The sequence below is a fragment of the Panthera pardus genome, unplaced genomic scaffold (genome assembly GCF_024362965.1).
Source record: "Panthera pardus isolate Hobbes unplaced genomic scaffold, ASM2436296v1 HiC_scaffold_27, whole genome shotgun sequence".
NCBI classification, from domain to species: domain Eukaryota; kingdom Metazoa; phylum Chordata; class Mammalia; order Carnivora; family Felidae; genus Panthera; species Panthera pardus.
In genome coordinates, this window is record NW_026526843.1 from 85711884 (window position 1) to 85783436 (window position 71553).

Below are 71553 nucleotides of genomic sequence, written 5' to 3' on the forward strand. Positions count from 1 at the left end.
TTGCCACCTGGGAGAAAATATTTGTAAGCCACATATCCAGCACAGAACTAGTATCTAGAATACATAAAGAATTCTCACGACTCCAGAATTAGAAACAAACACAAGGGGCCCCTGGGTGGCTCCGCCGGTGAAGCGTCTGACTCTTGGTCTCTGCTCAGGTCATGATCTCGCGGCTCATGATTTCGAGCCCCTCGTCAGGCTCCCAGAGCCTGCTTGGGATTCTTTCTCCCCCTCTCTCTGCCCCCTCCTCTGCTCATGCTCTCTAAACAAACAAACAAACAAACAAACTTGAAGTTTGTACTACTTGAAAAAAACAGACACACAACCAGGCATTTCACTGAGAATAGACAGTTCGCTAATAAGCGCATGTGTAACCATCAGAGAAGTGCCATTAACCTGCTCTTCCTGCCAATTTTTGGCACAACTCCTCAATTCTCCTGAGACCATCCTCGGCCCAGTCTTACCTGCCTTTTCTCCCCTCTCCTAACCCAAGCCTGCCTTCCCTGATTTGGTCCATGCTGTGGACCTTATCTTGCTGTCTGTCAATCGCGGGGCAGGAAATGCCACCAAGTCAGGCCGGCCGCAGAGAAGCGAGGCAAGATGGTGAAGGGAAGTGGGACCCGCCGGCAGCGGGGGAGAGGGACAGACACAGCTGGGGGCAGGCGGAAGAATCTCTCCGGTGCTCCCTCATCACATCAGAGGCCACCAGATTCTTTCCCCTCCCTTCTTAGACCTGGGAGAGGAGCTGAAACACAGGCTTACTTGAGTGTTTCTATTCCCTAAGCAGCCAAAAGTTTTTGCCATTTGAATCAGTGTTAAATGTGCCACGTAAGGGCCAGCAAACTGACCTCGGGTTAGTTCATGGCCAAATAGAGTCAAAGGGGGGCTGGTCTGGCTAGTCAAGCGGCAGGCCAAAGCATCCGCTGCAGACAGGGGAAGTTGTGTGTGTGTGTGTGTGTGTGATCCATAGGGACAGATGTAATTGGGGTGTGTGTGTGTGTGTGTGTGATCCATTGGGACAGATGTAATTGGTGTGTGTGTGTGTGTGTGTGTGTGTGTGATCCATAAGGACAGATGTAATTGGTGTGTGTGTGTGTGTGTGTGTGTGTGTGAGAGATCCATTGGGACAGATGTAATTAGGGTATGTGTGTGTGTGTGTGTGTGTGTGTGAGATCCATAGGGACAGAAGTAATTGGGGTGTGTGTGTGTGTGTGTGTGTGTGTGTGATCCATTGGGACAGATGTAATTGGTGTGTGTGTGTGTGTGTGAGAGATCCATTGGGACAGATGTAATTAGGGTGTGTGTGTGTGTGTGTGTGTGTGTGATCCATTGGGACAGATGTAATTGGTGTGTGTGTGTGTGTGTGTGTGTGTATGATCCATAGGGACAGATGTAATTGGGGTGTGTGTGTGTATGTGTGTGTGTGTGTGTGAGATCCATTGGGACAGATGTAATTGGGGTGTGTCTGTGTGTGTGTGTGTGTGTATGAGATCCATTGGGACAGATGTAATTGGGGTGTGTATGTGTCTGTGTGTGTGTGTGATCCATAGGGACAGATGTAATTGGTGTGTGTGTGTGGGTGTGTGTGTGTGGGTGTGTGTGTGTGAGATCCATTGGGACAGATGTAATTGGAGTGTGTCTGTGTGTGTGTGTGTGTGTGTGTGTGTGTATGAGATCCATTGGGACAGATGTAATTGGGGTGTGTATGTGTCTGTGTGTGTGTGTGATCCATAGGGACAGATGTAATTGGTGTGTGTGTGTGGGTGTGTGTGAGTGTATGATCCATAGGGACAGATGTACTCAGAACTGAAACAGTGGAGGGCGGAGGCCTTCAGGATCCTTTGAAACTCCCAGGTGGAACCCAGGTGGGACACACATCCTGCATGGACCTTTCCTGCCCGGCCAGGATATCCTGTGTTTGTCAAAAGGACCGCACAGGGAAAGCCCTGACCATTGTCCTTCCCGAAATCTGCCAGTCAGCCCTTCCCCAGCCTGCGGCAGCCGCCCCAGACAAAGGAAGAGTAACTCTGGAAACTGTGTTATCAGCATCCTCCATGGACTTCCTCACCTCCTCCCCAGCGCCGTTCGCCCCAAGCTTCTTAGCATCCTCCGACAGGAACCGGGGAGCCTGGGATGGGCTCAGCGCCCTGAAGCCAGCCCCCTGTCTTTTGCCAAGACCTAACCCCTGCGCAGCCTTGAGTGGGCAGCTGAAGGCTGTGGCCGGAATCCTGAGCCTGAGATGGAACCCCAGCTGGGGCCTACGGCTGCCAGCCTCTGCCCGGGCCGGCCGCACCTGCTGCTGTGGGTCTCAGCCCTGAGCTGTTGCGTTTCTTCGCTGGCTTCTCCCTCTCCTTCTCTGGTGCCCCGAATCAGAACCAGCTACAATTTTGGAAGGACTTTCCTCGGTCTTGATAAATGCAATGCCTGCATCGGGACATCCATTTGCAAGAAGTTCTTTAAAGAAGAAATAAGGTCAGAATCTCCATTAGCTAACGCGGAGGGGCAAAATTCCGTTCCCTTCATGTGATGATATCCAGGGGTTTACTGAAAAGGAGTCAGGATGTAATTGATGGGTGGGAGCCGAGGCACAGCCATCGAATCATAGTGGTGATCGGTTGAAGTTGGGGTGCAGAGGGGGAGAAGGTATGAAGCTGAATTCTAACCCTAGGTGCTGACTTCCAAGTTTTCTTTTGAGGTGGGAGCTTAAAGTGTTCTTTCCCACGGAAGGAGTAGCCTGGGATTATGGAGTTTACCAAGTTTGTTTCTCATAAAAAGAGGGAAATAAAATTGCTAGAAGGCCTACTACGTGACAAACATTTTAAAGCTATTTTTTATGTTTATTTATTTATTTTGAGAGACAGAGAGAGAGAGACAGAGAGACAGAGAGACGGCGCGCATGTGAGCAGGGGAGGGGCAGAGAGAATGGGAGAGAGAATCCCAAGCACCGTCAGTGGAGAGCCCGACTTGGGGCTCAATCCCAGGAGCCGTGAGATCACGACCTGAGCTGAAATCAAGAGTCGGAGGCTTAACTGACTGAGCCACCCAGGCGCCACCAAGTTAGTTTTATTTACCCCTCATCACCATCCTGGAAGTTAATGTGTTGCAACTCATTGTTCAGATAATGAGCTGAGACACAGCAAGATTCAGTGACTCGCCCAAGGTCACCACCTAGTAAGTGGCAGATCTGGGATTCAGATCAGGGCAGTTTGCTCTCAAGTTCCTGAACCAATTTTCGGATCCAGAGGAAAAGCCAAGCTTAGTAAATGGCGGTGCACGGGGATCTCACCCAAGGATGAGAGGTATCATACTGTCAGCACATGGTCAGTGAGTCTTTCCCGCAACCAAGAGCCAGCAGGTACTCTAGGGACATCCCTAGAACTCTGGCCATGGCCCTCCAGGGGTGCAGGAGGAGGGAGCCGCGTTACAAATAACAGTAATATGACCTGGTCTGATGCAGGCCAGAAGGGAACTGTAAAATGGGGACGGGGGAAGGGCTTCTCCAGGGGAAAGTATTCTGAGAAAGGCCTTTAAAGGATCAGCTGAAATTCAGGAGAAGGGTTTGAGGTAGAAGGACCAGCGAAACAATGGCCCAGAGTGTGGGAAGAGGTGAGAAGCACTTAGAGGCTGGAACATGGGGCATGTGTGGCAGAAGGAGGAGATTTGAAGAGTCAGATGGGGCAGGGACCTTGAATGCCGTGCCAAGGAATTGGGACCTTCACCTGTGGGCCAGTGTTTCCCTGCCCCTTCGATACCAAAGACCCTTCGTAATAGGCCTTTGCTCCTCAGCCCTCCCCCAAGGACCTATCTTAGGGTTAGCAGAAGGCATTCATTTACAACAATTTGATTTCCAATCTGTATTAACCAAAGACATATTGGATGAGTCCACTAAGGTACCGAACAGATATAACAAATAGAAAACATCGATCAAAAATGGGGAACTTCTTTTGTGAGATGACAGATACTGTATTGATGTGGACTTTTCCCATCAGGCCCCTTTTAAAGGCAGTTCAAATGGTGAAACGTTCAAAGACCTTCCCAACTGCGGGAGCTCTTGCAGACGATGGTGAAGGAGTTTAGGGGGTAGGCACAAGACGTGCCTTGTGTTAGGAAAGAATCTCATGGAAAGCAGCGCGCAGGGGGAACTGGTGACTTCAGCTCAAGTCACGATCTCACGGTTTGTGGGTTCGTGCCCCGCTTCGGGCTCGCTGCTGTCAGCGCAGAACCCACTTGGGATCCTCTGTCCCCCTCTCTTTCTGCCCTTCCCCCACTCATGCGCTCTTTCTCAAAAGTAAATAAAACATTTAAAAAAAAAAAAAAGATAGATTTCCCCCCTAAGAGACAGGATGGAGAGGACCAAGAACAAAGGCGACATGGGGCTGATTCCCTAGAGAAAGGAGGCAGGGAGAATATGGACATATTTTCAGAGAGGAGGGAGGGAAATTATGGGATTCGACTAAAGGGGGCTCCCAGGTAAGTAAACAAGAGTATATGAATCTTACAGTTGACTCTTCACCAAGTGGCAGTAAATGAAGTTTTTCTCAGCGGGCAGGTATTAGCCAAATTCGGGAAGCATTTCCCCAAATAGGTTTGTGTTCATCCATTCAAGTTCAGGATATCACTTCAGCTCCCTCGGAATTTATTTTCTACGTGTGCCTGAAAGGGATATGTGCAGATACACGCAGGAAAGCATGGGGGGTGGGGGGTGGGGCGGGCAGGCTGGGGTTGAAGGCTCTCTGCCTTGAGAAGGCATATTCCTCAAGCACAAAGAAGCAGAGAGAGGCAGCGAGTGGGTCTCGTTTATATTCTTCACAATTTAAGCAACTGGTTCCTTATTTTAAAAGTCATGCCTGTTGATTTTAGAATCTTCTGGCAATATTGATAGTAGAAAGCACAAAATAAAAATCACGTACAATTCCTCCGCCAAGAGATCGTCCCTTAGTTAACATCTTGTGAGTGTCCTTGCCACCTTTTTTCCAAGTATGGATTTAACATTCTTTCCACACAACTGCGATCATCCTGTGTACACCCTTCTGCAAACTTTTCTTTAGCAATGTGTCCGGAACGCCTTTTTCACATTATTAACTCTTGTCTTTGACATCAGCCACAGAGACATTTTTCTAGCTATGTCTCCTTTGGCCAGGAAAACAAAAGTGAAATTAAACTATTGGGACTGCACCAAAATAGAAAGCCTTTGCACAGCGAAGGAGACCATCAACAAAACAAAACAAAACAAAACAATCCACTAAATGGGAGAAGATATTTGCAAATGATGTATCCACAATTAGATTTTTAATGGCTTTGTGGTATTCGATTGCATCAGTCAAGCATAATTTATTGAACCAACCCATACTATGAGACAACTATGTTTTTTTTGTTTTTTAGTCTTCTAAAACGTTATGTTGAACATTGCTGTTGCTGGCTTTTTATGCATATCAGTGATAAATTCCCATGACACGTTCCCAAGGGTGGAATTTCTGGGTCAAAAAATACAGCACATTTTAAAGAGATTTTATATATGTATGTATCTCCAAACAGAGACTTCTGCCTCTGGAGCTCATTGATCGCACACTCACAAATATTTAATATTTGTACTTTTAGTATGTATTTCTTCTGAGTCGAGCCTTTTTTTTTTTTTTCGGGCTTACTGGCTGTTTCTATTTCTCGTTCGCTAAATCGTCTACAAGTTCACATCGTTTGCCTCTCTCTCTAAATGGTGTGTTCATTCGCCTCGTTCATCTCCAAATATTTTCCCGCTTTTAACAATTATTATGATGATGTGGGGCCTGGGTGGCTCATTCAGTTAAGCATCCGACTTTGGCTCAGGTCACGATCTTGCAGTTCGTGGGTTCGAGCCCCACGTCGGGCTCTGTGCTGACAGCTCAGAGCCTGGAACCTGCTTCCGATTCTGTGCCTCCCTCTCTCTCTGCCCCTCCCCACTCACGCTCTGTATCTCTCTCTCTCTCTCTCAAAAATAACCATTAAAAATTTTTTTAATCATAAAAATAATAAAAATTATGACGATGATACCTTAGGAAAAAGCCCCTCCCAAACTCGCAGATGTTTGACTGAAATGCCCTCACCAAGCAAGCATTAACATTCCAGGCCAGGTCCTCTGTACGAATTGGATAATGTTTGTTCAGCAGCCGAGAGCGAGCCTGGGAAGCTGAAGATGCGTAATTCGTAGATGAAGGTCATGTTTCCTTCTATCCCTTATCTTCTCTTTGGCAAGAATGCTAACGATAAATCAATCAGATGCTTCCCATACTCACCCATTAACCTTTGGACGTCTCCATGTTTTCGGTACCAGTTTTCCCATGCATTCCATGTGGACTTTCAAATCCTAAACGAAAAAGTTAAGGGAAGCCAGAAAAAAAAAAAGAAAGAAAGAGTAAACCTGATTGACGCACTCTTCCTCCTGCAAACATACCTATCTGTGAAATCCCAAGTGATATCACAGCCAGAGGCAAGATGTACCAGGAACTGACTGATCCGTATTGGTGTATGTGCAGGTAATAGGTGGGGGTTGGGGGGTGGGGGGAAGAAGGTGGGGTACTTAGTAGCACTATTTCTGATCGGAATCGCTCCTACGGATTCCTGGGCTCCTACCAAGACAGATGCTTTACTTTGCCCTTCCTTAATGTACTCGCTTGGCCTTACGTCCCTGCCCCCCACTCCCCACGTCTTAAGGGATGTTTTAAATACTTCTGAGTAGCGGAGGGCTCACGGTAAAATCAGTAAATCATTAGGCGCGACCTTGCCTTCTCTTCTCCCCTGCCCTCACCTGTCTCTTTCACCTCGGAAGTCTTGAGAGCTGCAGGGCCCCAGAGCTTACGACCAAAGCTTCCGTCTACACATTTAATAGTCCGAACATGCACCCATCCTTCCATTTACCCATTCATTCAGGCACCCATCCATGCATTCTTCCACCCAGCCACCACTCTGCAGCCAGCCAGCCCTCCACGTATCCCTCCACTCATCTATCCATCCATACACCTAAGGCGTGCAAGCTGCGTCCTTTGAGCTTTGGGAAGACGCCGGATGCTTTGAGGGTTCTGTGCAGAGCTGGCGAATGGAGATGAGGAAAGACAGGGAAGAAATATTTAGGAAGGCATGTCTACCCACTTGGCGTTCGACTGGACGGAAGCCTGAGGGTCATGCCCTAGAAGGAAGTGTTTTATTCTCATTGCAACACTGTTGCTCTCCTCCGCACCTCCACCCTGCTCTCCAGGTTGAGGGGCTCGTGGGGATTGGACCACACGACCTTTCTGCTTGCTTCCAGCTGCGGAAGCTGTGATACTGCTTGTGTATCTTTCATGATCTCAGTTCAGAAGGAAGATTAAAAGGCTGCCTTTGGGGGGGGGCGGGTGGCGCCTGAGTGGCTCAGTCAGTTGAACATCCGGCTCTTGATTTGGGCTCCGGTCATGATCCCGGGGTGGTGGGATCGAGCCCTGTGTTGGGCTCCATGCTAAGCATGGAGCCTGCTTCGGATTCTCTCTCCCCCTTTCTGTCTCTCTCTGTGCCTCTGTCTCCCTCTGCCCCCTCCCCCACTCACACATGCGCGCGCGCGCTCTCTCTCTTAAAGAAAAAAAAAAGGATGCTGCGTCTGTTTTGCAGGTTTCCAAATTCTGGGATTTTTAACATGTTAGTGAAGGGGAAGACCGTATTTTCTCACTGACACTCTTCTGCTCAGTAAAGTAGGGATTCAAAGTTGTAAGAATATACATGTTTTCCTTTCCATGCCGTAAATTTAGTACCACTTCGGAAGGGGAGAAAGCGGCCTGTAAACCTCTTTATTTGTTCTCAGTTGGTTCTTAACGGGATGCCTTGAGGGCCACCCCTGAATGTGTACCATGTGTCCATTACAGGTCACCTGTCATGAAGGACCCTGCTAGCTACACCCCCTAATAATGTTCCCGATCTGGTCCCCAAAGCTAACTCATAAAAAGGATGACAGAGGACTAAGCAACAGCAAAGCGGTTGAGGTTGCGATCTCTGGAGCCTTGAATGCCGCTTCCTTCAATTTCTGGTTGTAGGACTTCGGACAAATTACTTGATTTCTCCGTGCCTCAGTTTCCTCATCCGTACGGCTAATAACAGTACCGACTTCATAGGCTTGCTGCAAGGTTTACTGAATTAATACACACCAAGCGTTTAGCAGCGACTGGCATGCTTGTTTCATACATGTGTGTTGCTATTATGGCTATCTTAGGCCTTCCAGGGGGTTGAACCCCATGAGCAAAAGCAGCTACAGGAAACACGCGGACGGCCCTGCCTGGGTGCCCTCTGCCCTTCCTTATCCTGTCACAGGGGAGGATCATTTCCAGTGGCTGTCCTGAAAATGCCAGTGCAATGGACTCATTGCTAGTTTACAAGGTTTCATCTTTTTTCTTAATATACTTTTATTTTTTTAAGTTTATTTAGTGATTCGAGAGAGCCAGAGACAGCACAAGCTGGGAAGGGACAGAGAGAGAGGGATGGAGAAAGAGGTTGTCCCATAATGTCTGATAGCAAGAAGTTAAAGATTCTTCCTTCAATTAAATATAGAGCAGATCTTACAAGCCAAATGTTACTAATCATGAAAGTAGATAGCGCCTTGGTAATTTTTCATACATAAATCGGAAGAAGATTTAATATTCTTCCCTAATGGAAATGTTGGCACACAGCTAGAAGAATGACTGGAGAAAAGGGTCAAGGTCGTAGGCCAGTGCCTCTCCCCTGGAATTACACACTTCCTGGATCCCAGATGGCTTTTGGGTTTGGTGACCATTTAGCAGCCGCCGCTCCCTGTGACTTGGTTGGTACGGATGACTTAAATCTTTCAGCTGAAAGCAAAATTGATGGGGCCTCTTGGGGAGGGATATGGAGAGCCGTGCTCGTCCAAGTGAAGGCCGAGAAGCCTCTTCATGAACTATGCTTCCAAGACCCAGCCATTGGTCAGAGGGCAGGTTGTTTCTAGAACTGGTGTAGGGAAGGGGAAAGACCCTGGGGTTTTCTGACAGAGGGCCCTGGGTTTGCCCCTCTGCCTGGCAACGTATTGCCTGACCTTGGGCAAGGTACGTGAGCTCGAGAAGCCTCAGTTTTCCCATCTGTGAAGTGGGGAGGGGGTATTAGGAGAATCCTAAGGGACCGGCATGTATAAAGCTGCTGTCTTTACCTGGAGAGGAAGTTCGGAAAGCCATGGTTAGTCCTTCCGTGCCAGCTGCATGAAAAGGAGAAAGTTTGCGTCTGGCATACATCTGTGTCACCTCTTCTGGCCTCACATATTTACCTCCTGAGTTTGAGGAAAGGAAAGTAGTGTTCTCGCAGAGTTTGGAGCGCCCCCGTGTAAGGAGGAGAAATGGAGCAGACTGGGTGTTGTCTCCTGTCTCCCTGTCCCCAGGCTCTGCTGGCTCTGGCAGGTACAGCTAGTCCCTCCTCGGCCCCCCCTCCATCCCTCTGGCTCCAGGCAGAGCCTAAAAGGGCTGTTCTTCCAGGTTTGACAGCCGGCTGGCCTCCCGCGTCGGACTGCCTCCCGACCCCCTACCTTCTTACCCTGCAAATTACTCAGATGATTCCAAAACCTGGCGCCCTGTGGAGATCTCGAGGCTGGTCAGCAAACAGGAAAGTGACATCTCGGACAGGAGAATCTGTGCCTCTGCGGCAGCCCCAAAGACCTGCAGCATCGAGCGCATCCTGCGGAAAACAGGAAGGTTCCAGAAATGGCTGCAGGCCAAGCGCCTCACGCCGGACCTGGTGCAGGTGAGTGTGCTGGTCACAGGGGTGAGATGGGGGGAGGTGTCTATTTCCACCTCACATCTCAGGGTGGGGGAAGAGGGGTCGTGATCTACCGGAAATGGGACCAAACAAGGCCACAAAACAGTGGCTCGTGGGAAGACAGTGACCAAACAGGTTCAGTGGTAAGGACCCTTCCCATTGTCATCCTCCATTCTCGCTGATGCGACCCCCGGCAGCTATTTGGCAAACGGTTTCTGGCTGCTACCTCTGGTCTGAAGATCCGACGGGATGACCCTCACTCACCCTCCCTACAACCTTCTCAGGGGACCTAGGCCAACCCCCAGACTGTGCCCTCTCTCGGAAGCTCTCATTACACAACCTGTTTCACCAGCCAGAGAGCCCGCTTTGGAAATCAGCTTCCTCGGTTCCTCAAAAAATTAAAAATAGACCTACCCTACGACCCGGCCATAGCGCTACTAGGTATTTAGCCAAAGGATACAAAAATACCGATTCGAAGGAGCACACACACCCCCACATGTATAACAGCACCAGCAACAATGGCCAAAGTATGGAAAGAGCCCAGATGGCCATCGATGGATGAATGGATAAAGGAGATGTGGTATAGGGGCGCCTGGGTGGCTCAGTCGGTTAAGCGTCCGACTTTGGCTCGGGTCATGATCTCGTGGTCTGTGAGTTCGAGCCCCGAGTCAGGCTCTGTGCTGACAGCTGGGAGCCTGGAACCTGCTTTAGATCCTGTGTCTCCCTCTCTCTCTGCCCCTCCCCTACTCACACTCTGTCTCTCTCTCTCAAAACACACACACACACACAATGGAGTATTACTCAGCAATCAAAAAGAATGAAATCTTGCCATTTGCAACTACATGGCTGGAACCAGAGTGTATTACGCTAAGCGAAATAAGTCAGTCAGAGAAAAACAAATATCAGATGATTTCACTCATATGTGGGATTTAAGATACAAAACAGATGAACATAGGGGGAAGGAAGGAAAAGTAAGATAAAAACGGAGAGGGAGTCAAACCACGAGACTTTTTTTAAGTTTATTTATTTGGGGTGCGTGGATGGCTCAGTCGGTTAAACGTCTGACTTTGGCTCAGGTATCTTGCAGTTCGTGAGTTCCAGTCCCGTGTCGGGCTCTGTGCTGACAGCTCAGAGCCTGGAGCTTGCTTCAGATTCTGTGTCCCCCTCTCCCTCTGTCCCTCCTCTGCTCGTGCTCTGTCTCTCTCTCTCAAAAATAAATAAATACTTTAAAAAATTTCTTAAGTATATGTATTTATTTTAAGAGAGACAGAGACCGCGCGAGTTGGGGAGGGGCAGAGAGAGAGGGAGAGAGACAGAATCCCAAGGCAACTCCACGCTGTATGTGCAGAGCCTGATGCGGGGCTCGAACCCACAATGCCAAGTGGTCATGAGACCATGACCTGAGCCAAAACCAAGAGTCAGACGCTTAACCGACTGAGCCACCCGGGCGCCCCAACCATAAGAGACTCTTAAGTACAGAGAACAGAGGGTTGCCACGTGGGGGGATGGGCTAGATGGGGGACGGGCGCGAAGGAGGGCACTTGTTGGGATGAGCATTGGCTGTCATGTGGAAGCGATAGGTCACTAAATTCTACTCCTGAAATCGTGATGACGCTGTGTGTTAACTAACTTGATTTAAATAAAATGCAAAAATTTTAAAAAAAAAGAAAGAAAAAGAAAATTAGATTCTCATCGATTTCCCACCATAAAGGAGAACCCAATCTGAGTCACGACAGAAGGAGGCTCTGGTAATCCAGCTCCCTCTTCCCATTTGAGAGCTCCCACTCACTCGCACGAGTAGGCTGCCTCAGAAATTGCCAATGCTGTCGTATCGCGCGTTGTTCCCCTCCTGCACTATCGTCCCCCCATCATGCCCATGTGCTTCCACACACCCCCCACTGAGCCTGTTGGGGCCAAAGATGCCACCCCAGAGGATTGAGGAGGGACTCCCCTTCAGCAAAGATGGGAAAGAAGAGGCGTGAGAAGGCCATCTGGCTTTGTTCTTAGGTTGTGCGGAAACCGCTTCAAAATCAGGAGGAATCGAGTGGCTGACAATATGGCCGTCATCTGACGCTGAGCTTACCAATCTACACTCTAGACTCTGTGAATGTCACTGGCACCGGAGTGAGGAGAGAATGAGCCAGAGGAAGTCAAGCTGTTCCCAGGCCAGGGAGCAGAACGCTGAGCGGAACCTGGCGACAGAAGACAGATAACAAAGCCCACGCCAGGGTCCACACCCTAGGCATGATCTCCCCGCACCTCTTTTTCTGCACTTGCCGACAGACCCTCCACGCGCTGGCCTGGGTACCTGCCATCTGCCATTGGCAGGCTGCCCTCAAGTACTGAGGCACAGGAGAACCGATATGAGACCTTTCCTGCTTTGCCTCGAGTATGTGCTCAGGAGCAAGTACAAGTCCCCAGGAAGAACAAGACAAGATACACAAGGAATTGTCTCAGAGCCCCTCGAAAACCCCATCACCTCTTCCTGCCCCCATCATTGTCAGGTCCCGTGCTGAAGGACAAAGTTCCCCCAAGACCCTGGTTCCAGACGACCTCCACTTGGGACCTGGACAACATACCAGAAGGCGTCCCGGTGTTCAGGATACACTTGAGACCCCAACGGAAAGGAGCCAGACTGACCTTAGGCTCTGAACTGAAGAAAGCTTCCTCTTTCCCTCAGCTTCCAGAGATTTCCATAATAACACTACGGTGGGGATTATCGCAGGGGGCCTGGTAATAGATCTCTGGGGCCTGGACACTGGCCTTGAGGCCCGACTCTGCCGCTAAAAGCTGCCGCAAAATGAGAAGGAGCGGAGAACCAGGAAGAGCACAGGGCTTCCGCTTCCGGTGCCTCTGGTCAACAAGTCTCAACACTGCACTGTATCCTGGGGACACAGAGATGACTGCGACACAAGCCCCACCCCCAGGCGCACGCGGCCCGCTAGCGAGGACAGATTCGAACACCAACAACCACCGCAAAGCAACGCGTGTTATGTTCTGATGACACCCTGGAAGAGAGCGAAGGACAAACTGTTGACTTGGGTCCTTCGCTCACTAACCAGTTGATCTCGCATTTAAGCCCAGGACTTCCCCCTACGACACAGCCGAAGCCATAACCGTTTTTGCTTTTCTGCTAACCCACCTTATCATCCCCACCAGACATCTTTCCTTTCGTTGTAAAACAAAACAAAACCAAACAAAAAAAAACAGAAAAATATCAGCAGCCATTTTATAAATTCAGAACAAACCCCCTTTTTCTTCCACCCACCAAAGCTCAAGGTTATTGGCATCCCGTCTGGCACCGTCTCCTCCCTCTCCTGTTCTCCTTTCCAGAGACGCTTTGTCCTTTCCCTCCCAGACCTCCCTCATCCAGGCAGCACCGAAATTCCTGCCCTTTTCTTCTTAACAAAACTCACCTACCAGACAGTTTCTGATGGATCTGTCATCACCAAAGATGGGGAGAGAAACTCACCTCTCTGCCCGAGAGTTGAAAATGTGTGTTCACACAAAAACTTGTACGTGAACCTTCAGAGCAGCGCTCTCCGCAGTAGCCAAAAAGTGGAAGCAATCCACACCTCCGTCAACTGAGGGGGGAATAACACGAAATAGGTTATATCCATACAATGGAATATTATTTGACCATAAAAAAGAGTGAAGAACGGACACCTGCTATGACACGGATGACCCTTAAAAACATTACACTGAGTGAAAGAAGCCAGATGCAAAAGGACAAATATTGCCCCGGATGGGCAAATCCATGGAGACAGGAAGCAGATTAGAGGCCGCCAGGAGCAGAGGGCACGAATTCGAGAATTAGGCGAGAATGCTGAATGGGTACAGGTTTTCTTTTGGGGGTGATGGAAAAATTCCGGAGTTAGAGAGTGGTGATAGGTGTACAACCTTGTGAGGATACTAAAAGCCGCTGAATTATACACCTTAAAATGGTTAGAATGAAAGTTGTACATTGCATGTTATGTGAATTGCACCTCACCTAAAAACAAAGCAAAAAAAAAAAAAAAAAAAAAAAAGGGAGACTCAGCCCCAAAGAAACTTCACCAATTCTGTGACTGTATTTCTTTGGAGCCCTGATGGGCAGCTAATCCAATAATTTGATTCGAGCCAGGATGTTAACAGCTAACAGCATCTCACTGTTAGCCTCCCAAGAAACCGTTTCTGTGTTAAGCCCATAGGGTAATACTCCTTCTCGTCCACCCGTCACACCTTCCTGATACATCCCTGAGTTCTTCCCCCCACAAGATCGAGATGTGCCCCCAGAATCCTTCTCAATGATGTTCCGAGCAAGCAGCCTGTTCCTCTCTCTTTTATTTAATTATTTATTTTTTTAATGTTTATTTATTTTGGAGAGAGAAACAGAGTGCAAGTGGGGGAGGGCCAAGAGAGAAGGAGACACAGAATCCGAAGCAGGCTCCGGGCTCTGAGCTGTCAACCCAGCGCCCGATGCGGGGCTCAAACCCACAAACCACGAGATTGTGACCTGAGCCGAAGTCAGACACTTAACTGCCTGAACCACCCAGACGCCCCCCAAGCAGCCTCTTTCTGAGTGATCATTCGTCCCAGATTTGGCTGAACAGCTCTGCTGGCCCCAGGGATTCTCTTGACCGTGACCTAAGTGGGTTTTGTCTGATTTTCTCAAAAGCCACTTTCCAACAAAGATCTAGGCCAGGGCCCTCCAGACTGTGTTTCTGTGTGTGTGTGTGTGTGTGTGTGTGTGTGCGCGCGCGCGCGCGCACACGTGCTGGTGTGTGTTTGGGGAAAGAAAAAGGGGCCCCGAGGAACTCACCGGTTTGCTCAGAGGACCGGCAAGGGAGAGAAGGGAAACAAAGAAATAAAAGAAAACTGAAGGCAAGGGGGATGTGACCGGGACAGGGCCCACAGAACCTTGAGTGTGCATTCTGCTTATGAATAAATAAAGTCAACTGGGATGAAAAGCTCCAGTAGTCATCATCAGAGGCTGAGCCAGGGACCCCGCGGCTCCCTCCTGTAGGGCCAAGTGTTGCTTTGGATTAAGGAGATAGCGCAGGACCAGAAATCAGCCAGAGGCTGAAACAATGCATTGTGTCTATGTGCGTGTGCGTGTGTGTGTGTGTGTGTCACTTATGCTAATAAAACCATGACTTTTCTCCTCTAAAAACGGCATTGTTCTGATGGGAATGTCCCACAGCCTAAATTACTAGCCCACAGATAGAATCACAGCCAAGGACACCACCCTGTTTATCGTGATGTGCTTGTTCGAGAAACCACAGAGAAGGCTTCCTCCTCTATTATGCCAAGTGCAAAGAGGCAGCCACCCTCCGAGGCGGTGCGTGGCTAATCGGAGGAAAACACATATCCCCCATCGTGTGCCCCTCCCATCCCCTCCACTATGGCGTCGCTGACCTTGTTCTAAACACAGACCCTGTTTTGCCCTCTCGTGGGACCGGATTCCATGGCCTTGAATCCTTTTCTCCCACTAGATGGCAGCATAGAGCGTCCAGGCAGCTTTGTTTAAACAGGGATGGCCGGCAATTTTACTTCCTCCGTCTCAATTATTTTTTTTTAATAGCTAGAATAAGGGAAATAAGGACATTAGGCAAAAATGCATGTTGGCCATCTACTCAGAACATGGTCTTAGAGATAAACACTAAAATAAAATTCATTTTTGCTTAAACTTAATCCAAAAACACTTCAGGGGTCATTGCGAGACCTACCCGAGGGCCGGGGAGAGGGCATAAAGGTGTGGAGACAAGGTCCCTGCACTCTGGGAGAGGGACACTGGGGAGGGACAGGCCCCATCTGACCCACTGTGATACAAGACAGGTTATGATAAAGTGTTTGAATGAAGATGAAAATTTTATACTGGGCTCACAGCTAGTTTCCAGAGTATAAATATTTTCATGTGTCACAGGCTACCAGCTCAAAGACCTTTCCAAAAAGTTACCGTCGTGTTTTTATTTTCATTTTTTTAAGTTTATTTATTTATTTTCAGAAAGGGGGAGAGAGAGAGAGCAGGGGAGGAGCAGAGAGAGAAGGAAGAGAGCAGGTTCCCCAATGATAGCATGGAGCCCGATGGCGGGGCTTGAACTCGCCGACCGTGAGGTCAGGACCTGAGTCAAAAGCAAGAGTCAGACGCTTAACCGAGCGAGCCACCCAGGTGCCCCAACCTTCGTTTTTTTTTTAACATGACATGACTTGATTGATGCTGGGCATCAAAGATGAGATGTGTATTCGTAGAAAAGGAAATTTAAGCCCCTAAAAGTGCCTCGCCAGTCCCACGTAGGTCGATATTCCCAGAACATCAGCACATACCTGCTCGCCATGACCCTTGGGAAGTCTTCCTGGTGCTTTGCCTGTTGCCCGTGGGGGTGTCGGGAGTCAACTGGAGAGAGATGATGGCCTGGGCTTGAGCCCCGCCCCGCCCACTTTCTCCTTCCAGTCACGGAATTGTGGGCAGCTGAAACAACTAAGACACTGAATCGTGGGGTTTGTTGAGGGTTACGGCCACCGAGACCTCATCACCTTGGCATTTGGGGCAAACGGGTTATCTGGCATGGGGTAGAGACTAACCTATTAATTTCCAGGCCTCCGTTGTATGGAAGGCTCATAGTAAAAGGACTGACGGACCACTCAGCCCGTCATGCTCAAATGACTCCTAAATGATTCCTGATGGAGCTCATGAGTGAAAGGAAGACAGTGAAAGGTGTTCCCCACCTGGACACAAACAAGTTGGGAAATTAAAAAGAGGCAAGAGAAGACCCAGGGAAGGGAGGTGTGAGATGAGTCACCAGGGGTTCCTTCCCGAAGGGCTCAGATGCAGAATAGACGCAGCCCCCAGCCAAGGCCTAACTGAAGCCTGGACAATCATCAAGATGGACCAGCCAAAGCAGGCCGTGCTTTCAAAGCAGGCTTTTCAGCTTTCTCTGAGAAAGAGAGAGAGAGAGAGAAAGAGCATGACCGGGAGGGGAAGAGAGAGAGAGAGAGAAAGAATCCCAAGCAGGCTCCACACTCAGCACGGAGCCCGATTCGGGGCTTGAACTCACAACCGTGAGGTCATGACCTGAGCCGAAAGCAAGAGTCGGACACTCAACCGACTGAGCCACCCAGGCGCCCCTCGATATCCCTATTTTTCCATATGCTGGAATGAATGCTTTTGCTTGGCTCAGAGGCCTGATAATTGGCTGTGCCTCTACACATGTCCACATAATATTAAGTAAACAGAGGTTAAACTATATAGTATATAATAGATATCTACAAAGGTACTCACTCGGAAAAACCAATGCTGAAACTAATTGATATATTGGTGGTGTTCTGAAAACTGTTTATTACTTGGCCACAAAACCTCTCAATAAATTTGAAAACGTCGAAATATCACAGACCATTTTATCTGATTAAAAGCCAATGACAGCAGACATTGACAATAACAAAAAGGGGGAGAAAAAAGAACCCTGCCAACCCCGGAATTTCAAAACATTATCTTTGGAGCCACAAATAACTGAAATTGTAATTATATCGAGAAAATAACAATGCTAAAAACTCTATATACCCCCAATCTATGATTTAACCTTTGCCAAATCGCTGCTCAGAGGAAAACTGGAAACCACTCCATTGTTGTGTTAGGCAGCTGTCGATACAAGTTTGGCCATTAATGCAGAGGAGTAATGATACAAAAAAGACATAAAAATGAGGAATTACATGTCAGTTTGGTCCTGACTTAGGGCCACTTATAACAATAAAAAATTTTCCAGTTTTGTTGGCCCTTCTCTTTAAGGATTACCGAGAATTCTATGGAAGGCTTGAGTTGTAAGCCGTTTCGGTAGATTAAGTATGAAATAAGTGTATTATTTACCCCTGGTTTACATATAAAAGAGCAAACCACAGAACAATGTATCAACCTGTTAAAGATCGAGATAGATCTCTACCCACTGAACCACACCTTTGGGGTTGAAAGAAACTTGAAATCTTACCAATTGAAACTCTCAAAATCTTTGCATCTTTTATGTTGCCAAACAAATTGGGAAACTCACTATCTTCAGAAACAGCCTATTCTTTGGGGCGCCCAGTGGTTTAATCAGTTAGGCATCTGACTCTTGATCTCGGCTCAGGTCATGATCTCACGGTTCATGGGGTTGAGCCCCGAGTCGGGCTTTGCCCTGACAGCTTGGAGCCTGCTTGGGATTCTCTCTCTCCTCTCTCTCTGCCCCTCCCCTCTCTCTCACGCACTCTCTCTCTCCCTCAAAATAAATAAATTAAAAGAAAGAAACAGCCTATTCCTTCTTTGAACCGACCAAATAATTAGAAAGTTCATCTCAAATCTGTCCTCTTGTGGCTTTCGCTCATTTAAATTATTAAATTATTTTTACTCCTTGGAGTTACATATGACACTTCCCCCTCCCATATATTTGCCCCCTAAATCCTGGCTTCCCAGTCTAGATAATCCCCAATTCCCTTTCCTATCTAGGTCATTCCCCTCAAATTGATGCATATTAAACATTGTGTCAGCTAAAGCCCCTTCCACAGCTAGATTTTAGTTTTGAAAAACACAGCCTTTTAGTTATCCTGTTATATATGACCTTCTTAGATTAAATCCATTACTCTAAGAGCCTGTCAACTTGATTCTGTTACTTATCATTGTCACTATCACCCCAACTATGTATCATCATCTTATGTTGATGAAAGCAATTTTTATCTAGGTCCTAGTCATAAATAAAAATGTTAAACAGATCAGGGAGAAAGAGAAAGTCTTTCTCGATGAGGATTAATCCGTTAATTCTCATTACTGTTGAATGCCTCACTAAAGTCAATATATTCTAAGTCTATTGCATTTCTCGGATTAAAAATCAAATAATGAGGTCAAAGAAAAAAACTGAAGTTGGTCTAGGATGATTTCATTCAATGAATCCTACATTATAAAATATAGCTATTTTCGGAGTTTTCAAATCAAAGGAGAAAGTATATACTTGAATGCAAAAATCTTCAGTGAACACCTAAAGTTTTGCATGTATCTACTCATGTAACCACGATCCACATCAAGACTGTGAACATTTCCAACCCCTCAGAAGGCTCTTTTATGTCCCCTCCCTAAAAAGACACCCCCCCCCCCAGGGTGACCAACGGCACGGTTTTCTCGAGGCTATCCTGGGTTTAGCACTGAAAGACCCACATCCCAGGAAACCTCTCAATCCTAAGCAAACCAGAGCCATTGATCACCCCACCCCCTCCAACGGCAACTACTATTCTGACCTAACTCACCATGAATTGGTTTTGCCTGGTTTTGAACTTCGTTGAAATGAAATCACACAGTACATATTCTGCACGGTGTTGTACTATTTATCCATGTTGTTGCATGAATCCGTAGTCTGGGGTTTTTTTTTTTTCATCGCAGTATAGTATTCTGCCGTGTGATGATGTCGCTATTTATCCATTCTGCTGTTGATGAACACTAGGGTTGTATTTAGTTTGGGCGATTGTGAATTACAGCTGCTGCAAACATTCTTGCGTATGTCAACGGGCGACCATCAGTCTACTTACGGAGCAAAAAGTGCTGTATGATAGCATGTACGTGTGGACTCATTCAATAGATGCTACCAGTTTTCCAAAGCGGTTGTACCGAAGCGAGTTCCATTGTCCCGCGTCGCCCTCAACACTCACAGTGTTACTTGTCCATTTTCGTCATCTCGGTGGGTGCCTGGCAGTATCTCGTTGCGTGGTTTGAATTTGTATTTTTCTCCTAACTAATAATATAGAGACCCTTTTTGTAGATGTATCGGCCGCTTTGACTTCGTCCCTTGTAAAACGCTGGGTTAAGTTGTCCATTTTTTATTGGGTCACCTGCCTTTCTTGCTGATGCGTAAAAGTTGCATTTACATTCTAAGACACGAGCCCTTTGTTGGGTATGTGTATTACAAATATCTTCTCCTAGTTCACTTTCTCCTCGTTTTCTCCTCGTTTTCTCCTCGTTTCACTTTCTCAATGGTATCTTTTGATGAACTGAAATTCTAAATTTCAGTGTAGTCCAGTGTATTGACTGTGTATTTTAAAGTTAATGCTGTTAGCATCCTGATTACCCCGCGATCATAAATGTATTCCCCTATGTACTTCTAGAAGCTTCCACGAGTTATCTGTCATATACAGCTCGCTAATCATCTGCTCTGCTGTGCCCAGTTTGGTGTTCAATCCAGCGAATAAGTTCTTAATTTCAGATATTGCACTGTGTATCTCTAAATGTCATTTGGGTTTTTTTGTTTCTTTTTATAAATCCCAATTCTCTGTTGAAATTCTCTCCTCTTCATTAATTTTATCTGTCTTTTCCTCCGTTTTCTTAAAATCTTAATCATAGTTACTTTGAATTCCATACGTGCCAACTCTGGATGACCTCTGGTTCTACTCCCACTTCTGTGGGTTGTTTTCCTTTTTCTTGATTCTCAGTTAGTTTTTCTTGCTTCTTCACATTTTTTTTTTTTTTTTGGTAATTTTTTATTAGATGCCGGATTTTCAGGAGCTTTGTAGAGGTTCCGAATCACATCGCCCTCCACGAAAGATTGTTGAGTTTTGTTCCAGGAGCCAACTACGTTGTTTGCAGATGACCCAAGTCCGGGGCTTCCCAATCTTGGAACTGTTGACATCTGGGGACGGTTATTCTTTGTTGGGAGGATGTGCCTTGTAAGGTGTTTAGCAGCGTGCTTGGCCCCTGCCCACTAGACGCCAGTAGCCTCACAACCCCCAACCGTGACAACTCAGAACGTTTCTCGATGTTGCGAAACATCTCGTAGGGTCCAAAGTTGTCTGCCGGTTGAGAGCCACTGTCTTCATCCTGTTGAGGCTGGGCGTTAGACTTGGTTCATGCAGATCTTTTTCAGTTTTGCTTTTGCTCCTAGCACATGTTCCTTGGACCATGGACACGGTAGGACTTGCTGAGGTCCGATTCAAAGCCCAGGGTGCTGAGATGCCCAAGGTCCAGCCTCCATCTTGCCAGCAGTGTGTGGCCAAAGACCTGACCGGCACTTTTACATATATGGCGGGAGGGGAGAGGGGGTCCTTCTCTGTGGCTTTCTCTTTTACAGGACCCTGCCCCCCCCCCCCCCCCGCCCAATCCCAGCTACTCTGGCAGCCCCAAACTGTTTCCTTTACCCAGCAAGACCCTGTACTGCCGCTTGGAAAATGCCCTCTGGGAAAGAAGATAGTGTGAATATGGGGCTTGGCTCATGGGCACTCTTTTTCTCAAGAACCATTGCCCTATGTTGGAATAGGAATCTCACCTTATTCTCAAAGGCTTTGGCATTTGGGATACTATTTCAAGGCTGAAGGAAGTGCAGGGGATACCTGTGGCTTTCCGCCCAGCAAAAATGAAAGGAAGGAAGCCTGGCCTGGGAGCCAGAGGAGAATCTGACTTGCTAACACACAGCAGACCAGGAAGGCACTTTCTATAGAGTACATGGCATTGGTTTTCTGTCTTTTGGGTTTTGCCTCTCCAGCCAGACAGGGTGCTGCTTGCCGGCAGGGACGGCATCTTTTTGTTGTTGTTGTTTAGCTTTTTTTAATGTTTATTTATTTTTGAGAGAGAGAGAGAGAGAGAGAGAGAGAGAGAGAGGGACAGAGCGCAAGGCGGGGGAGGGGGCGAGAGAGAGGGAGGCACAGAACCGGAAGCAGACTCCGGGCTCCGAGCTGTCAGCACAGAGCCCGACGCGGGGCTCGAACTCACAAACCTTGAGATCATGACCTGAGCTGCCGTTGGACGTTTAACTGACTGAGCCACCCAGGCACCCCAGGGATGCATCTTATTCATCAATGTCTTCCCTCACGCATGTCTGACATGGAGTAGACACTTCAGAAAAGTCTGGGAGATGAAGGAGTGATAGAATGAGGGAATGAATGGGACATCATTGACCACTCGCTATTTGTGGCTTCAGGGTGACTCTCAGTCCAAGCCAGCGCCTACTCCCTGGTCAGCTCTAGAAGCCGTCGGATTTCAGAGTCTGAAAATCCTGACTTTCCCCCAAAGAACCTCTATACCAGCTTGCCCCAGGTGTTAACACGTCCGAAAGTATCATGGTCCCTACTCCTTGGAATGTGACTCTCACTGCCAGAAACGTCTACCAGATTTAGGTGAGGAGGGATGGTGACCTGGTTATCCGTTAACCTTCTCCAGGGCTTGATCTCTCCACTGTGGCCTTGGAAAAGAGACCACGAAGGCGTTTTGACCCAGGGCAGGGGAGGAAGAAGTAGATGCCTTTTACTCGGGACAACAAGGGGTGGTGTTTCCAGGGGGTTGCCTGATAAGCTGGACTGAGCACTTCCGAGGACTGTACTTCAAAGGGAAGGTGAGACACCAGATGGAGAGGTGAAATGCAAAGACTAACCCCCCCTTCCATCACTCTTCCTCCTAGGGTCAACACTGCCTCCCTACGAAGCGCTTCTGGGAAGGTCAGGGGGCCGGGGTGACCGTGCATCTAGGGCCCCCAAAATGGCACCACTGGATGTGGTGGAGACCTTCTGCACACCATCATTTATTCAGATTCAGCAGGTGGCATTTCGGACTGGCATTTTCCAATCCTGGGGACAAGACAGTGGACATGTGTGCTTCTCGTGGGGCAGGCAGTTTCTATGACATAGATGACTTTTGGGTATTAGCCAACAAACAGAACAGCCTTCTAGCATTTCGAAGTTGGCATCTTCTTGTCATCCTAAAGTTATGGTCCTCCCCCAGGGCTCTGGTCTAAGGAAGTCTATCTGTTCCTGGGTCCATGTGATCCCCCGGTCCTCCCAGATATCCTGCCCATGGCCCAGTAGCGAGCGCTCTATGTACGGCCTCCCCTTCCAGTTGTCTATTTCAGCTGAATTCTTCAAGGGCTCGCGGGTCTGGAGGCCATAGGATTGCCTGAGCACACTTTCCCCCTGGAGGTCCCCGGGGCAGGTCGCCTCCCCTCTGTTCCGACTCCCTGGCTGTGCACAGAGAGCTCTTCCAACCCAGCCCTTCCCCTTCACAACGTGCCAGCCCTTCCCTGCCTGCCGTGGGATTGGAGGACACCACTTCCGGCACGCTGCAGAGAGCCCTGTGACCTGTCCCTTTCTTCCCCACCGCTCCATTCCCAGACACATTCTCACCCTGGCCACCTGTCACCTGTCACCCCCAAAACCAGATCTTTCCTTTCATGTTCAATGTTTAAATGTTATTGCTAATCATCAAAGGAACATATATTCATTATAAAAATGGCTAAAGTATATAGATTGAAAAACCCATAAGGAAGTAGGGGGAAAAATCACAACTCACCCCCTGCCCCCCAGAGGCAACCACCATTAACCCATTGGAGTTCTTTCTTCTAATCTTTCCTCTAGTCCTATTAACTTAATTAAAAATGAGTCCAGGGGCGCCTGGGTGGCTCAGTCAGTTAAGGGTCTGACTTTGGCTCGGGTCATGATCTCGCGGCTTGTGGGTTCGAGCCCTGCGTCGGGCTCTGTGCTGACAGCCCGGAGCCTGGAGCTGCTTCAGATTCTGTGTCTCCCTTTCTCTGCCCCTCCCCTGCACTCTCTCTCTCTCTCTCTCTCTCTCTCTCGGCCCCTTCCCAACTTGTGCTCTCCTTCTCAAAAATAAGTAAAACACATTTTAAAAACTAAATAAATGAAAATAAGTCAAATACTTAGTAAGTGGAATAAGTTGAAAACTTACAAGAATAATCTTTAAATATTCAATGCGTGGATCGTGGCACGTTCCCCTGTAACTTAATATTGCATCTCGTACTATCTCCTATATCGTTAATGAAGAGAAAAGTCACCGGGCGAGACCCACAGAAAGGTCAAGGCGCGGCGGTGGCTTTGTCAGGTGTCACCTGGGTGGGGCCGAGCTGCATTTCCCAGAATTCCCTTCCCCGTCGATGTCTGTTTCAAGCGAGCTACGGAAAGATTCGATTGGGAGTTTTGGACGGCAGAAGGGAAAGAGTGACCGTTTCGTCGCTCACACACAGGGTGGCCTCAGCTTCTCTGACTCCCGGCTGGGTTTAGCTCCATCCCACGGGACCCCGGCTTCCACAGGTCACCGCAGCATCAAGCTAAGATCTGACACAGGTTTCAGAGTAGCCTCATGAGCTCCAGTCTATGCTGGTGGGTTCAGCCTTGTCCTTGATCTTCCCTGCCCGGCTGCCTGCCTGTGGACTTCAGCTGCAGCATCAGATAGGGAGACAGCAGCCCCACAGAGACTGCTTAACCTGCTCCTATCATTGTGTGAGGCCAAATCTCTGCCTTTAAAAACAAAGAACCTAGTGATTCTGTTTCTCTGATTGAACCGTGGCTGATACGGGTGGTACAACCTCAACAGAGAGGGGCCGGAGAGAAGAAGCAGCCTGGCCCCCAGGCGAGACCCTGGCGAGCCCCGCCCCCAGGCGAGCACAAGGCTAGTTTGAAGCTTTCCCTGACAATCAGGATTCTGTCTGAGCTTCCTGAACCACAGGACCTTTGCACGGCAGAAGGCACTGAGCTCCTATGGAAGTTTCTGCAAGCTTGCACGCTCAAATGAGTTGTCAGAAGCACTTGGTGTCCTATCTTCTGATTCAAAAAGAAAGGTGGGGGGTGGGGTGTGGCAGGGAACCCAGCAGCCCATAAAATGGAACGGCCCCGTGGAGAATTATGACCAACCTTGGCATACCTGAATCAGAATGACAGACCATGAAATAATGTGGTTTACTCTGCATCAGCTGCCCTGTCTGTCCCAACTATCAGCTGAATTGCCTGCCGCCGCAATGATGTCATCTGGCACAGTGAGAAGCTTTGAGCAGCTCACAAATCCCTCAGGGGCAAAGCCTGGGGCCCCGGAATGGGGGAAGACGGAGCATGAGGTGGGAAGAAAGAAAGAGAGAGACTCCAATAGGATGAAGCTAGTCACCAACCCCACAGGCAGGGTCATCGAAGACGTTGACTCCCCCCACGGAAGAGGGGACCACGATTGCCACCAAGTGAGTCTCTGGCAGCCAGAAGTTTGACAGCAAGGAGCCCAGGTAGGCAAGGAAAGGAGGAGCCCTGATCACAGCTTCCGCTACACAGATGCCAGGAGTCACACGGTGGGGAGTTCAGCTAAGACGGTCACCTACGGAACCACAATGATACATGTCTTCCAAAAGGGAAACATTTGCTTGTAACCTAAGCAGCGATCAAGAACCTCCTGAGAGGGGCGCCTGGGTGGCTCAGTCGCTTGAACTTCTGACTTCAGCTCAGGTCATGATCTCACGGTTCGTGAGTTCGAGCCCCGCGCCGGGCTCACTGTCCGCCTCTCTGTCTGCCCCTCCCCCACTTGCTCTCTCTTGCTCTCTCTGTCAAAACTAAACACACATAAAAAAAAAAGGAGAAAGAAAGAAAGAAAGAAAGAAAGAAAGAAAGAAAGAAACCTTAGAACAATTAAAGTAAAAAAAAAGGGGGCTTATTGTGCTGGAAGTACATCCCTCTTGACCTCATGGAAACTAGAAAGTTCTAAGGCACCTGGAGGCAGACACCGGCCACCTGACTCAGCATCTCAAGAACTGTGGGTTGGAGCAGACACCCCAAGTAAGCGCGCCCTGGCACATCAATCAGTCCGTGACCCAGTATTTGCTTGTTAAGGACGGAGAAAGTGTCAAGCCCCGTGATCACTGTCTGTGTCAACAGCAGTGGGTAACATCGCAAGGGCAGGACTGAGAGGCAGGGAGGTGTTGAAGTTCATTCTGTAAGACAGGGGTACAAGGGTTCTCAAACTTGAGCCTGCAGCAGAATCTTCCAGACGGCTTGTTAACACAGGCATCGCTGGGACCCAGCTCCAGGGGTTCTGATTCAGCAGGTCTGGGGCAGGGGCTGAGAACTTGCATTTCTTTCCCCACCCCCTTCTTTTACTTCTTCTTCTTCTTTTTTTTTTTTTTTTTGTAAGAGAAAGAGAGCACAAGTGAGCGTGGGTGGAGAGAGAGGGAGAGAGAAAGAGAGAGGGAGAAGCGCGGCTCGTGGGTTTTTTTGTTTTGTTTTTTTACTGAAGGGGGGCTCGAGCTCACCCGATGCGGGGCTCGAACTCCCGAACCGTGAGATCATGACCCGAGCTGAAGTCAAATGCTGAACCCGCTGAGCCATCCAGGCGCCCCAGCATTTGTGTTTCTAGAGTAACGTGGCTTAAGGACAGTGGATCTTTCCAGAAATGGGCCTAAAAAAGTAGTAGGCAGGGTGGACGGACAAGAGTCTAGAGTGGGGTTGGGGCGGCTGGACAGCAAAAGTAAGACAGGGCCATACACATACAACAGCTGCTGGTGAAGAAAGTTGGGGGAGGGGAGGGGAGGGCACATCCACGATGCATGGCATCTGCTACCAGCCGGCCGATGCCCAGGGTTCCTGGAGGAACAAGGACACCTGGGATCCAGGTCATGACCACCTGGCAATACCTGGGAGAGAAGGCCTAATACGGAGGCTGCAGGGGCCAACGCAAGAGGCCAGTATGGTCTGGTCTGGGACTCAGACGGGCCTGAATTCGAATCCTAACTCCAGCACTTAGTAGGAAACCCTGAGTATCTCTAAACATCCTGGCATACAGAATCCTCACCGTGGGCAACAAAGCAACCCATGTGAGGCACAGAGCGCCACGCCCGAAACAGAGCAAGCCCCCCGATGACGTTAGCTGCGGCTGCTATCGTCATCAAAGGATGTAAAACACAGCCACGCACGGGTGTGTCGCCGGAAAGGCCATCCTTTCTGCCAGCTCCTAAAGAACCTCACAGGCTGGCGCTTATGCTGGTCAATTCACCACAGCCCTGAGTTGGGCCGTCAACAATTCCTCCACTGATTTATTAAACAGCTACGTACGGAGTGAGGACTTTCTACCGAGTGCTAGAAACACAGTCGCGGAGAAGACTGAGTTCTGCCCTTTTGGAGCTCCTGTGTGGTGGTCTTACTGCTGGCCAAGTAAGTCGCCGAGCCACCAAGTGAAATGGCCACTAAAACAGCGTTACCGTCACCCAGAGTGGAATGTACTTCTCTGTGCATGAAGACAAGTGCGGTAGAAGACAGCTTGCGGTCAGAAAGGTGGTGGGTGGGTGCCCATTCGAGAAGGGCTCTGGCAACGGATCGTCAGTGGCCCAGCCACCTGCCCATGGGACACAGTGCTGGAGGCTGACCCCAAGGCTGACTTCTGATCCTCGGATTTTCCTGTCCGCGTGCCCAACCTGACCAACCCTTTATGTCCGCTTGGCCTTTGCAAATGGGGAACAAGACAATAACACTCATTTCCCATCTGTTCTCCCTGAAATTACTTCCAGAACTCTCTGCCTCGGGTTTCCCGGGGCTCCCAACTGGTTTTCCCATGTTTAAAGACAGTCCGGGGTCAATCATAGTCACAGCGTGGAGGTCATTTGTTGGACCCTCCAAAAGCAACCTCGTTTCCTACCCAGAGATCTGATGATAGCTTGTGAAATTGATGAAGGGGGTGTATGACCACTGAGCCCATCGACTCCCCGACCTGACCACAGTCTCTTGTGTTCGCAAGGCCCTTCACAGTCTCTGTTCATCACACATTCGGGAAAGCCGTATCAGGTGCCTACAATGTCCAGAGTCCCATGAGAGCCAAGCAATGGCGTGATGTCCTTGGTATAAGCTGAGCAGCCATCATTGTGCCCACAAAAAGAGACGAGGAAACAGGCCCAGACCTTGGAGGACAAGGAGAATCACGGGCTCACTTACAGGAGTGGGAAAAACCAGGAAAGGTGCTGTCTTTGGGGTAAACAACAACAAACACTTACAGAGCCTTTGCCCCACACCAGACACTTTTCGCACAGATCTAAAACCCCCCAGCACCCGGATAAGGTGGGTGCCCTAATTATTAGGGTAACCGTACCTTCAGGGTTGCCTGAGACAGTCCCAGCGTATGCCTGTTGTGCCAATGTAATTACTCATATCATCCCTTTCCCTCTCAAAACTATCCTGGTTTAGAAGATGGGTCATAAGGTCTCCTTAACTATTTTCGCTCAGTTACTCATGAGGAAACTGAGGCACAGATCAATTCAAGAGCTCCCCCCAGGTCGTTAAGTGACACAGCAGAGATGTGAACCCTGGCAGCCTGTCTCTAAAGGACATGCTCCGAACCACTTTGTCGTGGTGCCACTTTTTCACCTTCATAGTTTGGGGTGAAGGCTGTCTGCCCATTCGGGCAGAGGTGCCGCGGGAGAGGCATGAGAAAAGAAAAGGCCACCCACTGCGCCCTCTGGAGGGGGGGGGGGGGGGGGACTCTTCATCGTTCTTCTCCTTTGAACCTGGTCCATCGATTCAAACAGAACTTCTCGAACATTCCACCAGGGCTCAACCTAGAAACTGCAGAGTACCACGAATCCAAGCAAACAGAAGCCCTCTGCAAGGAAAGGATGTCACCCAGAGTTAGAGGCCCTGTTTTCCGTGGAAACCAGAGCTCGGCCAGAGACGGACCTTCTGGTGCAAGGGAAACATTTTCTACCCATCAGCCTCCCTGTTTATTTTTTATTTTTTATTTATTTATCTTTTTTAACGTTTATTTATTTTTGAGACAGAGAGAGACAGAGCATGAACGGGGGAGGTTCAGAGAGAGAGGGAGACACGGAATCTGAAATGGGCTCCAGGCTCTGAGCGGTCAGCACAGAGCCCGACAAGGGGCTCGAACTCACGGATCGCGAGCTCATGACCTGAGCCGAAGTCGGACGCCCAACCGACCGAGCCACCCTGGCGCCCCAATTTTTAAATTAATGTTATTTTTATATCTACACAACCTCCCTGGGTGTGTTGTCCACTCTGAGTTGATCCACAGCAAACTCTAACTTCGGGACCTGCTCCTGGCTCGTTTCCTGTCTCTGTTTCTACTCGTTGAGCCTGACTTTCCATCAGTGATTGACCTGTATGGACCCTGAACTGAGAAGCCCAGGCAATCTGTAGTGGAGAGAAACTTCCTCATGGGGAAGTGATAAATCTGTGATAAATCTATCCTATCATGGGTTCCAAAGCCAAATCGAAAGAAGGGACCATCTACCATACAAAGTCCCCTCCCTTCTCTGGTGCCAGGAACTGCATGACATGGGGCTCGAACTCATGAACTGTGATCTGAGCCGAAATCAAGAGTCGGACGCTTAACCAACTGAGCCCCAGGTGACCCCGAGGACATTTTTAAATTTTTTTTTTCAACGTTTTTTATTTATTTTTGGGACAGAGAGAGACAGAGCATGAACGGGGGAGGGGCAGAGAGAGAGGGAGACACAGAATCGGAAACAGGCTCCAGGCTCCGAGCCATCAGCCCAGAGCCTGACGCGGGGCTCGAACTCACGGACCGCGAGATCGTGACCTGGCTGAAGTCGGACGCTTAACCGACTGCGCCACCCAGGCGCCCCGTGGACATTTTTAGACATCTAAACTTTTTAAATCATCCAAATGGTTTCTCCCAAATAATCGCTGTGCTGGATGGTTTAAAAAGTTTAGATGAAAAAGCAAAAAACACAAGACGATCAGAAAGCACGTCAGTAAAAGGGGGTCAGAGATCCGTCTACTGGAGTGGGAGAGAACTGGGAGCTGTTTCTTGTGATAAGAAAAGCCAAGTGGGTTTTCCTGGTTTTGAATAAATACAATGCAGCTCAAAGAAACGTTCAGTAACTTGCGACTTAATTATCCAGAACAACGGGTACAGCCAGTGAATCATCGCTGTTTTAATTATGACACATTGATTAACTCTGATACATAATTAACCTAAACCCTGCTTCGCGAGCATATTTAACAACTAAATCATGTACAAGGTGTTCGGGTGTGTATCCAGAAAACCCACTCAGGGCTTTATTAGCACCCGAACGCTCTCCTCTTCTCCCTGGGTGCTAGGAGAGCTTGATAACAGTGAATTCACTAAAAGCAGAAACGTGTTCGAGATTTCCCTCAGCCCTCCCAATCCCACCAAATCAGAGCAGGGCAGCCTTCTTACTGGAAAAGCTGACTTCCAATTTTTTTTTTTCCGGGTATCACTACATGAGTGTATTCCTACATCCCCACATGTAACAATGGTAGCTTGGAAATGGTTTGAATGTCCCAAGATGAGTGCACACGGGATGGCCAACTTTGGAAACTTCTTTCCTCCCAGTGCATGGGGAAAAAAAAAGTGCACTGGTTAACTGTTGGCGAAGGAGGTGGAGAAGGTTAAAAGGGGGGCCGGGAGGCGGGGGGAAGTGACTTAAGCACGTGTGCCATAATTTATGCACATAAAATAATATTTATTTGGGGGCACCTGGGTGGCTCCGTTGGTTAAGCATCCGACTTTGGCTCAGGTCACGATCTCGCGGTTTGTGAGTTCGAGCCCTGCATCAGGCTCTCTGCTGTCAGCGCAGAGCCAGCTTCGGATCCTCTGTCTCCCTCTCTCTCTGTCCTTCCCCCGCCCGTGCTCTCTCTCCCTCTCTCTCTCAAACATAAATAAGCATACAAAAAAGGAATAATTTAAACAATAAGAAGAAAAATGGTATTTATTTGCCTTATTTTTATGTTCTGTAAAACCTTAAAAGAACAGATTCTATCTGACAAGTGAAAACTAATGCTCATTTCAACATGAAGTTCTCCACTGGTCCGTTGACGATGTCCTTGGAAAGCGACCTTGGAATGAAACTGTGCCTTCAGCCATCTCTATGACCTCAGATGGCAGACCTCCAATCCCGAAAAGGAAAGCCACCCTTCTCATCTTAGATTTTCTTTCCGAGAGCAGTTAGCGCTCTTTCTTCGACACATTTATTTCCATCGGAGCAAGTGTTCAAATATGTCCGGTGGTGGTAAATCTTTTGTCTTCTGAGTCATATTTGCATTTGGGAAACAGCCAAAAGTTATCCAGAACCAAGTGGGACAATTAATCTGGGAAACGAGTTTGGGGTTAGTATGGCTGTAAGCGGCCCAGGGTGTTGAGTTTTGGTTTTTTTTTGTTTTTGTTTTTGGGTTTTTTTTAGTGTTTTAATTTTAGAAAATCCTCTGTCCTCTGATTGGGTTCTGAAAATCTGGTCACCGCTAGAGACTGAGATGTTTATTCAAAGGGTTCTAGAACCCTGGATGAGCCGGGGCACATGGGGAGAAACACGATTCACTCATACACCTCAATTGATGCTGTGCCCATCACCCATTTAGCTCAGCCTGCCTCCCCCCTCCCTCCAGCAACCCTCAGTTTGTTCTCTATGATGAAGAGTCTCTTATGGGTTGCCTCCCTCTCTCTTATTATCTCATTGTTCCGTCCCTTCCCCTATGTTCGTCTGTTGTGTTTCTTATATTCTCTATATGAGTGAAATCATAGATTTGTGTTTCTCTGACTGACTTCTTTCGCTGAGCATAATATACTCTAGCTCCATGCACGTTGTTGCAAATGGCCACATTTCATCCTTTCTCACTGCCAAGTAGTATTCCATTGTCTATATAAACCGTATCTTCTTCATCCATTCATCCGCCGACGGACATTGGGGCCCTTTCCATCCTTCGGCTGTTGTTGCTGGTGCTGCTAGAGACATGGGGGTGCACGCGCCCCTTCGGATCAGCATTTTTGTATCCTTTGGATAAATCCCTGGTAGCGCAATTTCTGAGTTGTAGGGTAGTTCTATTTTTAATTTTTTCAGGAACCTCCACACTGTTTTCCAGAGCGGCTGCACCAGTTTGCATTCCCACCCGCACGGCAAGAGGGTTCCCCTTTCGCGTCGAATACTTTACAGAGATGCACACTCACCCGCGTTATCTTCCCGAGCCCTCCTGCCATCTTGTGAACCATCATCTCCTTTTGCAGAGAAGGAAACTGAGTCTCAGTTGGGCCAAGATTCTGATCCGGACCCACTGACTTTCCCTCGTGCTTCAACGAGGCCACCTTCTCTGGGTTAATCAGGCTGCTTGGGAGCAAAGAGTCAGTGAACCCACTCTCTGGAAAACGAGTTTGTGGTAAGGCTCACCCTGGCCTAAAACTGGGCCTGGAAGCTTCCGGGACCCGAGGCAACTCTGACATCCAGCTACCATGCGTCTAGCACATCAGCCAGTCTCTCGTGGGCGCCCAATCACCCCGGCTCATGGCACCCCTTCTTTCCACAGCTCTGCCCCATTCCCTCTTTCTCAGATGGAATCCAAATCTAAACTCCAAGACAGAGTCTTTCACTTGTACCCCATTCACACCAGGCACCCCGCTCCCATCAAAGATGGCCTCCCCCTGGCGTGTAGCCCGGGGAAGGGAAGCCTCAGCTAAACGGGGACATAGTGCATGGAGAGTTCCATGGCTGGTTAGAAGGCGCGTCTATAACGTGGCAGTGATGACGCTGACGCTGATGACAACGAGGGCGACAATCATCTGTACCATTTACTGAATACAGAACACGCACCTCCCGCCACACCAAGCTTTTTGCACGCGTGTTCTGCGGGGCTTGTAAACTGGGTCTGTGCCCAGTCCTCAAAGAGATAGCAGGACAGGCCATAGTGGCGAATGTGAACAACTTCTCCAGCCTGTCTACCATGTGAAAATGGACAACTCAGCTGTGTGACTTCTGGAGCCATCTCCTGGCCAAAATAACCAAAGGGGCAATCCTAGAGTCTTCACCCATCCCTGACCCAACATAGGAAGCATAAAAATGGAGGCGTCTAGGAGTCCAGCCCCCCCTTCCGGTCCTGTCCCCCTGGGTTGTGGCTTGAGACCAATGGGCAGTCTGGGTCACTACGCGGCCCTTGGACACTCAAGGCCTTTCCAGCTGTAGCTCGCCCCTCCCCTCCCCCCCGCCCCGAGGAAGAGATGTTGTTTGCAAGAGATGTTCCAGCCTCCTGAGAGAGCAGAGCAGGTCTGAGACGGAACGGCAGGGGTCAGCCACCTATCCCTCCTCCAGGCATCTGATTCCCTCCTGAGATTCATCCAGTTGGGTTTTGAAGGTGGTCCCAGCATCCCTTTTACGGCATGCACAGCACCCCCTTCAGAGGGTCGCTCTTCTGGAAGAAGGTCTCAAACGGTCTGAGGAGTGTCTGGGAAGTGTTTCTCCACCAGGTGTCCACACTCTGCCATCCAAAGTGCACAACTGTATTTGCATCCAAAATAAAGCTCACCCCCCCCCCACACCCCGCATCTCCCACCTGCCTGATAACGAGAATGACCCAGGACACCTGTCAAAACATGCAGAGTCCTAGGCCCCCACTGGACCTACCTATTCAGATGGGGCCGAGGGAATCTGTATTTTTTTTTTTTTTAGTGTCTATTTTAGTTTTGAGAGAGAGAGTGAGCAGGGGAGGGGCAGAGAGAGAGGGAGACAGAGGTTTCGAAGCAGGCTCCGCACTGAGAGCAGCGAGCCCGATGCGGGGCTTGAACTCACGAACCATGAGATCATGACCTGAGCCGAAGTCAGATGCTTAACCGACTGAACCACCCAGGTGCCCCAGGGATCTGTATTTTTATCGCACTTTGAAGGCTTCAGTTGTCGGTCAAGTTTGGGACATGCTACCCTACTCTGAAATCACCAGTTTCTCCCAGTGTCTGTCTGTCTCTCTCTCTCTCTCCATGCAGTCATTTTAAATCCCCTACTGAGATCTGGGTATGAAAGCAGGCTTGGGTACCAGTAAGCAGCATGATCTTTAACAAGTCACTTCTGTTTCCTGGTTCTTACCTTAGTACACTTATCTGGAAAATGGGTGCATTTTACTAGCTGCCTTGATGATACAGCCTGCCATTTGCATTTGGCAGCATGGGCTGTGAAAATTAGCGTCACGGAATTTTCCACAACTTTGGAAGCCCTTTGTGAAGCAATCACTAAATGTCCAGGATTGTCACCAGGGCAAGGGAGGACTAAAGGTTCAAAGTTCCTGCAAACGCCGAGGTAATGTCTGCGACAAGGCTGGCCATAGAGCCTGACGCTTATAACTTGTAGAAGGTGTTACTTTCCTTACCCCGATGGTGTCATGCCAACCCTGTTTGTCAAACAGTGATCGCTGCTGAGGCCTCGAGGCACAAGCAGCTCCCGTGATAATCATCAGATGCGGTCCCCTGGCTGCCATCTTTCACCTCCAGTGGAAACCCTCAGGTTGGGCAGATCTCACCCATGGGATGGAACTTGAGAAGAAGCTGGGGCAATTTTCTCACAATTACTGAAGATCCACATAACTTGAAGTGGTGATCTGCTCCGAGGGAAAGTCCCGTCTTGTTCCACCTATGGATGAACTCTCTTATCTCTAGCTTCTAGAAAGGAACAACATGCATAGCTCTTTTTTTTTTTTTTTTTTTGTTAACGTTTATTTATTTTTGAGACAGAGAGGGACAGAGCATGAACGGGGGAGGGTCAGAGAGAGAGAAGGAGACACAGAATCCGAAGCAGGCTCCAGGCTCTGAGCTGTCAGCACAGAGCCCGACGCGGGGCTCGAACTCACGGACCGCGAGATCATGACCTGAGCCGAAATCAAGAGTCAGACACTTAACCGACCCAGCCACCCAGGCGAACCCATGCATAGCTTTTTCTGTTTTGTTTTGTTTTGTTTTCTTAATTTAAATTCAAGTTAGTTAACAGACAGACTAGTCTTGGCTTCAGGAGCAGAACCCAATGATTCATCACTTACATATAATGCCCGGTGCTCATCCCAAAAAGTGCCTTCCTTGATGCCCGTCACCCATTTAGCCCATCACCCCACCCACCTCCCCTCCAGCAACCCTCTGTTTATACTTGGTGTTTAACAGTCTCTTACGGGCTGCCTATCTCTCTGTTTTTATCTTTATTTTTCCTTCCCTTCCCCTATGTTCATCTGTTGTGTTTCTCAAATTCCACATATGAGTGAAATTATATGATACCCGTCTTTCTCTGACTGACTTATTTTGCTTAGCATAATACCCTCTAGTTCCATCCATGTTGTTGCAAATGGCAACATTTCATTCTTTTTCATCTCCAAGTAATATTCCATTGTGTGTGTGTATAATATATATAAATATATATACATATATATATATATATATATATATATATATATATAATATACACCACATCCTTGTCCATTCATCCATGGACATTTGGGCTCTTTCCATACTTTGGCTATTGTTGATAGGGCTGCTATAAACATTGGGGGGCATGTGCCCCTTTGAATCAGCATTTTTGTATCCTCTGGACATATTCCTAGTAGTGCGATTGCTGGGTCGTAGGGTAGTTCTATTTTTAATTTTTTGAGGAACCTCCATACTGTGTTCCAGAGTGACTGCACCAGTTGGCATTCCCACCAGCAGCGCACAAGGGTTCCGCTTTCTCCTGTCATCCTCGCCAACGTCTGCTGTTGCCTGAGGGGTAACGTTAGCCATTCCGACAGGTGTGAGGTGGTATCTCATTGTGGTTTTGATTTGCGTTTCCGTGATGAGGAGTGACGCGGAGCAACTTTTCATGTGTCTGTCGGCCATCTGGATGTCTTCTTTGGAGAAGCGTCTATTTGTGTCTGCTGCCCGTTTCTTCACGGGATGATTTGATTTGGGGTGCTGAGTTTGGGAAGTTCTTTATAGATTTTGGACACGAACCCTTCACTGTTTAAGTACCTCCAACAGAGTCATGGGATCATTTGTCTAGACAATCCGACACTGATGTTTCTGTTGTCGTAAGAACCCTTGCAATGAGGACCCTGTTGGCGGCTGGTGATGTTTTTTGAGCAAACACGCGCGAGAATGTGGATAAAAGCCAACCAAACATCAAAGAACTCATCGGGGAAGTTAGGCCTCATGTACTCAGATTTCCCGAGAGGCTTCAAAAGTGGAAGCACCTCCAGATTTTGGTCTCAGTTGCTGTCATGTCCACAATGAACAAACGCTTTTCCTTTAGCACCAGTGTGTAATCTGGGTGTAACGTATCTTGTGTATCGTGTTAATAGATTATATTTGGTGCCATATTAATCATTTATTAATTAATATTAGTTCACATGGTGTAAATTATTACTATAATATAAATATTTTGCAGAATATCTAATATTTTATATGCATGTATATATACAAATACACGTGTGTGTACATATATATACATACATATGAGATGTAGTTCAAGGAATTGGCTTATGCAATGATGGGGGGCTGAGTCCGACACGGGGCTCGATCCCACAAACTGTGAGATCATGACCTGAGCCGAAATCAAGAGTCAGACACTTAACCGACCGAGCCACCCAGGCGAACCCATGCATAGCTTTTTCTGTTTTGTTTTGTTTTGTTTTTCTTAATTTAAATTCAAGTTAGTGAACAGACAGACTAGTCTTGGCTTCAGGAGCAGAACCCAATGATGGGGGGCTGGCGAATCCCAGATCCACAGGGCAGAATTTCTTCCTCCCCGGGGAAATCTTAGTTTTGCTCTTAAGGCCTTTCAGCTGGTTAGATCGGCCCACCCACTCTATGGAGGATAATCCCTTCTCCTTTAAGTCAGCTGGCCGTAGATGGTAACCACATCTCCAAAATCTCTTCACGGCGACACCTAGATCAGCGTTTGGTTGAAAACCGGGCTCCATAGCCCAGCCAAGTTGACACGTAAAACGCCATCATGGTGACATACCCTTTAGATTGTATTGGCCGATGTACAGACTGTTAGGGATTGCGGAGGAGACGTGTGACCATCGCTGTCAGTACCACCCAGCACAGATGGCCCCTGGTAAGTGGCCGTGTGGCAGAGCAGAAGCCCAGTCACTAGCAGCACAGCATGAAGACTTTGACAGGCTGCCCGGGTGCCCCGGGAGATGGTATGAAGCAGGAAATGCAAAGATAAGGAATCCAGGCGCGCTTGCGAGGGGCGGGGCAACAGAAGACCAGGCTTTGCGTTTCCTTTAACCTCTCACTGGCAGGTGCTGCGTTAGCCCTGTTGAGAAGGGAGTGGTGGCTTAGAAATTCCAAAGCAGTGGGCGATCCCCGAAGAGGGTGCCTTTGGCCTGGGGATGAATCATGGTTTTACTGAAAATGCTTCGTTTCCCAATTCTGTTCGCCGTGAGCCGAGATAATCGCGGGCTTGCACTTGGCCAGAATACACCACAGACGGAACTAGTTGGAGCTCCACTCTGCGGGTGGGACCCCGAGAAGCAGCCGCCTCCACCATAAAGGGAGTTGGGGTACGAGATGGCTTCAGAGCCTTTTCTGGCCATTGTTCTAGAGGCGGGGGGGGGGGGGGGGGTGTGCTCAGAACCTTCTCGGCAAATGTATCAGTTATGTATTGCTGTGTAACAAACCCTAGTGGCCTCAAACAACGACAACCATCGATTTTGTCCAAAAACTTGCAACTTGGGCAGGGCTTAGAGGAGCGAGCTCACCCAGCTCCACGTGGCATCCCCTGGGGTGGCTCAATACAGCCACCAGGAGCCATTTCCAAGATGGCTCAGTCACGCGATGGCACGTTGGGGCTGGTGTCAGCGAGGCACTCCACTGAGGGCTGCTTCCTCTCCCTGCGGCCAGGATTTTCTTACGGCATGGTAGCTGGGTGCGAGAAGACAGCCAAGGAGAAGCTGAATCACCTTTCATGGCCAAGGCTCGGCAGTCATGTGTCATCACTCCCCTAAGCATGCCAGTCACTAAAAGTGAGTCACCCAGGCCAGTCCATGTTCCAGGGGAGGGGAATTAGACTCCACCCCTTGAGGGGAGGAGAGTCGAAGAGTTTGCGAACATGTTTTAAAATGACCACAGCTGGCCTGCCTGTGTGGCTCAGGCCATTAAGCACCTGACTCAATTTCAGCACGTGTCCAGGGTCCCGGGGTTGTGGGATCAAGCCCCGTGTCAGGCTCTGTGCTAAGCATGGAGCCTGCTTGAGATTCCCCCCCCGCCTCTGTCGCTCTCTCTCTCCTGCCCCTCTCCTCCATTTGCCCCCCCCCCAACTCTCTCTCTTTCTAAAATTAAAAAAAAAAAAAACCTCAGCAAATGGCATCCACCCTCACGTTGGGTGTTATCTCCAACATGTCCCTTTTTCTTGCCCCTCCTCCCCCATCCAGCCAATCGCCCAGACTGATGGATTCTACTGCTGACGAATATCTTCAAATCAAAGCTTTTCATCCTCCCCTCTCACACCTGGACCACTGCATCTTCCTGATTTCCCTGCGTCCACTCTTTCTTCCTGTGACACTTGGGATTAAGTTCAGTCGCATATGACAAGAAGTTCAAATCACAGTGGCTTACACAAGATCAAAATATATTTCCCTTTTACATAAAAGAAACAGATCCAGGGGCGCCTGGGTGGCTCAGTCAGTTAAGTGACCGACTTCGGCCCAGGTCATGATCTCGCGGTCCGTGAGTGCGTGGGGCTCTGTGCTGACAGCTTGGAGCCTAGAGCCTGTTTCGGATTCTGTGTCTCCCTCTCTCTCTGCCCCTCCCCTGCTCATGCTCTGTTTCTCTCTCTCTCCCTCTCTCTCTCTCTCAAAAATAAATACACATTAAAATTTTTTTTTAAAAAAAAGAAAAGAAACTGACACCTGAATGTCCAGGGATGATACAGTGACTCTATGATTCTCGAGGACCCAGGCTATTTTCATTTTGCTGCTCTACAACACTCAGCATGCCCTGGTCCAAAATGGCTGCCTAATCACCAGCCATCGCTTCCGCATTCCGGGGGGGGGGGGGGGGCGGGGAAAGAATGAAGAAGGATACACCCTGTCCCTTTAAGGGTCCTTCCCAGAACTTTCTCCATATATTTCATTGACCAGGACCCAGTCACATCACCACACCTAGCTGCAAAAGAAGCTGAGAGAATGCAATCTTTAGGCAGCCATATGCCTCACTAGCATCCAAGAGCCCATAACTAGAAGACACAGTTCTCTGAATCTATCCACACTGCACCCAGAATCATTTTCCTCAAGTGCGTATGTGAGTATATCACTTCCCTGCTCAAGGCCTTCAGTGGTTCCCAGCCCTTCGGGATAAAATTAACATTCCTTAAAATGACCCCAATGTTCCTGCCATCTGGCCTCCTCTCTTCCCACTGTCACTAGTGTATTCTCTCTCATCTCAAGGTTTATTCAAGGTGTTCTGTCTGCAAAGAATCCTCTCCCACCCTCTCTGTGGGGTCCCTCTACCCATGCTTCCGGCCTCAGCCGAGACGTCCCCGTCCTCCAAGATTTGATGAGCCGATAGATGTGTTTTCGTTTCTTTTAGAATCGCACAGAAAAACTGAGCTTTTGGGTTCAAGAAAATGTTCGCGTTTCTCAATATTCATACTACACACCTCCCTCGGCTCTTGCAAGGCATAAATAAAAGAAGCCACTACCTGTGAGGGGCTTAGAACGGCTCCTGTTGTACAGGAAGCGCTCAATAATTATCATCTGTTATTATTGGCCAAATATAATATGGCCTTATATAATATAGCCATATATAATTGGCCATATATAATATGGCCAAATCGTGTCCTACCTCTTCCAGAGGTATTTTCCCGGGCATTGGGCTCACAGAAGAGAAGAGATTACTTATCTCCTCCTGTCCCCAATGATTATCTGTAAAGGTGGAATTTCAGGCTGCCCGGGACAGAGATCAGAAGCAAAGAGATGTTCTTGTAGCTTCAAATCATCTGTGGACTCCACCTGGGTAGCTTATGGGGACAGAAGTGGGGCAGGACCTATTCAGGGGAAATGGTGCGGATCTAACAGATCAGGTCCTGTCTTAGCTCGGGCTACTGTAACAGAGTAGCATAGACTAGGGGGGGGTTAAACAACGGAAGGTTATTTCTCACACTTCTGGAGGCTCGGAAGTTCCAGGTCAAGGTGCCGGTCCATCGGCTCCTAGGGAACGCTCTCTCTTCGTGTGATGCTCCCGTGTCTCTTCTTTTTTTGAGAGAGAGTGAGAGAGGCAGAGAGAGAGAGAGAGAGAGAGAGAGAGAGAGAATCTTAAGCGGGCTCCACGCCCAATGCAGAGCCCAAATCAGGGCTCAATCTCACGACCATGAGATCATGAGCTGAGCCGAAATCAAGAGTCGAAAATCAAGACTGAGCCTCCCAGGTGCCCCAACGTGTCTCTTCTTATCTAATCCCTTTATGAAGGCTCCACCCTCGTGGCCTAGTTACTTCCCAAAGGCCCCACCGTCTGATACCATCCCGCTGGGGATGAAGGTTTCAACATATGAATTTGGGGGGGGGGGCAGGGGGACAAACATGCAGTCCCTACCCGGTTCAAATCCTGAATCCAACCCTTGCCCACACTCTGAAGACTTCCAATTCCTCGGTTGCAAAACAAGATGCATAATGACACCTACCTCGTGGGTGCCTGGGAGCATGAAATGAACTACTACACGGGGAACACCCAGCCCACTGCCTGGCAGGTGGTGGGTTAGTCCCCACTCCTCCCATCTATGAACATTCCCGAAGGATAGAACACACAGGAACTGGACCCTCACAGACTCAGAGGTGCAAAAATGGAATAGTCTTTAATCTGCTCTCTCTGAGCTCAACTCCCGCGCTGTCACCCCTCTGGGGAGTAAGCCAGGGCATCTGAACACCGTCAGACGACCCCAGTCACATTCCATCATGCCCAGTCACTTCAGAATTTGGACCAGCCCCCTCCCTCCCTGGGGAGTCCGAGGGCTCACTGGGTAGTTCAACATGGTACCATGGTACTATCCATGGCAGTTCAACAACGCTCCGCACTGGCTTCTACCAGTCAGTTCTGGTCATCGTCAGGGGGCAGAGGCATGCTGTGCCCTCGGCCGTGGTCTAGCCATGTGGGAATGTGACCAACTGTCTCGGGTTCCCAGTTTTAGCTCTGAAAGCTCCATGTCCCAGGAAACTCTCAGTCCCAAGCAAACAGGGATGGTTGAGTCTATCTGTGCCCCCTTCAACCTCCAAGACGCTCAAGGCATCTCAAGGCTCCCAGTGATCCTTCCATCCTCCTGGGTTCTGGTTGTGGAGATGGTGGGCTCCAGGCTGCCACCCCGGCCCCGTGCTAGGATGTCCGGGGGCTCTGGAGAACCCACCCCCACCTCACCACCTACCCCAACGGCTCACTCAGCCAGAGCCTCCGCTAGGCGGGCAGCCCGGAAACACGGTCTACAGACACCTGTGGGACACTTTTGGCCCTGGACCTTTCAGGCTTTGGTTTGCAATCTTCAAAGCCAGGCTCTTAGAGCTTGAAAATCCTGTTCTCAGCCACAAAGCCTGACTCCTGTTCCCGCTGCTATCATTGGCTATCATCCCTATCCTCTGTGCTGGGAGTTTAAACTTCTTTCATGCAATAAAAGCCGATAGCGTTTACTGAGTGCTTACCGCTGGCCAGACGCTCTTCGAGTATTTTACACCTATTGGTTTATTTCATCCTCATGATCTCTTATTACTGGCACCCTCGCTTTAGACTTTAATCCAAAGTACAGAGAGACGAAGTAACTCGTCCAACGTCACACAGCTAGCCGGTAGGTGTGGGGCTGGGGCTGAATTGTGGCCAGCTGGGCCCCAGGCCCCTATTTTTAACTCGCTTTTATCAGTCGGTTGGGTTCATTCTCTTGGTTCAGCGTGAAGAGAAAATGGTGGCAGGGTGGAAGGTCACGGAAGGTAAGCATAGGTCCGGACCTCCCAATTTGATCCCAAGAAGATGCTCACGTGTAACACCACAATCGTGGTAGGCATCACGAGACGGTGGAAGGAATCGAAAAGGTCAGTGAGGGCCGCTCTGGTTAATTCGGTGTGAGATTGGCTCTCCGTGGAGGGGCACAGTGGGGGTGTGACGGTGGCCAAATGCAGGATCTCTAACACGTTCACTGCCTGCTGGGCTGTGCCACTTGCCCAGCGCCCGCTTACCCTGCCCCTAGGACAGCTCATCCTTTCTCCCTGGCCCTCGGGGTCTCCCCCCCAGGTCCCCCCCCAGCCCGAGCCCATGCAGCCCCTTACTCTCTCCATCCTCCAAATCTAGTGTCTCCTCCCACCATCAGGGCCTGCCTGTGTCCCGTCCTGACGGCTCCCCACAAGACCTCAGCAGCCTTTCCCCCTCCTGGGGTCTCTCCCACCCACCTCCCACAGGGCCTGCCCAGTCCCTTCCTGCGCTGCCCGTCACAGCGACTCCTGGACCGTGTGGTCCGACGCTACGCCGAGGTGGCCGATGCTGGCAGCATCTTCATGGACCACTTCACGGACCGCGACAAGCTACGTCTGCTCTACACGCTGGCTGTCAACGCGCATCCCATCCTCCTGCAGGTACGCGGGGACTCCCCCCCCCACCCTGGGGAGGGGGTTCAGGTCGGGCTCCAAGGGGGCCAGCCCCGGGCTTAGCTCTCTTCCCCTTTACAGCAAGCCTTGGGGCCACACCTCCTGGAGATGAGCCCCGCAGTGATGCTTAGAAAGGACAAAACCGTGGAAGTACCCTAGATGTCTACCAATAGGGGAATGGGCAAGTAAATGAGGGTGCACTTGAACTTGGGGATACACTGATCAGTAAAGCAGTCATGGTGGCTCCCCGTTTTCTTGTAGTTTCCAATCCAGTGCTGGAGGCAGCCACCGAGCAAGTCAACAAGCATCCACAGAACATGGGGAGCCCAGTCGCACCCATTTCCCCCAAATGCCAAGAATCAGGATGCTCACACCATGGGCACAAAGGAAACTAGGAAGTGAGGGGAAGGAGCGGGAAAAGGAGGAGGGCTACAGAGAGGAGGAGGGAGAAAGAGGAAGGAGGGGGACAGAAAAGACATGGAAGGGCGCCTGGGTGGCTCAGTCAGTTAAGCATCCAACTCTTGACTCTTGATTTCGGCTCAGGTCATGATCTCGTGGGTTCGAGCCCTGCTGTCGGGCTCTGCACTGACAGTGTGGAGCCTGCTTGCGATTCTCTGTCTCCCCCTGCCTCTGCCCCTTTCCCGCTCATGCTCTGTCTCTCTCTTTCAAAATACATAAATGAACATGAAAAAGCAATTAAAAAAACAAAAGAACGAAAAGAGAAGGAAAGGGAGAAGGTACAAGTGGAGGAAGAAGACGCCCCAGCAAAGACACTTGATATTTATGATCACAATTAATTCTATAATTATTAATTTCATCATGTTAATGTAACTTTAAGTATAATCATATGCTGTTGTTAATTGTGCATAATTAATAATTATTGTTATATTAATTAGATTGCATATTCTATCATATATTAGTAACTGATATATTAATATATTTCTCATCTATAATTATTTGATATATAATTATTTATTATATATCATATATTAATATATATTAATCATTATGCATAATATAATTTGTAAAATATAATAATAGAATATAAAATTAATCATTATGCATAATATAATTTATAAAATATAATAATAGACTATAATATAAAATTAATCATCATGTGTAATATAATTTGTAAAATATAATAATAGACTATAATATAAAATTAATCATCATGTGTAATATAATTTGTAAAATATAATAATAGACTATAATATAAAATTAATCATTATGTGTAATATAATTTGTAAAATATAATAGAATATAATATAAAATATATAAAATGAGTTATAATTCTATGATAGCATATATAATAATATATTAATAATCATATGATTTGCTATATAACCATTAATATATTAATATATAAGTTACTGTGTCATGAATGTATATTTATTAATACATACATGATTACTATTTTGAAATATAATGAGCTACTCTCACTTCTTGAGCACCTGCCAGGTACTGGATATTGTATTGAATGCTTTACATCACGACCACTCGACAACTGCACGGAAATATTATCATTGTCCCCCTTTCCAGATGAGGTGGGTGGGGCTCCGAGATATGAGGTGACCTGACCACAAGTCACTTAGCTAAGGTCAGCAATGGGACCCAAACCCAGAGCCGTCTGGACCCAAATCCAGTGCCGGGTCCGGATTCTTTCCGCTAAAACCTGCCTAGTGACCCCCGAGGGTCTTCTTTCCCGTTGTCCCAACCTCAGTGGTGGCAGCCAACTCCCAAGAGGCCTGGGCTGGGACCCTCCATGCAGGGCTGGGGGAGGGGAGGGCAAGACCTCCCTCTACGGCAATAGTGGGAGAGCCTCACAACATGCGGATGGGTTAAAAGGGGCAGAAGGCCACAGAAAATCATCAGAGAGGGGAATCAGTTCTTTTTCTTAAAGAAGGAAAATAAGAAACAAAAAGTGGTATTTATCCTTTCTGCCGTTTCCCCCTGGTTTAAAGAAATACCATTCTAGGGGCGCCTGGGTGGCTCGTTTAAGCATCCGCCTCTTGATTTCGGCTCAGGTCACAATCTCACGGTTCGTGGGATCGAGCTTCACATCGGGCTCTGTGCTGACAGTGCGGAGCCTGCTTGGAACTCTCTCTCTCTCCCTCGCACTCTTCCCGGCTCATACTCTCTCTCTCAAAATAAATAAAAAGGAAGGAAGGAAGGAAGGAAGGAAGGAAGGAAGGAAGGAAGGAAGGAACTATTCTAGATACAGCTGCTTCAATAAATAGTCAAGAAAAGACGAGCCAGGATTCCTGCCTCCCTCTGTCATTTCCCAAATCCACACAAGTGGTGCTCTTGTGAGGACACAAAGGACATCCGCTGGGGGCTGTATGCTTCCCTAGATCAGTGTCAGGCTGTTGGAAGGTTCCAGTTTTGGGAGTGGGGGGGCATTTGTGATTAGGTAGTTACCCAAACCAGGCAGATTCACCCAGAGTCAGTGCCATGGTTCCCAAAACTTGTGCCACCAGGGGCCACTTTCATGATTTTGGCTCTATCCCAGAACCTGGTGCCTGTGCTGTCATTTTAAAAAATATTTTTCTCTGGGGCCCCTGGGTGGCTCCGTTGGGTAAGCATCCCACTCTTGCTTTCGGCTCAGGTCATGATCTCACGGTTCGTGAGTTCAAGCCCCGAGTCGGCTCTGCGTTGGCAGGGAGGAGCCTGCTTGGGATTCTCTCTCTCTCTCTCTCTCTCTCTCTTTTTCTCTCTGCCCCTCTCCACTCTCTCTCTTTCTCTCTCTCTCTCAATAAATAAACATTTTAAAAATATTTCTCTTTAAATAAGCCTCTTTTTTTTTTTTTTTAAGCCCATGGCCTCTTCCTAGGCACTGGTATCTGTGAAATACCAAATACTGGTCATATTTTCTCGACTCTTCAACTCTTAAAAAAAAAGGGGGGGGGGGGTTGAGGGCCCCGTGGCGGACACGTTTGGAGATGGAGGGTGCCTGGTAAGGCTGATCCCTCTGGGTGCTGCCGGTGAGAGGCAGGGGAACAGGTGTCCCGGCAAGTTTTTCTCTCTCATCCTCTAATGCGTCCTCCTTCCCGCTTCCAGATCTTCCCCGGCGCCGAGGGCTGGCCGCTGCCCAAGTACCTGGGCTCCTGCGGCAGATTCCTGGTCAGCACCAGCACCAGCCCTCTGCGGGAATTCTACGGCGCGGCCCCGGACCAGGCGGCCGACCTGGCCTACCAGCTCCTCGGGGTCCTGGAGTCCCTGAGGAGCAACGATCTGAACTACTTTTTCTACTTCACCCACGTCGATGCGGGCACGTTTGGCATCTTTAACAACGGGCATCTGTTCATCCGGGATGCCAGCGCCTTGGGCGTCATCGACAAGCAGGAAGGTACCCAGCGTGGGCCCGGCTGAGCAGCTGTCAGAGGGGAAGTCAGGGTGACAGGAGGCAGGGAGGGGTGACTGAGTGGGGAGGGGGAGGTCGCACCCCCGGGTCTTTCCAGTCTCTGGGTGTCACAGTGAGAGCAGCTCATGGTCGGCGGGGGGCGGCGGGGGGGGGGGGGGCGGGTGTCAGCTGTCACGTAAAATGTCCTTCTCCCCCGTTTGAGTCTGTGCTCTGACTCTATCTCTAAAGGGGAACTGGACCTTGGCCATGGAGGCATTTTGCATCGTGGCCCGGCCCCGACTGCACCCTCAGGGCGCTGCTGTTGACCCAATTCGGTCTGGGCACACTGGGACTCGCCCTGCCCCCTCTTCGCACACACACCACCACCGGATCCATTTTCTCAGAGCCTTGCGCATCAGATGCTTCTAGCCCTTATCTGAAACTTACATATCTGGCTGATTCACTGGTACACGTTGCCATCCATTTCCGCACTTTCGCTTTGTAAAAATGTTCAGACTAAAAACCACGGCATCAATTGAGGTGTATGAGTGAATCATGTTTCTCCCCATGTGCCCCGGCTCATCCAGGGTTCTAGAACTCTTGGAACATCCCAGTTTCTAGCCGTGACCGGATTTTCCGAACCCAATCAGAGGACAGAGGATTTTCTTCTCTGATCTCCGATTTTGCTTATACGAGAAGGCCTACGGAGACAGGCCGGTTAAGCCACACTTGCTTCCTGATTTGCCTTTATTAAGAAGAATCAAGTCAGGGGGCGCCGGGGTGGCTCAGTCAGTTGTATGTCTGACTTCCGCTCAGGTGGCGATCTCACGGTTCATGAGCGCGAGCCCCGCGTCGGGCTCTGTGTTGACCGCTCAGAGCCTGGAGCCTGCTTCGGATTCTGTCTCCCTCTCTCTCTCTGCCCCTTCCCCACTTGTGCTCTCTCTCTCTCTCTCCAGAATAATAAATATATAAACAAAAAAAAAAAAAAAAAAGAATCAAGTTAGAAAAAATGAGTCTGGTTCCATAATACTGGGGATACGAAAACTATTGCGCCTGTCGGTCGCACTGAATGCATATTCTGAATCACCTGTTGTTTCTCCCAACTCTGGACTCAAAAAGAACCAGTGGATCCGGTTCCAGCGATTTCTGGGGCTCGCCCATTGAGTCATTATAATGGGAGCATCGCAGTGCGGATGCGAGCCCTCTGATTCGAACCCAGCCTGTGGCAGGGACAAGCGCACGCTCCGTGCCCAGGCTTCATCCTACCGCAGCACAGTGAGCCCGTCCCACTGTTGTTCCCAGCCGGGACCATTGTGTCCCCGACGCTCTGCATCTGGTGACGGGACACGCCGGGGCGCTGGCCGCACCATTCACCCCGCAAGTCTAACCAGTGGCGCCCCCCGCCGGTTGCAGGGCGTCTAACATCTCCCATCTCTCTTCCAGGCAGCCAGGCGGCCGCCGGGGCAGAAGAGAGTCCAGACATCTTCAGCTGCCTGGTTTCCGGCTGCCGGGCCCCGCTGCCCTCCTGCGACGCCGTCCCCGAGAAGCAAAGCCTGGTGCTGGTGTGTCGGCGGGTGCTGCCTCAGCTTCTCCAGGGCAAGTTCCCCTCCCCCGTGCAGGACGAGATAGACGCCGCCCTTGCTCGATGTGGGGAGGATGCCAGCCCAGACCCCGAAGTCCTCGGGGCCGCCAGCCGCCTGAAGGACCTCTTGAGGCCCTTGAGAACCTGCGACCCCAGATTCGCCTACCGCTACCCGGATTGCAAGTATAATGAGAAGTTCTGAGGGGCCCGGGGCCTTTGGTGGCCCAGCGGGGACCACATCCTTGGCTCCTCCCCTCCCCCCCCTCCAGTCGCGTGGCTGCAGGGTTCAAAGAGGCGGCTGTGTCCCCAGACATTAGGAGAAATGCACGTTCATTTCCCAGGACCCGAGGAACCTGCTGACAGCCAGAGGGGGCTTGTGTCACACGATGTGATTGTCCCAGGGCCAGGCGGTGGCAGACTCGGGTGTGGACACTCCCTGGACCTCTCGGAGCCTCAGTGTCCCCTGTTCTCCATCAGACTCATGAGTTCGTGAAAGAAGACAGGGGGATGCGAAGGGTCACAGACACCTGCCAGTGGTTACAGAATGTTCCAGAAGTGTGTGCAGGCAGGGCAAATGAGACAGAGCCATGGAGGTGGGGGCCGTTGGGAGGGAAGGCAAGGGGAGGGGGAGGCCCTCTGGCCAAGACCCTGTTAGACTCCAACCAGAGGGGCCCCCTGCCTGCTCTCTGTGTGCTCCCACTGGCCCTCCTGCCGTGCTCCCCACACTGCCACGGGTCGGGGGGAGGAGACCCATGGACAGGGCCACACTCCGGGTGAGACAAGGGTGAGAAGCGATGACGGGTGGGCTGGGGGGGGGGGGGGGAGCGATGTGTCGGTCCAGGAGCTCCGAGAAGCAGGTGTCAGGACAGGGGTGAGAGGGGCGAGAATCGGATTCAAAAAGATGCCCGCGTGGAAGGCAAGAAGGAGCAACTCAAGTCTGAGCCCAAGTGAGGGAGAGACTGTCAGCTGCACAATCTAAAGGAAGGTTCGGCAGGGCTGCTGGGGTTTCCTGGAGGACAAGCCAGCCGTCAGAGGAGCCCCGAGTCTCCCCAGGCCAGACGGCCCTTATATCCCGGCTGCACTCGGTCGCTGGCAGGAAAACAGCCTGCCGCGAGCGTGGCCTTGGCCTAACCGCCAAGATGGATTTCTCCCTGGAGCGGGAGGTCTGTGAGGACACCGCAGCCACAGCCAGGGCCCCAGGCCAGCTCTGTCATCACCAACAGCCTCCAGTGCAGGAGGCTAAGGAGTCTGAGAATGTGCATTCCAACTTGACCTTACAGGTCATTATAAAAATTTTGGTGGGGGGGGGGGGGGGGGGGCGGGGCGCCTGAGTGGCTCAGTCCATTAAGCGTCTGACTCTTGACTTCGGCTCAGGTCATGATCTCACAGTACGTGAGATCAAGCCCCGCATCGGGGAATGTGCTGACAGCACAGAGCCTGCTTGGGACTCTCTGTTTCCCTCTCCCTCTGTGCCCCTCCCCCTGCTCGCGTGCTCTCTCTCTCTCTCTCTCTCTCCCAAAAATAAACATTTAAAAAATAGTTTTTCAAGGTCAGACAACAAAACATACTCTATTCGACAGTCTGTCAGTTTGCTTTATACCTTTGAGATATTTAGCCACATACTATGTGGGCCCCTGTGTGTAGTCTTGCCCGGCACCTCAAACCTCAGTGGGGGGCTCTTTGGACCTTTGTCCAGCCTCCCTGTCAGCCCTCTCCTCTCAGGGACCTCCCGGTCGGCCTCCTCTTTCTTCCCTCTGAATCACCACCTTTAGGTCAGAAAGCCTGACTTAACAGGCTTCACACGGCAGACGGGGAAACTGAGGCCCAAGGAGGAAGAGCGACTCGCTGAGATAGTTCCAGAACTCGTGCTACCAGTCCATGCCCCTCCTACCTTCCCCGTCACCTGCTGATTTTCACCCTGTCCTAACCACATCGGGTCCCTTCACTCACATTCAAAGATGGGCCAAGAAAAGTCGTATTTGTGGTCCACCAGATTGGTTGTCTTTGGGGTTTGCCCTTCGACTGTTCCAGGCACTACCCCACCCCCCATCCCCAGGGCAATGACAATAGTGAGGATGACGGGCCAAGCTTCTGGAAGGGCAGGGTTGGGCTGCCTGAGAGTCTTTGAGACCGTTGCCCTCTGGCTTGGTCTGGAAGGGCAAGGATTGACCACCTTTCCCAACACCTTGCTTTCGACCCAGCGAAACTGATTCTAGACTTCTGGCCTTCAGCACTACGAGACGATACATTTCTAGCAGCTGAAAGCCACCCATTTTGTAGTAATTGGTTCTAGCGGCCACAGGAAACTGACACGCGCCCCACACTCTGTCTTAGCGTCTGCTCCTCAAGAACCTGACCTGCAGTATTCCCCAACGCCAGTCTATAGTGACAGGTTCCAACGCCGGACCTGCCCACTGTATGCACCTGTACCCAGGGCTGAGGTTCAGATGGTTCCAGATCTGTGTCCCAGCCTGCCATCCAGCTGGGAGCTCCCTCAGCATGGCGGTGACATGGGGTCCTTTTGTGTTCCCCACGGCAACCGGGCTGGGCACAGAGCGGGTGCTTGGAAAATGCTCTTGCTGAGGACAACGACTGCATTCTCCAGCCCTTCTGGCTTGGTGTTTGTCACAGACCGTGTGCTCTAGACGAAATGTTTGTGTCGCCCCAGAATTCCTACGTTGAAATCCTACCCCCCCGTGTGATGCTGCTTGGTACTGGGCCTTTGGGAGGTGGTTAGCTCCTGAGGGTGGGACCCTCGTGGGTGGGATTAGTCCCCTTGTAAAGGAGACCCCAGAGAGCCCCCTTGTCTCTTGTGCCAAATGAGGATGCAGTGAGAAGATGGCCGCCCACGAACCAGAGAGTGGACCCCCACCAGACACCAGATCGGCCGGCGCCTTGATCTCAGACTTCCCAGCCTCCAGAACTGTGAGAACTGTGAGAACCGACTCTCGATTGCTCACAAGCCACCACCCCCCCCCCCCCCCCGCCCCAGGTCTGTGGTGTTTGGTTACAGCAGCCCGAACAGACTACAACATTATGCTGGCCATAGACAGGACAGAGGGGCTTCCTTGAGAATGGCTCTTTCCCCTCGATGGCCGGGAGACGGGTTGAGTCAGCACTCAGGAGACTTGGGTCACAAAGATTATCATTGTGGTACATTCTCAGTCCTCGGGAATCCTACTGGAGGCCTCAGAGTGTATTGCTGAGTTTTGCTAGCCACCGCCATTTTATAGCAGGACCAGCTACATAATCTGGGGGGGGGGGGGGGCTAGTAGAAAACGAAACAGTGGGGCCTCCCGGTATTGAGATTTGCGAGACCACAGAACATTAAATTAAGTGCAAGCCCTGTGAGACTGTACAGTTTGCATGGCCCGTGAAGCTGGTCCTGGGTGCTTGAGAATACTAATTGTTAACCTTGGTGTAGAGGGCTCCTGGGATTCACTGGGGTCTCGACCTCCACAACCAAGGGGACTAGGTGTGGGATCAGAGGTGATATACAAAACACTTCATCACCACCATGGCCAAGGAACTGATCTACGAGAAAGGACTCCACCGGCTGCAGCTATGAGGTGGGCTGTTCAAAGGAGAAAACTAGTTCAGGCAATTCACTCAGAGTGACAGTTTTTAGGTCCCTCGCCTTCCAGACCTCTCCTGTAACATCTGACTTCCACCCGTAAGTGATTCCGTGAGCCTGACCATTTCCTCTAGGGTTCAACATAAATATTTTGTTGGATTCATGTTCTTTCTGGAAAGATCTACAGCCCTGGAATCAGACAGACCTGGTTTCAAACAATGATTCTGCTGGTTCCTATGTGACCTGGGTCAAGTTGCTTAACCTCTCTGAGTCTCCATAAAATGGCGGGGGCGGAGTCCAGGGGGGTGGGGGGTGGAGATCTACCTTCCCGGGGTTGCTGTCTTATTTCAATAAGACAGTGTGTCTCGAGAGCCTGGCACATACAGGCATTCTGTGTTTGCCAATGTAGGGCACGAACAGAGGGTCTCTCAGCCAAAAGGGCCACAAAATAAATAATGCTAGCAACATATCATAACCCAGAAATGACATCCATTCTTACATGACTATACTGATCCAAATAAATACGCAAATAAGTAAATAAACGGGGAAGGCAAGGGCTCTTCCTTACAGAATTCCAACTCATGAATGTAGAAGAAAGGATGGGAGTGGAAAATGACCACTTGGCCAACACCACACCAATAATTGTTGCAGGCAATGGGTGGCTCAGTCGCTTAAGCGTCGGACTCTTGACTTTGGCTCAGGTCATGATCTCACGGTGGTGAGATCGAGCCCCGCACAGGGCTCCGCGCTGACACTGTGGAGCCTGCTTGGGATTCTCTCTCTTCTCTGTCTCTCTCTCTCTCTCTCTCTCACTCTCTCTCTGCCCCTCCCCTGCTCGCTCGCTCTCTCTCTGTCAAAACAAATAAATAGACTTAAAAAAGTAATAATAATAGTTGTAGGCAAGAATCCCCAGTGGGGGCTAAAACTAGTAGATGAAAGTATGAGAAACAGGGCCTTTGCATCATCTCAAAGTTATCTTGCCACCAACATACTCATTAAGCGTGAAAGGAAAAATAGGAACTTGATGGTGAAAAAACCTGGCAGATGTGACCTTAGCCAGGTGAGCAGGGTCAACATTAGGAGTGATGAGTCACATAGACATCGTGTGCTCCCCACCATGATGCCCCGTGAAGGGCATAGCATCACTTCCGTGGTATTCTTGCCCCAAATGCAAAACCTCAATCGAATTCATGAGATAACATCTACCAAGTTGAGGGACGTCCTACGATTGGCCATGAAAGGCAAGGAAGGACTAGAGAATTGTCACAGATTGGGGGGTGGGGGTGGGGAGGGGGAAACTAGCGGGACCTGAGAACTACATGCAACGTGGGATCCTCGTCTGGATCCTGACCCAGAAGAAGGACATCGGTGGTGTCAATGGCCACCAGCCAAGACTTACCAGGAACCCACCCACAAGTTGAAAAAGTAGGGTCTATTGCTCCTTGGAACAAGGAGAAAATGCACCCCAAGGAGCAACATAAGGTGTCCCAATAAGAGGGGGTCAGAAAGGACTTCTTAGAGGATTAGAGCTTGTTGGGTGAGTTTGGGGACGGTTCAAAGAAGGGGGGCTTTGCTCTGGATTGGATGCTGTCAAGAAGTGGGGGTAAATCCATGATTGCCCATCTCCATACATCCCGTCTATAGGGCAGGAGGAATGAAGCAGGCTAACCCTGTAGTTATCAAAGCAGCAGTCACTCATAGCAGCCAGGGTGGGGGACATGTTGGGTTCTTTTTGGTTGAACAATGATCCTGTTGTTTGTCTTGACTCATTGTGGTCACCGAGTGGCCTTGTTTGATGTTAGCGATGTGAGAAATTGTTTATGTTCAAAGAAAACACGGAGGCCCAGCTGTGAGGGCCAGGCCGGCTCTGAGCACCACCAAGGGGAAGGCTTCACGATGCCAGGCCAGTGCCCAGCTACTGTGGGCTGCTTGGCTGCTTTTCAGTGGGACAGTCGGTGAAATTCCAAGAAGGTCTCTTGGATTAGCACGTAGCATCTCATCAGTGTTCATTGCTTGGGGGATGTCGGGTGGGAATTCTGTCTACCAGTTTGGAACTTTGTTGTAAGTCTAAAATAAGTCTAAAATATTTCTAGTCTAAAGTCTCAAATATTCCCCCCAAAATAAAAAGGGGAAAAGCAACTCGGTGAATGAGGCAGAAATTGGTTGGCCACCAGGTGAGGAAGTTGGCTTGCACAGTGGAGTTGTACTGTATGAAACGAAAGACATATCCCAAAACGTGAAGGCATTACCTGTGTGATAAGATGGTCCTGACTCTGAAAAACACATGGAGACTGAGTCGAGTTAAAAAGAAGACTCGGGGCGCCTGGGTGGCTCAGTTGGTTAAGTGTCTGACTCTTAAATTCGCCTCAGGTCATGATCTCACGGTTCCTGAGATCGAGCCCTGTGTTGGGCTCCTCGCCGACAGCGTAGAGCCTCTCTGCGCCAACCCCCCCCCCACCCGCCCCCGCAACTCACACTGTCTCTTTCTCTCTCAAATAAAGAAAATAGAACTTAAAAAAAAAAAAAAGGAAGACTCCAGTTTCCCATTTGGGGCTTACTCTAGAGTGATGCTCATTGTCCTTACCACAATCGAAAGCAGTAGAGACTCAGGGCTCACATACTCACTCCTGATTCCTTCCCTTCTACCCACAAACCATGGTGCCTCATGTACGGAGATCATGTAGCACAAATGAAGATCCCCCTTCACACCCCTGCACCCCCCTCCCCAATTGGCTGAATCCACCTTTCTGCCTCTTGCCCCTACCTGGAGCTTCTCTCTGAAAAATCCTTCTTGAAGGGGAATTGTGTCAAAAGTGAGCTGATAGTCCTGTTGTCAAAACACATTTTTGTATTTTATTTTTTTTTAATGATCCTACCCAAGGCAGGCAACAATTCAGGAAAAGAGGCACGTCATGGAAATTTGGTGAAAATATAATCCTATTGAAAAGTAATTTGGCAAAGTTCATCAAGAACCTCAAAAAAGATTGCACACTCTACCCAATAATTTCACTTCTGGGATGCTATCCAAAGGAAGTAATCAAGAATGCAGAGAGATTTATGCACAGACTGACTGTTAAAAATCACGGATTGAACACTTGTAACCTCTACAAAAATGAGAGTAAGTGGAATTTTTAATAGGCATAGACTATCACACAGGGGGAAACGAAAGGAGAAAAATAGAAACAAAATTTTGAAAGCTGGAAAGCAAATAACTTAGCAGGACCCAGAGAACAGAATCCTGAGCTGGCAGCAAAGAATGCTGAGAACCCTCCCAACTTACACCACGAAACCTCTCAAAAAGTTGAGGAATCAGCAGCACTGGATCCTTCAGGAAGTAAGAGGGAAGGCTGAAATAAGGATGAGTCTTAAAAGGCCACTTTAAGACCCAAATGGAGGCACGTGGGTGGCTCAGTCCATTAAGCGTCCGACTCTTGATTTCGGCTCAGGTCATGAGACTGAGGTTAGTGAGATCGAGCCCCACATAGGGCTCTGCGATGACACCTTGGGATCCCTCCCTCTCTCTCTCTGCCCCTCCACTGCTTGTCCTCTCTCTCTCTCTCAAAATAAACAAATAAACATTAAAAAGTAAATCAATCCATCAACCAACCAATAAAAAGCAAATGGAACCCGATCTCCCTCTCCCTTCATTGCCAGGTGATGGCCCTCCAAGCCGCAACAAAATATTGGAAACTCCTTGCCTGGAAACAGTAAATCAAAGGGTCTTCAGGGACAGCAGGGAGAGTAGAACAGTAAGTCACACTGAAAACTAGGGGATCAAGGGCATGTGTGCACAGTAGATGCTCTGTGCCCTCCCGTGTGCTGAAACCCATCCCCACCCCAGGCAGGAGAACTGACCAGTGAGCTTCCAGGGAAAAGGTTAAAAACTCCCAACATCGGAAGCCCCTCAACCATCCCACTCAGGTCTCTAAGGGAAGGTCACAGCTGGCAAACCCCACTGGTCGTCCAGAGCACCTAGTTATCCTTTTAGTTCCCCAGTCCATTTTTTTTCTGCCTTTTTTCTAATATTGTTTTGAAATATTTTCAGACTTTCAGAAAAGTTGAAAGGAACGTACAAATCATTGCCATATACCCTGTACTGGTATTCTCAACTATTTAATTTTTTCCATGTTTGCTTTATCATTTTCTCCCTCTTCATTTCTCTCTCTCTCCCTCCTTCCCTGTCTCTCCTCCTCCATGTCTCTCTCTCTTCCTCTTCCCTCCCTTTCCCCCGATTCGGGGGCTTGAACTCACGAACCGTGAGATCATGACCTGAGCCGAAGCCGGATGCTCAACCGACTGAGCCAGCCAGGCGCCCCCCAACCATCTTTTTCTGAACCATCTTACAATAGGTTACAGACGTGCCTCTAAATACTTCAGGGTTTATATCCTAAAAACAAAGAAAGGCTCACATAACTACAGTACAATTCTCAAAACCAGGAGGTTAACCCTGATGCCACATTATTTCGTAACCACGGCCGTTATTCAAATGTTTCTAATTTCTCCAGTAAGGTCCTTCATAGAAATTTTTTTCTGGTCCAGGATCCAATTCAGGATCACAGATTGCATTTAGTTGGCATGTCTCTTGCCTTCCTTTCATCTGGAACATTTTCTCAGCCCGTGTGTGTGTGTGTGTGTGTGTGTGTGTGAGAGAGAGAGAGAGAGAGAGACAGAGAAAGAGAGAGAGATCACCTTGACATCTCTGAAGAGGAAAGGAATATTGTAGAATTTCCCTCAATTTGGGTTTGTCTGTTGATCCATAATGATTCAATTTAGCCTTTTCATTTGGGGGAGGGAGGCCTCAGAAGTGAGGCTGAGCTCCCTTCTTCGCATCCTATCAGAAAACACATGAGGTCAACTTGTCTCATCACTGGTGACACTCACGTGGCTGACATGAAGTCTACCAGGTTTCTGCCCTGTAAGTTTAAACGGGAATTGGAGAAGACATCCTCTGAGATTATGCAAATCTCCTGTATTCGTCAAACTTTCACCCACTTGCGTTAGCATCCATTGGTGATTTTGCCTAAATAACTCTTACTACGGTGGTTGCCAAATGACGATTTTGTAAAAATTCTACTCTTCCCTTTGCATGTGTGAGTAGCATTCTGTTGTCAAACAAAAGAACTTTTCCTCCTCCCTACTTGGGTTTTTTTTTTAATTTTTTTAATGTTTATTTATTTTTGAGAGAGACAGAGACAGAGACAGAGCATGAGCGGGGGAGGGGCAGAGGGAAAGGGAGACAGAATCTGAAGCAGGTTCCAGGCTCCGAGCTGTCAGCACAGAGCCCGATTGGGGGATCTGGCTCATGAGCCGCGAGATCATGACCTGAGCGGAAGTCAGGTGCTTAACCGACGGGGCCACCCAGGCGCCCCCCTTCCCTACTTACTTATTAATGTTTTGTATTAATTAATACAATTAATTAAATAAAATTAATTAATAAAAATTAATACTTTGTATAAATATGGACTTGTGGATTCTTGTTTTCTTTTTGCTTTCATATCTCTTTTATGTCCCGAGTAACAAGGGGAGGATTCTTATTTTATTCAGTAGGTTATAATGTATGATTATCATTTATTTTGGTGCTCCAAATTTTCCCGGGGTTGAACAGTAGGAAAATTCCCAGGGGGTAGAGCAAAAAGTCAGACTAAAAATGAGAAAAAAATTAATTACAGAATTAGCCCAGGAGGTCCAATATCCAATAACAGGAGTCCCAAAGAGAACACACACACACACACACACACACAGACACAGATACATGCATAAACATAGACCGCACATAGTGACACAAACACATACACAAAGACACACACGGACACACAGACACATGTACCCAAACACAGATACTGACATAGATGTGGAGACACACATATGTACACAATCACACACAGACATACCAACAGAAACAGAGACAAATAGATACACACACACACACACACACACACACACAGGGGAGGAAATCATCAACAAAAAAATTAAATTTCCCAGAAGGAAAAGGTCAGTCGTGTTTACATTGTAAGGACTCGTGGAGTGCCCCTTACAATGCATGAATGTTTAGAGCCCTGGGGACAAAAGAAAGACGCTGCAAGTTTCAGGAGGCTGGGGCTGGAGCAAATGGTCACGTAGACAGAGTCAGAAGTTAGAATGGTCTCAAACTTCTCCCCAACACTAGAAGCCAGAAGAGAGCAACTTCAAAATTCTGAAAGAAAATTATTTCCGCCTTCGATTCTCTACCCACAACACTATCGATCACTCCTATGTCCGAACTACCAATTGTAGACATCCGAATTCTAGAAGTTTCCATTTCTAAACAGTGTATTTTAGGAAGCTATTGGAGGATGTGTTCGGCCAAAGACTACGGTAGACCAAGATAAAGGAGACCCAAGGTGTAGGATAGAAGAGATCCAGCATGGGAGAAGGGGAAAGGGGTCCCCAGAAAATGGCAAAAGGTGGTCCCGGGAGACAGCTGTGCATGAGGCATGGGGCCACCCAGTCCACAGGGGAGCAGGTCGGAAGGCTTCGATCATTCTGTCAGGAAGATGCAACTCATGCCAACCTGGTGCATCTGAATATTTTGAGAGAAGATTTAGACCATTGGTGAAGACTTTGGATTTGAATTAACAATAAATACACAGAGGGGCGCCTGGGTGTCTCAGTTGGTTAGGTGTCTGACCCTTGATTTAAGCTCAGGTCATGATCTTGTGGTTTGTGAGTCCAAGCCCCACATCGGGCTCTGTGCTGACAGTGCAGAGCCTGCTTGAGATTCTCTCTCTTTTTCTCTCTCTGCCCCTCCCCTGCTCACACTCTCTCAAAAATAAATAAATAAACATTAAAAAAATTTTTTTTCTGAGAAAATTAAGTTATCCAGGATAGGAAAAGTGAGCATTGTATACTACGTGGAGCAGCTTTGAATGGCATTTACATAGGCATCGTTATCTAAACGCTGTTAATGTCACCCAAGATGGAGTCACTCATGCTAAGCCCCATGACAGCAAACCAAAACTTAACTCAGTTTCTATGCTCAGCTCTCCCAGAAAACGAAGGCCTAGATCAACCAATCAGCACTTAGCCTGCTCAGCACAAGCTTCTAGACCTTCCCTCTTTGCCATATAACCGAGTAGCAAACGCCCAGTACAACCCCGTTGTTCCTGCTCACTTTGGCCTATACGACAATCTCTTGCCTTGTACCGCTCTTTGGAGTTCCCTTCTGTCAGCTAGACTGGATGCTGCCCAAGTCATGAATCGCTGAACAAAACCCGCCAGATCAGTGAACTGTCTGTGGGAAATTTTCTTTTAACAACACGAAATAGCGACTTAACCAGAATGATGACGTATCTCTACAGGGGAAAAGCGTGCATGGGACGACGGAGAAGAAAACTAAAGCCAAGAAAAAAATCCTCATCTTCCACAGGGGAGATTCAATGATGCTTACAACAGAAGAGTCGAGAGCATCCATTCAAACCTGTTTATCTAGAGAGGCGATAGTAGGCAAAAGAATCAGCTAAAAGATGTTGTCGCCCGTGGGCCAAGACAAATAGAAAGGTGGGGGTGGGAGCAGCTGGGTTTTGTAACAAACCCCGCAGCACTATATGACTCTCCAGACTACATAAATCTATAACTTCTCCAAAGTTGTTTTTTTTCTTAATGCAACACCAGAAAATGTTAAATAAAAGAAACAGAAGACTTATGCACTGAAATTATAATCACACCATTACTTTAAATAGCAGAGAGTTGTCTATAATTTAAATTCCCAAGAGCAGAGATTTTTTTTCTTAATGCTTATTATTTGTTTTTGAGAGAGACAGAGAGAGACAGAGGGCGAGTGGGGGAGGGGCAGAGAGAGAGGGAGACACAGGATCCGAAGCAGGCTCCGGGCTCTGAGCTGTCAGCACAGAGCCCGACGCGGGGCTCGAACCCACAAAAAGTGAGATCGTGACCTGAGCCGAAGTTGGACACTTAACCGACTGAGCCACCCGGGCGCCCCCCAAGAGCCGAGAAATGGCTAAGTATTTGGGGTTGCACCCACACGATTATGTATGTAACTAAATTGAAATACTGTTTATGTAGACTTTATAATGCCGGAAGAAAATGCCTATGAACCAATGCTCAGTGAAACTAACAGATCACCAAATGCTCTGTATGTGTTGAGCGCATTCTGGTTTTGTGTGTATTTTTTTCCCTTTTTTTTTTTAAATAAAGCTTTGCATAGAAATAAGACTGGAAGTAAAGATACCAAAATATTAGCCATGGTTGATTAGCTTTAGATCATGGGGCTTTGGATTGTTTAAAAATCATTTCTACTTTTCTGTGTTTAACAAATATGCTTTGGGAACTTAAAAAAAATATCTTAGGGGCACCTGGGTGGCTTAGCCAGTTAAGCGTCCGACTTGTGATTTCGGCTCAGGTCATGATCTCACAGTTCATGAGTTTGAGCCCCACATCGGGCTCTGCACTTACAGTGTGGAACCTGCATGGGATTCTCTCTCTCCCTCCTTTTCTGCCCCTCCTCTTCACTCTCAGTCTCTCTCTCTCTTTTTCAAAAATAAACATTAAAAAAATAAAAAAATTTTTTAAATATTTTAATAACAATACTAAATATGTGCCCATTATAGAAACATTGAAAATATTAACGGGGACCAAGAAGAAAATAGAAATCATCTAGATGTATTGTTTTCATTACGAAAAAATGCAGACATTTTTATTTTTTTATTTTTAATTTTTTTTAACGTTTATTTATTTTTGAGACGGAGAGAGACAGAGCATGAACAGGGGAGGGTCAGAGAGAGGGAGACACAGAATCAGAAACAGGCTCCAGGCTCTGAGCCGTCAGCACAGAGCCCGATGCGGGGCTCGAACTCACGGACCGTGAGATCATGACCTGAGCCGAAGTCGGATGCTTAACCGACTGAGCCTCCCAGGTGCCCCGCAGACATTTTTAAAGAACAGGGATTTTTCTCGCCTTCCACAGTCTGCCCGGCCAACTGAGACCTGACCAAGCTTCCGAGCCTTGGCCTTAACTTGGAGACAGCCTTCATCTGAGGCACCAAAATGGCTATTTTTTTTTTTTTAACTGAGATAAAAACTTATTGAAAAAAGAAAAAAACAATGTGAACCAGGCTTAATGATTATTTCCAAGTTAAGTCCCAGGAATTACAAACAAACCAACACAAAGTTTCAGAAGCATTCCCGAAACCTGGCGACCGACGGTGAACATCGGAAAAAAATCACTTTCACCTTTATCATTCCTTTGGTTTCCTTTGCTACCGTCCTAAATCCGTGGCCTGCTTTCTCTCGGTTTCCATCCGAGCTGTGCACTGGCCTCAGAGGCCCGGGTCGTGCGGGGCAGCTTCGTGGGCTCGGAGAAAAAGGGGATATTAATACATAAATTTTTGTCTAGGTTGCACACGCGTAACTTTCGGCTACGCTTGTATGAGGAATAATTGTCCACCCAAGTGCCTGTGATAGAGCTTTTGGCGGATGGGGGCGTGCAAGCGACAGGCTGGGTGTCACGTGAACCAGCCCTCTGAGTCGAGGAGAAGGCTGAGCCCAGCACAGAACTCCGCTGGGAGTCTGGGATGCACTCTGGCCCTCCAGGAGAGCAGTCTTGGCCTCCAACTGTTTCACTATTTCTTGGCTTTTTTTTTTTTTTTTTTTTTTGTAAGTTGCCATTTCTCTTCCTGTTTGGCAGCAAAACCGTGGGATTAATGCCCACTCTGTTGCACTCTGGAAACTGTCTCAACTGGCTCTGTGACGTCCCTCGAAGCAGCCGCCAGAAGGTTAGGAGGCTGAATGGAGTTGGCCCAAAGCTCCTGTAATTTTTACAGAATTATCTGTCTTCCCAGAAAGAGCACGCGATAACCGTTTCTGGAGGCTGGGGAGCGCGGGCCCGGTGGAGCCAGATCTCTGGCCCCGAGGTCAAATCGTGCCTCGCCCCTTGGGCCGGCTTCACAGCAGGCACCCCTGGGAAGCAGCCCAGAACACTGGCTCCATTCACAGGCCTCCCCCTCGTTGGAGGACACGTCCCCAAGGCACTTCCCCCGAGTCTCATTTTGTGCTTTGCTGGCTTTACTGATGACTTCATTTCCAGAAGTCTCGTCTCTCCTCTTGCTGTTCTCCTTCCCGTTTGAACCGGGGTGTAACTTACACACCAAAAAGGCACGCATCTCCAGGGCACGGTTGGAGGAGTTTCTGTGCTACATCCGCTCCTGTGAGCGCCATCGAGCTACAGAACATTTCCATTCCCCAAGAAACATCCCATTCAGTACAGAGCGCCCTCCCCCCTGCAAAGAAGGGAGCCGTAATTCTGGATTCTCTCACCGCAGAGTTGTTTTGCCTGGTTTTGAACTTCGCATCAATGGAACCACACAGCGTTTTACTCCCTTGCCCCCAGCTTCTGTGGCCCAACACGTTTCTGAGATGTGTCCGTGCTGTGGGTATCCGCACTCGGTTCCTTTTTACCGCCGAGTAGACTTTCATCGTGTGGAGGTGTCGTGTCTTGTTTTCATCCACTCATCCGTCCAGGGACCTTGGGCCGCAGTTAGTTTGGAGGTACTATAAATAAAGCTGTTATAAATGTTCTTGGACGTGTCTTCACGCGACCTGCTATTTTAGCGAAGAATCCATTTCTCTGGGGAGAGACCAGAGACCATGTCTCTGGGTCCTTCCCCAGAGAACAACAGGAATGTGGAGGGATGGCCTCATCTTCACAGGCCTGGCATCAGAGAAGCTGTCCAATGCTTCTTTGCACAGTCCAAAAGCAGCTGTGTCTGATGGCAACGAAATGTAACCGCAATGGAAGCCAGGACTGGGCTCGAGTTTTTATTTTTAATTAAAATTTCATGCTTGGCCGAGTTTCCTCAGACTCTGGCCTGACAAATCTCACGTAAATGGCTCGGACACCATCTGTGTGGTTTGAACCAACCCTGTCATGAATGACTTTGTCGTGTTCATTTATCCCTTAGCTGTCCTGTGGCATTCGGGAGGGGTTATGAATGATGGGTCTAGAACAAAGGCTACTGATTTCACCCCCACGGAGACCGAGCGAACCGATGTGGGCTCCCTTGGAGAATCTGTGATGCTAAGGAGGGCTCCCTGCCTGGGTGGTTGCCCTGCCCCCATTTCCAGTTCCTGGGGGTAACGCCACCTCGCCTCCTGGGGCAGATTTGTTGAGTGTTTATTATGCGCCAGGAACGATTCTGAATTTTTGGTTTTTTGGTTTGTTTGGTTCCTTCGGTTTTGGTTTTGCTTGCATTTACGCCTCACATAAGGTCTGGGATGTCATTCTTTTCGTGGGTGAGGAGACCATGGTGTGGAGAAGACGGGCGTCATGGCCAGCTCGAGCTGGTGTCACAAAGTGCCACAGACCAGGTGGCTTAGATGACAGAAATGTCCTTGTCGCAGTCCTGGAGGCTGGGCAGTCAGAGATGGGGGGCAAGCACAGTTGGGTTCTGGTGAAAGTGTTCTTTGCTCTCTGGCGTCTCTTCTTATAAGGGAACTGATTCCGTCATGAGGATCCAACCCTCGTGACCTCATCTAAATCCATCTACCTCCCGAAGGCCCCACCTCCAAATAACATCATATTGGAGGTTAGGGCTCCGACATTTGAATCTGGTGGCAGGGCGGCGGCGGGGGGGAGGGGGGGGAGGACACAAATCAGGGCATAGTAGTAACTTGTCTGTAGACACGCCCTAGTTAAGCAGCGGACTGGGAGTTGAGCCTCGGTCCGACTCTAGAGTCCATGCATGTCGCCACCACACTATACTTTTCTGGTGGCATCAGGACCTTTGCTCGCTTTCATGTTCCGGGACCAACCCTCAGGATGGGCTCCAGCCAGGCAGATCTCGTGTGCCAGGCCATAGGGTCAGATTGCAGGGGCCGTAACCACCAACCCAAATGTCCCACCGGGCTCCAAGCTCAGTCCCACCCCTGCATTTGCTTTTCCCCCTGGTTGGGATTCCTTAGGCTTTCGAAATTCAGCTGGGGCCTACCTCCTCCTTTTCGTGTTGACCTTGCCCCTCCGTAGTCCCACACTTAGTAAGCACTTCTTGTCTTTATTATCCAGATTGTCCAATCAGCCTCACGTTCACCGTCTTATTCACACTCCCTACAAAATATTTTGCTATGTCGTATAGGACTGTCATTAACCTGCTGTTCTATTTCTCCAAGGGCTGGATCTCCTTGGATCTCCAAGGGATCCAAGGGCTGGATCCCATAACTCCATGAGGTAGGCAATTCCCAGTAACTTTACTATGGTAAAGCTTGCTTTAGTATGTTAGACACCAAAATGAATAATAGAGATGACAAGTGCAGAGATGGTCATTCATTCATCATGCCAACATTTATTAGTAACTGATGATGGGCCACTGACCAGAACATGTACTTTGTATGGGTTGGGTTTCATTGTATTTGAACAGACATTTGTTGAGTACCTACTAAGTGTTAAGTACCAGGAATTCAAAGACGAATATGAGAGAAGCAAAGTCAGTCACTGGGTAGGCTAGAAAGATGGGAGTTTGTGAAGGGCAAGAGGGGAAGATAAGGCAAGAAATTCGGAAGGAGCACGGCCATGGGAAATGTAAGCAGAATTGGAAACAGGGATCCTATAATAGATCCAGAATTTTAGCACGAGGTGAGTGGCGTTATTATGTGTGAGGGGTGTTAGAGTGAGGCAGGGAAGTCTCGGCTCCAAGTCGGAGAAAGGGAACATCTGAAGTATGTTGATTTAATGAGAATGCGGGGGCTGGGGGGCTGGGGGGCGGGGGAGAAGGGCCAGAGAGTGCTCAGCTGAGGGCCTTGATTAGAACACGGAGGAGATACTAAAAGATCTCTGCCCGTGAGAGGACACTTGGCAGCTTGAAAGAGGCTAATAACCTGGATCCCTACCTCACACCTTAGATAAACACTCTGGTGGATTATAAAACTGAACGTGGAGAAAAGTTTGAAGCCTTTAAGAATATAATATAGGAGAATATCTTCATGACGTGAGGCCAAGGAAAGTTTTCTTTCTTTAAAAAAAAAGTTTATTTATTTTGAGAGAGAGAGAGAACACACATGGGGAAGGGCAGAGAGAGAGGGAGAGAGAGGGAGAGATGGAGAGAATCCCAAGCAGGCTCCACACCACCAGCACAGAGCCTGATGCAGGGCTCGAACTCACGAACCATGACCCGAGCCAAAGTTGGATGCTTAACCGACTGAGCCACCCAGGCACCGCCCCAAGGAAAGTTTTCTTAAACATGACACAAAAAGCAGTAACCATAAAGCAAAGATTTGGTGCATTTGACTACATTAAAATTAGGAAATTTTATTCATCAGAAGACTCCCTAAGGACACAAGCCACAGAGTGGGAGAAGGTATGTGCAACACATTCACTGACAAAGGACTCACACTCAGAATATGCACAGAATCCTTACATAAAAAATGGGAAAAAAGACAACCCAGTATAAACATGGGTAAGACATTGAAATAGCCATTTCAAAAAAGGGGAGGGGCACCTGGGTGGCTCAGTCGGTTGGGCGTCCGACTTCAGCTCAGGTCATGATCTCACGGTCCATGGGTTCGAGCCCCACGTCGGGCTCTGTGCTGACGGCTCGGAACCTGGAGCCTGCTTCGGATTCTGTGTCTCCCTCTCTGTCTCTGCCCTCCCCTGCTCATGCTCTGTCTCTCTCTCTCTCTCAAAAATAAAAACATTAAAAAACTTTTTAAATTGGTCAACCTCATTGTTAAAGAGGGAATACAAATGAATCCCATGACGATATACCGCTACACACATATCATATTGGCAAACGTGTATAAGTCTGAAAATATCAAATATCGGGGAGGATGCGCAGCTAAAGGTAACTCGTGACTGATAATGGATATGCAAACTCATACCAACTCTTTGGAAGATGGCTTAGCATGTTCTGATGAAGATGGTGATACACCTACCTGACGATCCACTAGTTCTCCTCTTGCGTAAACACTAAAGAAACTCACGCATACATTCATTCACTCCGACTCGTGACAAGCTCCTCGTGGTTTCCATCCCTGCGTCGAGCTCTATGCTTTGAAGTATTTCTTCTGCTTGAGTTCCGTCAGCCTGTATCTCAATAATGGCCATTCTTTTCTTCCAATTAGCTACTGAATGGAGCAAATAAGCAAACACACGGACTCGGAAGATATTTCGCACTACACGAGACCCTTCCCGTGTTCATAGTTCTTGACTCGAGCGGTTATCTGGAACAAATTTTACGGGACGTGTGTCGGCCTTGTTGTGATTGATCCCTCGTTACTTTCTTGGACCCCCCTCAGAGGAGTTCATTCAACTTAGGGCTGGGGTGCAGTTATGAAAGTACAAGGGAAGTAGGCCCCAAAGGGTTGGAAGACAAAGTGGTCTCGCCCTTCAGGAGCTCCCCATAGCAACGGGCAGGTTACCAGTTCCCCCACTGAAGCCCCAGGAGAAAAACCTTCCTGCTCTCAGGCCTCCCCACACCTCCCCAAACTCAGGCATGGGAACAGTCACAGTCCCCGCCCCCGCCCCCCTTTAAGCTCCCGGTGGTCTCTTGCAAGCCCAGATCATCCAACTCATCTGAGGGGATCCAATATCAGTCCCCCCTACCCCCAGCCTTGAGTCCCCTGGCTCAGTGGCCTGAAAGTTTTCCAGTAACTGCCTCATTCGAATGCCCTCCCTGGGGCTCTCCCACTCTGGGTTCCGAGGTGTAACCCGTCCACCTAGGGGAAAGTTCCATCCAGCTTCTCCCTGCTACGACTCCCGCGAAGATCACCACCTCACTTACCCCCAGCTATCAGCTCCAGGAGCAGACCAAACTGGGGTTGCTACCCACATCCAGTTTGTCACCTCTACGGAATTCGAATGTCAATGCGGATCTCAAAAGGAGCAAACTCCCGACGCCAAAACCTGCTCAAAGATAGCAAAAGGGGAGAAAGAAAGAGAAAGAAGAAAGAAAGAAAGAAAGAAAGAAAGAAAGAAAGAAAGAAAGACAAACGAATCTCACCGATAACTAGAAACGCACAAATACCAAATGAAATGTTCTTGGCCGAATTCGGTGGCCTATAAGAAACTGATATACCGGGGCGCCTGGGTGGCTCAGTCGTTAAGCATCTGACTTTGGCTCAGGTCATGGTCTCACAATTTGGGAGTTTAAGTCCCACATCAGGTGCTTGAGCTCTACTTTTGGTGAACACGAGCCCCAGAGTGAGCCCTGTTTCTCTCTTTTTCTCTCTCTCTCTGCCCCTCGCTCACTTGTGCCCTCTCTCCCTCTGTCAAAAGGAAAAAAAGAAAGACAAGAAAAAAGAAAGAAAAATGATATACTTATTTGATTGCTAGTTGCAAAGTCTACATTCAAAAGTATAGATGGCCTCTCTGGTCTCTCACAGGGCTTCTTGGAGATTAAGTCACGAGGCCATGTTCTTAATATTAAGAGATTTCTTCCCCGGGGCGCCTGGGTGGCTCAGTCGGTTGAGCATCCGAGTTCAGCTCAGGTCATGATCTCGCAGTGCGTAGGTTCGAGCCCTGCGTCGGGCTCTGTGCTGACGGCTCAGAGCCTGGAGCCTGCTTCGGATTCTGTGTCTCCTCTCTCTGCCTCTCTCTCTCTCTCTCTCTCTCTCTCTCAAAAATAAATAAATATTTTTTAAAAATTTTTTAAAAGATTTCTTCCCCACCAGACAGCATGAGTAGCAAGCCATTTGCTACTTTTTTTGAGAGAGAAAGACAGAGAGCATGTAGGAGGGGCAGAGAGAGAGGGAGAGAAGGAGAGAGAATCTCAAGCAATCTGCTCAGCACAGAGCCTGATGCAGGGCTTGAACTCACGAACTGTAAGATCACGACCTGAGCTGAAATCAAGAGTCGGATGTCCAACTGACTGAGCCCCCCAGGAGCCCCTCGAGCTATTTGCTACGTAAACAAGTGTAATATAGTATATAAAAAAGATAAAGGTCCAGGGGCGCCTGGGTGGCTCAGTTGGTTAAGCGGCCGACTTCGGCTCAGGTCATGATCTCGCACTCCGTGAGTTCAAGCCCCGCATCGGGCTTTGTGCTGACAGCTCAGAGCCTGGAGCCTGTTTCCGATTCTGTGTCTCCCTCTCCCTGACCCTCCCCCATTCATGCTTTGTCTCTCTCTGTCTCAAAAATAAATAAACGTTAAAAAAAAATTTTTTAAAAATTAAAAAAAAAAAAAGATAAAGGTCCAACTGAAGGTTATAGACCTTCTTTTCTTTTCTTCTGGGAGTTGTTGCAGGCTTCTTATTCGGACTCTAGAGGGCAGCCAGAAAGAAGAAATTACATTTTTCTGTTCTCTTGCACCCCAGTTGTCGCAGCAGTTTCAGGGGGTGAGCGTTACGGTTTCCTCGGACCTGGAAACCAGCCCTTCAAAATGGCCCTGGCCTGCAAGTGGAATGGCGGAGTGGGGAGAAAAGAAAGGAAAAATTTTAGGGCGATTGAACTGTCCCAAGGTGGTGGATACATGACTCTACCCATACAGAGTGAACTTGACTGTATACACGCGCTTTTTTTTTTTTTCTTTTTTTAATCAACAAAGGTGTCAGGGGGGCCCAGAATGGATGCAATGCAGGCTGTGACCAGTGAATCAAACTGTATTAAAATGTGTGACAAAATGTCACCGAGGGGTCGGGATAAAAGGCGCAAGAGTTCTCATCACAAGGAGAACGTTTGTTTTCTTCTTTCTTTTCTTTTTATTGCATCTATATGGGAAGACGGATGTTAGCTGAACCTATTATGGCGATCTTTTCCACAACATGTGAATCAAACCCTGGTGGGTGTCACTTGTTTCTCGATAACACCGGAAAAATAAAATAAAGGAGCTGACCAAAGCAACCTTGGAGAACAGTGTTTTAATTAGACACTCAAAGGCTACAAAAAGAACGATACATAATACTGTATTCTAGTTTGTGAAGTTTGTTTGTTTGTTTGTTTTCTCATAGGGCTATAGGATAGTAATTCTGAAACTATTTTGCATGGATTATGGCACCGAACAAACAAGTAAATAAATTGTAGATAACAGGAGCCAGTGATATCAGAGTAAGTAGTTACAAACAAACAGAGAGGGAGGGCAGGAAGCGAAATTGAACTCTGTGGTGTTGGATTCAAGTCGCGGATACCAGAATGAACTCGTGTGTGTGTGTGTGTGTGTGTGTGTGTGTGTAGGCATGTAATTATGTCGGATTTATTTTTGTTACAGATGAAAAGCTTCTAGAAGACTGGGATGGCGAGGCATGATTTTAATTTTTCGCATCAATTTCCTCGTATCTTTTTTATGTGAGTGAGCTCATGTTTACTTTAATATATGATGCAGATAGAGAATTATGGATATATGTGTATACATGTATTCGCACACATACGTATATTTTCTAGTTCCGTCCTTTTAGAGGGCCTAGAAACAGTGACATCCCAGTAGCAGTGAGCACACCCATCACCCAGATCTTGGTTTCTAACACCATTCTTCAGTAAAAGGAATAAGGGCTCTTAGGAGTGTAGGGCAGAGGAAATACAAGATGAACCTGGAGCATTTTGTGGGGCTGAAAAATTCGGAAGTGCTGGAAAAAATGCAAGAGGGCTTGTCCAAAGTACACAAGAGTCAACTTGAATGGGCTCCCAACGGCCAAAGCTGGAACAACTTGATCAAAAATTAAATAACAATCCCCCCCCCTCCCCCGACCCTGGGTGGCTTAGTGGGTTAAGCCTCGGACTTCAGCTCAGGTCCTGATCTCGAGGTTCACGGGTTCGAGCCCCGCGTCGGGCTCTGTGCTGACAGCTCAGGGCTTGGAGCCTGCTTTAGATTCTGTCTCCCTCTCTCTCTCTCTGCCCCTCCCCCGCTCGTGCTCTGTCTCTCTCTCTCTCAAAAATAAACATTAAAAAAATTTAAAAAAAATTAAATAACAATGGTGTTGATTTATAACTCCAAAAGTAAGATAAATATTCATGGGTTAATAGCACTATAAATGACTAAATAAATAAGTAAATGGGGGAGAAGGGACAAACTATTCCTTACAGAAGAATTCCAAGTGATATACCAAATCGGTACTATCTCCTCTAGGAAGCGGGGATTAATTCCCTCCTCTTGAGTATGGTCTGGACTTAGTGACTCACCCGGAATGAATAGAGTATGGAAAGAGAAAACAGTAACTTTACAGTAGAAAACACAAGTGGACACCGCCTTAACCAAATGATTAAGGTCAAAATTGCCAGTGAGCAAGTTATGCGATATCATGGCCCCCACCATGACATGGTGAAAACGACATTTTACCTCTGTAGTGTTGTTCTTCCCCAAGGCCTCTTATTCAAATCTAATTATGAGAAAACATCGGGTAAGTTCAAATTGAGAGAGTCTATAAAATACCTGACCAGTACTCTTCAAAAGTATATTTTAATAAGTAATGTAAATTTTTTTAAATAAGCAGTGTGGTGGTTAATTTTATGCGTCACCTTGGCTGGGCCACGGTGTCCAGATACTTGGTCAAACATAGTTCCCGATGTTTTGTTTTCTTTTCTTCTTTCTTTCTTGAGAGAGAGAGAGAATGAGAGAGAAGCAGGGCTTGCCCTAAGCGGGGCTCCAGCTCACCCGACGCAGGGCTCGAACTCATGAACCGTGAGATCATGACCTGGGCCAAAATCAGATGCTTCACCAACTGAGCCACCCGGGCGTCCCTGGACGTTTTCTGTGAGGCTGTTTCTTGGATGAGATTAACATTTAAGTTGACGGACTGTGAGTAGATGAATGTGAGTAGACCTCCATAATGCGAGTAAAGCTCAGCTGATTAGTGGAAGGTCTTAGGAGAACAAAGATTGACCTCCCCAAGCAAGAAGGAATTCTGCCAGCCAAGTGCACAAATTACAACTCTTCCTGGGTGTCTTGCCTGCTGGCCTGCAGATTTAAGAGTTGCCAAGCCTCCATATTTTTATCAACGACTTTGGTAACACAAACAGCATCTTCATGGTTATTGAGAATACAAAATTCAAAAGGCATGCAACCAAAGGGTAGACCGAGAAAAGTTTTCCTCCCACCGCTGGCCCCAAACTACCTAGTTTGCTTTCCCTAGTGGTTCTTTATGTAGCCAGCTTCTTATCTGTTTAGAGCCTCACAACAGGTTCCAAAGGTTTAAGGTCATAAAAAAAAAACAAAAAAACAAAAAAACAAAAAAAAAAACAAAGGAAAGACTGGAAAATTGTCGCAGGTCGGAAGAGACTAAAGAGACATGATGACTAAGTATAACGTAGTATCTTGGATGGGATCCTAGGACAGCGAAAGGATATTAGTGGAAAAACTGGTGAAATCTCAAGAGTCTGGGGTTGTTAGAATTGTCCCGATGTTAATTTCTCAGTTTTAAAATGTACCACGGTTATGTAAGATGTTAACATTAGGGAAAACTGGGTGAAGGGTATAAAAGAACCATCTGTACTTCTGCAACTTTTCTGAAAAATCTAAAATTATTCCAAAATAAAGATTTTAATAAAAGATAAACAGTCCAGTCTTGTGGTTACAGACCAAGATGGAAAAATGCAGTCCTTTCTATTTCCTCCCGCTGAGTAAAGACAGAAACTGCGAATGTTGTATAGAAAAACAAACATTAGATGACTTTAAAAGGTAGAGAAAAGGTAGCTAGCTGATCAGCTAGAAGCCTAGGGACATAATGACACGGCCATGAGTTCCCTGGGTTTTGCTTTTGCCTCAGGTTATCCTAGACTACGTAATGTAGAGGCTGGAAACCCAGAAATGGCAATGGGCACAGACAAAAAAACCTTACACTCTCATTCTTAAAAAAGCCTGGTGGTGCCTGCGTTGCATCCAACCTTGGCTCAGGTCATGATCTCTTGGTTCGTGAGTTCAAGCCCTGCATCCGGTTCTCCACCATGGACAGTGCAGAGCCTACTTCAGATCCTCTCTCTCTGCCCCTCCCCAGGTTGCATGCATGCACACACACACGCACTCTCTCTCTCAAAAATAAACCAACACTTAAAAAAAAAAAGCCTGCTGGGGGACGCCTAAGTGGCTCGGTCAGTTGAGTGTCCAACTTTGGCTCAGGTCATGATCTCACAGTTCATGGGTTCGAGCCCGACATTGGGCTCGCTGCTGTCGGTGCAGAGACCCACTTCAGATCCTCTGTCCCTCTCTTTTTTCTGCCCCCGCCCCTGCTCTCTCCCTCTCTCTCTCTTTCAAAAATAAATATTTTTTTTAAATTAAAAAAAAAATTTTTGATGCCTACTGGGTGATTTTCTTTTTCTTGCCTTACTGAAGTGACCCAAATCTTAACTATAATTATGGAATAAAAACGATGACAGTGGACGTACTTGTCTTTTCCCTGATTTGGGGAAACCATTCACTCTTTCATCATTAAGTGTGATGGTTGCTGTGGGTTTTTCATAGATGCCTTTTATCAGGTTGAGGAATATTTCCTTCTATCCAAGTTTGTTGAGATACTTCTTTTCGTGTATGGTCGTTTGTCAGATGCTAACTCTATTGAGATGATCCTGTGGTTTGTTGGTTGGTTTTGTTTTTTGTTTTTTTTTTTTTACTTCTATTAATAAGATATATTACATTAGATTTTTGGAGGCTAACCTAACTTTGCATTCCTGGGATAAATCTCACTTGGCCATAATGCATACATACTCCTTTTTGTACGTTGTTGGATTCAGTTTGCTAATATTTTCTTTAAAATTTTTGCATGTGGGGTGCCTGGGTGGCTCAGTTGGTCAAGCATCCGACCTGAGCTCAGGTCATGAGTTTCAAGGTTCATGAGTTTGAGCCCTGCATTGGACTCTGCATTGGTGGAGCGGAGCCTGCTTGGGATTCTCTCTCTCACTCTCTCTCTCTCTCTCTGCCCCTTCCCCACTTGCGTGCTCTCTCTCTCAAAATAAATAAATAAACTTTAAAAAAGTAAAAAAAAAAATGCATCTATATTCATGGGATATTGGTCTCTGATCTTCCTTTTTTGTGATATCTTTGTTTGGCTTTGGTGTTAGGGTAAAAAACAATTTTTTTTGACAGAGTGAGAGAGAGGGAGGTAAAGAGTGAGAGCGGGGAAGGGACAGAGGGAGAGGCAGAGAGAGAATCATAAGCAGGTTCCACACCCAACACAGAGCCTGACACAGGGCTTGAACTCATGATCATGAGGAGATCATGACCTGAGCTGAAATCAAGAGTCAGTCACTTAAGCAACTGAGCCACCCAGGGGCCCCAGTGTTCGGGTAATACTGTTCTCATAGAATTAGTTGACAAGTGTCCCGCTC

At 48.4% G+C, this 71553-nt stretch overlaps 1 protein-coding gene across 1 annotated transcript; it reads left to right on the forward strand.

The window, feature by feature from the left end:
• Nucleotides 1-2021: 2021 nt before the first annotated feature.
• DIPK2B (divergent protein kinase domain 2B) lies at nt 2022-48320 on the forward strand. The gene is made up of 5 exons (XM_019417352.2): nt 2022-2472; nt 9474-9738; nt 41641-41814; nt 44884-45172; nt 46610-48320. Exons 1-5 carry the CDS (start codon nt 2240-2242, stop codon nt 46948-46950), a joined length of 1302 nt encoding a protein of 433 aa, XP_019272897.1. The 5' UTR covers nt 2022-2239; the 3' UTR covers nt 46951-48320.
• Nucleotides 48321-71553: the final 23233 nt, after the last annotated feature.

Excerpts from the sequence above, each read along its gene's own strand:
- DIPK2B (XM_019417352.2), top strand. The coding sequence starts at position 2,240 with ATGGAACCCCAGCTGGGGCCTACGGCTGCCAGCCTCTGCCCGGGCCGG. Across the intron at positions 2,473-9,473 it reads TTCTTTAAAGAAGAAATAAG|GTTTGACAGCCGGCTGGCCT; the intron begins GTCAGAATCTCC and ends CTGTTCTTCCAG. Across the intron at positions 45,173-46,609 it reads CGTCATCGACAAGCAGGAAG|GCAGCCAGGCGGCCGCCGGG; the intron begins GTACCCAGCGTG and ends TCTCTCTTCCAG.